This window comes from Juglans regia, chromosome 7 (assembly GCF_001411555.2).
Source record: "Juglans regia cultivar Chandler chromosome 7, Walnut 2.0, whole genome shotgun sequence".
Classification (NCBI taxonomy): domain Eukaryota; kingdom Viridiplantae; phylum Streptophyta; class Magnoliopsida; order Fagales; family Juglandaceae; genus Juglans; species Juglans regia.
Window position 1 is genome coordinate 12573098 of NC_049907.1, and position 72089 is coordinate 12645186.

The following is a 72089-nucleotide window of genomic DNA, read 5'->3' on the forward strand; positions in this document are numbered from 1 at the left end:
TTATATATATAAATATTTGTATAATATATAAAATTAATTTTTATACATATATTTTTCCAGCTGGTCCGGTTGGATCCCGGAAACTACGGAATTGAAGCCGGACCGAATCCGGTCTGTTTTCATAATATAGGAACTGGTTTCTGACCGGACTGATTCAAAACCGGACCAACTAATTCGGATCAATTTTTCGATTTAAATTTACATCCCTAAACCTAATATATAGCATGCACATATCAATTAAAAGAAATTAAGAAACTTCGATTGCAGTGCCAAAAGTAGTTGTAATCATGAGTTTTTTAAAATATATATTTTGTATAAAAATTCTCTCATCTATTATTATTCACTACTTTATATTTTATATTATATAAAAAATATTTTTATATTTTATAAAAAACACATCCACGCTCTATAAAAATTATAAATTTAAAGTGTAGTATAAAAATTATAAATTTAAAGTGTAGAAGCGAATGCATAGCATTCTTATTTTGTATTATCTAGGTATTTGGCATGACGCATGATTATGCTTCCGAAAGAATTATTAATTATAGGATAATATTTTTGCATCACTTAAAATCTGGCATGTCAAATTGTTCTTTGTACTTCTTCATGTACTATACTCTGCGCAAGTTGTCAACTCATGTACTTGCATTACCCAGAGAGGAATTGGGATAAGTCAGCTGTACTGGAGTTTTATTACCTTTTAAGCTATCGTTTGAATACGTAAACAATTTTATCATATTTTATTATTATAATTTTTTTAAAATTTTTATATAAAATAAAATAAAAATTTTAATTTTTTTAAATTTTAAAATAATAATGATAATAAAATATAATATTTTATTTAATTTTTAATTTTTATCTTAGTATCTAAATGGGACCTAAACCTGATATATAGTATACATAATTAATTAATTATCAAAATCAAGTACCAGTGTTCTACCAAAATAATACATCACACTAGATTAACCCATGACCGAATCATCTCAGATGAAAAATTTATATCGAACCTTATATTATATATTTTTATTTAATTAATATGTAATTAATTTGTCATTTTATCTTTTATCTTAATAATATTTGACTATGTGTACGTTTAAATAAAAAAAATAAGGGTAGTATAAATAGACTTACTATCTTATTATTATCTATCTACTATCTAAGTATATTTCAAAATTTTTTATTTTTTTATTATTTTTTTAAGTACTTTTTTAACATCTTTAATTATTAAGAAAAATTAAAAAAAAATATAATTTTATTAATACTCATTTATTTAGTTATTAAATAAAATAAAAAATAAAAAAAAGGTTATGATAGGATAATAACCTTATAATTATTTAAAAATAAAAAAATAAAAAACTGATTTGATATGTCAAACTTGTTGGTCTCAGTAGTACTCTTCTAGATAAATTCAAAATCTCTTGGCCAGTAGTACCATTAACGCATGGAACGTTATTTAACATAGTACGGTACCCATTTAAATTAGTAGTAGTACAGGCTACCTCTGGCTCTGGAGTCACAAGTGTACGTACATTCTAATTTATTAATATATAATTATAAAATTTTATAATTTTGACGTGTCATTCTTCTTCAGTGAGGATCAGAATTCTGGACAGCCAAAAATATATGGAAATATATATATATATATAGATCGAAGGAGTTCACTTGTCGGTGCATGTAGAGGCATTCTGATCATTTTGGGCATTTGACTTTACACTTTTCACTACTGTCATGCCTTAATTTCCAAATATCGAAGCTTAATTTGTGGAAGGTGGAACTAATTTATCGAAATAATTAGGTTGTGAAAAATGGGAAATGTGCATGAATCATGCCGTTCTAGTGCAATAAACGTCTATATAATTAATGTCGTACGAATTATAACAAAAAATAATTCAAAACCGTAGGGGGCCTATAAATAGTGCAGGGATAAGGTTTCAGCTTAGAGCATATATACTAAAAGGTTGAGTTATTTTCCAGTAAATTAAGGGCGATCTGATCCTCGCATGCGCGCGCTGATTCGCTAGCTTGGGGAAGAAGAAGATGATCATCAGTAGTATGAAGACAGCATTAAGGATAATTTTCCTTGCGGCGTTTCTTGGGTGGGTCATAGTTTGGGTTCTTTTGCCAACCAAAACATACAAGCAAGCATGGACTCCCACCCTAAACAGCAAGCTCAATTCAACATATTTTGGAGAACAAGGTTCCCTAACTGCTTATTTCTGTAATAATTTTTGTTTTTTCCTGGTCACTCGCTTATTGTTTTCCGATGCATTCAGTTCTTTTTCTTAGAATCATGCTAAAATTAATGATATGATCAATATCCAGGGACAAATCTTCTGCTTTTTACATTTCCCATGATATTTATAGCAATTTTGGGCTGCGTTTATCTCCACTTTCAGAACAAATCAAAGAATATGAACTCCAAAAGGTTACCTACCTTCATCTCTTATGAATTGTTCAGCCACTACTTCTTTTTCTTCGGCCCATCCATTTTTTTCCCAACTCATGATAAACAAATGATGAATGCTTTTAACCTGATCTTATGACGCATATCGATCGAGCGACAAAATTGACATATATATACTCTTGTATACCTTAACTGATTGCAGAGACGTTGTTACAAGCAATCATTTGGCCTTTTGGAGACGTCCGGTGCTTGTGATGGCTCCTCTTGGAATTGTTACTGCAGTGGAGCTTGCTTTTGCAGCCATGTTTGTTTTGCTCTTAATCTGGTCTTTATCCAATTATTTACACGTCAGCTTCGATCACCTCCATATGCATAAAGCAGGCGAGAAAGTGTATGTAGGAATATTTCTTCATTTAGTTTGAAAGTTGATAGAAATTAGATGGTTTGTAAGCCTTGCAGCTTCAACGACGATATATAACAGCCTTCTAATTTTATACCAAGCATTAAAGTCTTTATAGATCATATATAGCTATGATCTCTCTCTAGATTTCTTGCATGCATCTATCATTTTTTTTCCTGATCTCGATTGATCTTTGTCCAACCACTAATTAATTAATTAAGGTAATTAAGTAGTGTTCCGTTTGTAATTGTATGTCGTTGGCATGCATGCAGGTGGCAAGCAAAGTTTCGAAGTGTATCATTGAGACTGGGGTATGTTGGAAACATATGCTGGGCATTTCTCTTCTTTCCTGTGACTCGAGGTTCTTCAATATTGCCTCTTGTTGGACTGACATCAGAGTCTAGCATCAAGTATCATATCTGGCTCAGTCATGTTTCAATGATTCTTTTTGCCGCACATACCGTAGGTTTCATCATTTATTGGGCTATGACTGATCAAATGGCTCAGGTATTTTATATTTTTAAGTCTGCAATCTTTTCTCGGAATTTAATGAAACAATATCGCGCGTGCTGTCAGCTATTAACATGCGTTGATTGTTTGTTGTGAGGTTATACACGTAAAGATCTTCTCTGATCTATCTTTGTTCGTGTTTGTCTTTTTATGTTTGGAATAGAATTCATGCAGCTGTCTTTGTTTGACAGTACTGGTGAGGGATGTATTCGTAAATTACTTTGATTCCTTCTTGATGATTACTTGCCGAAAGTGATCTCTACTTTTCTTTTAGAAAGAAGAAGCTGGATGAGTGGTTGATGATGATCTTCTGCATCCTGTCAATATTGGATATTACGTACGAGAAGAAAATATATATCATCTATGAACACATAAATCATCATGTTAACATATAGGAAAATTGGAGCCTATAGGATTTCAATGCATGCATTAATGCATATTAAATTATAAAAACCCAATTGAATATTGGTGCATGCATGGAAGGTACGTCGTTTTGTAATTTCGAACAACAGTACTAATTATTAACTACAAGTATTAAAAATGTGATTTAAAAAAATAGAGACATGCAAGAGAGAGAATTACAAAAAGAAAAGCCCACACACAAACACTTAAATTTATTCCTCGTCTTCTTGTCTGAATTGTAACTATCAATATAGTATTTAAAAATTTCACAGTAATATTTATGATAGTACTAGATATAACCGATCGGTCAACGTGTGCCTGTTTGTGCGTGTATGTGTGGGCATGCATGCCCGTGCCTGCGCAGATCGATCGAGAGAAGGGCATGCATGATGCATATATATATATATGTGTGTGTGTGTGTGTGTGGCTTTTTGCTGGGCATTAAATAAAAATGGCGTTGGCAATAATGCATGCAGTTGCTTGAGTGGAGCCGTGATTGGGTGCCAAATGTAGCTGGGGAGATTGCAATAGTATTTGCATTGGCTATGTGGGTTACGAGCTTTCCTCGCGTTAGGCGAAAGATGTTTGAGGTTTTCTTCTATACCCACCATCTTTACATTCTCTATATCTTCTTCTACGTATTGCATGTTGGCACTGCCTACTTCTGCATGATCCTTCCTGGGATCTTCCTCTTCCTTGTCGATCGATTCTTGAGATTCCTACAGTCGAGACAAAGTGCTAGGTTGGTATCTGCACGCATTCTACCTTGTGACACTGTGGAACTAAACTTCTCCAAGAGCCAAGGTATAACAACGTCGAGGATTAGTATTACTGAAATAGTAGATTTTCTGACACCATTATTTTGTTTTGTTCGAAGAATTTGACCTTCAATTTTTCCTCCCAGGTTTGAATTACAATCCAACAAGCATCATGTTTATAAATGTGCCTAGCATTTCCAAGTTTCAGTGGCATCCTTTCACAGTGACTTCCTGCTGTGATATGGAGCCGGATAAGCTCAGCGTTGCCATCAAACGCGAGGGAAGCTGGTCTCAAAAGCTTTTCCAAGAACTTTCTTCTCCTGTGGATCATCTCAAAGTTTCTGTTGAAGGACCTTATGGGCCTTCTTCATCTCATTTTCTGAGGTGCTCAGTTATAAACTACTACGTACATGCAGTTTGTCTTTTATAATATCATTGATCGATGTGTCTTTGACTTTGAATTACTTATTAATTTCTCGTTTAATCTGATTGGTTTTTATTTTTCTGGCACAAGGCACGAGTCCCTGGTGATGGTGAGTGGAGGTAGTGGGATTACTCCTTTCGTGTCTATAATTCGCGAGATCATTTTCCGAAGCCAAAATGGAAGCTTAAACGTCCCGCGTGTTCTCCTCGTGTGTGCCTTCAAGAACTCGGTGGATCTCGCCATACTAGATCTCTTAATTCCTATTTCTGGCGCACCCACTCAAACTTCCAAAATGCAGTTGCAAATAGAAGCCTATGTCACCAGAAACAAAGAGCAGCCATCCATAGATTCCCAGAAGCTCATACAGACCAAATGGTTTAAGCCAGACCAAACAGACTCACTTATTTCTCCCGCACTAGGCTCAAACAATTGGTTATGGCTTGGTGCAATAATCTCGTCATCATTTGTCATGTTCCTTCTCTTTGTAGGCATTGTCACTCGTTACTACATTTACCCTATTGAACAAAACAACAATGAGACTTATAATTTCTCATTCTACTCTCTTTGGGACATGTTTTTGGTATTTACCTGTATTCTCTTAGTTTCTAGTGCAATATTTCTTCGGTGCAAGAAACAAAATTCTAGGGAAGGGAAGCAAATCCAAAATTCTGATGTGCCAACACCAACAAATTCACCAGGGTCTTGGTTCAATGTTGCTGATAGGGAGCTGGAAAGCCTTCCCCATCAGTCTCTTGTTCAAGCCACCAACGTGCACTTTGGTGCTAGGCCCGATCTTAAGAGTAAGTTACCTCTACTAACACCCAAATATGATCAGAGTAAACGCATCGCCTTAGAATTAATTAGTATGTTAGGTAAAATACTAATCGATAGTATGTATTGGCATTGCAGAAGTTCTTCTTGAGTGCACAGGATTAGATGTTGGAGTTTTAGTCTGTGGTCCGAGGAAGATGCGACATGAGGTTGCCAAAATTTGTTCGTCTGGTTTGGCAGAAAATCTGCACTTCGAGTCCATCAGCTTCAACTGGTGATGAATTCGAAAGGTGAATGTACATGTCTCATTGTCTATTAGCATTGCAGAAATTCTTCTTTTGGGGCAAAAGATCCATTCTTCGAGTCTTGCAGTTCGTGGCATATGAAAAGTAGCTCAGCTGGAGGCCAGGTTGCAAATTAATATCTGTTCATGATCCGCTTCGGCAGATGTATAATCTGCACCTTTGTTTTATTATTGCCATACGTTGAACTGGGGAGTACTTAAATTTGTATGCATTGTCCATATGTACAAATACAATTAATTAATAAGCATTTGTGTCCAATTATATATTTGGGATGATAACGATTATTTACGTCAAAAATATTCATTTCGACCATGTTTATTGCACTTTTGGTTTGGTCTTTCTGTTCTTACTTGCATGGTATGCTTCCCATTATATATCACCCAACAGGCGGCACAGAACAGACAATACGTGTAAGAGTTCTATCCTAACTTCACGCTATTTCACTACAAGAAAAAGCCTATAATTGCAGCGATTTTTACATCGTCTCGATCTTTTTACATCAAATTTTGAAACTAGGTTTTTGTGGCCATTTTTCCACTTTTTAAGACGTACAAATTCGCTGCTGATACTAAATTGATCTTTTATAGTGATTTTTCATTTTTTGCAATGAAAAAATTTGTCGGAAAATTAAAAAACTCGTTACGACGGTTCATTAATCGCTGCAATGCGAAAGTGGTCTTTTGAAGCGATTTTTTAACTTTAAAAATTGCCCCTTTTTTTATCATTGCAAAAAAATTGCCGCAAATAATACTTGTTTTCGGCAATTTAACTTTCGCTAGTGAATTAAAGCACGAATTTGGAAAATGTTGATGGAGAAATTAACTGTTATGTTTTTGTGGCAACTTTTATAGCTATTGCAGCGACTTTTTCTGCCGCAATAAACAATTTTTACTGTAACGGCATTTTCTTTCTGTCAAATGCAAAAATCTCCACAATAGATAATTTTTGTGGTGAAAATTGGCACCATAAAAGGTTTTGTGACCATTTAAAATCTTATTAGCGGCGAATGAAAAATTCCTCAAATAGCTAATAAAATTAAAAACTACACTCGCTTTCCAATAATTTCCCTCCATCCGTCTCCCCCCCCCCCCTCTCTCTCTCCTCAATCCCTCCGCCACACTAAGACGCAGTAGCTCAAGTGGCCAGCACACCCCGTTTCATTTACTTACCACACTCACCTTTGGGTCACCCGCTCCTTCTCCCCCAGCCCCTACCTGATCTCTTACCTCATTGAATCTGGCGTCACCCCTATCTCTCTTGGATTTCTCTATATCGCCGCTGCTAGGGGTTCCGTTCGCCACCATCCACATGTCGACACTGTCGCTAGTTCTCCGTCGGAGCCCCCTTCTCCTCCGCGCCTAGCCCAACAGTCCAAGGCCCTTTCTCTCTCCCTTGCTCTATTTGCAAGCCATGGCCACCAAGTCTCCCCATCGCCACCATGCTCCTCTCAAGTCACCACTCCACACCAAGCAACCACCGCGACTACCTCTGATATTGCCTTTTGTTTTCACATTTATAGGTTCTTTTCATTCTTGTTATATTTGCTTGATTTCTTGTTTTAGTTTCCTTTGGAGATTGGGTTTTGTGTTTATATCTGTGTGGTCGCTAGTTTGTTTATGGGTTCTTGATATCATGCATTTTTCAATTATATCTTTGGTGCGTGCTGATGATATTTCTTATCTTTGAGCAATTCAAGTTCATTTGATGATTATTTGATCAGATGCCGATATGTTTGCAATTGGTATGTAAATAGAGTAAAGTTTTTCATTTTCTTTCCTATTTCTTTCTTTCTTGTTGATGAGAATTGGGTAACATGATTAACCATAGCACCATAGGTTTTTTTTTCCTCTTTTTTTTTTTTGGTTTGGGGGGGGGGAGTTGTAGGAACTTTTAGCTTTCAAATATGTGTTCAAATTTGTCAGTTTCAATTTTGGTTTTTCTACTAGATGGAGATTTATTCTTCTTATTTTCATCTTGGAGATTTATTATAGAATAATTTTGCTCTATTTGATGGCTTGACCCATAGTCTTGTTTTCCCATGCTGGAATATATATGCATTTTTTGTTGACCTTGTCCAAGCTGAGTTGATTGGTAAACATTTGATTTGCTGACAGAGGCAGCTTGTCACTAAATGATGGATTTGTGAATAATATGATAAAATATTGTTAGAATATTATTTTCTAATATTATTATTGGTTTGAGATTTGAAAAAGATGAGTTGAGATGAGTTGACGTGAGTTTTGAATCCAAACCACCCCTAAATGTATCTTATTACTTCTACTTTTCCATATCATTTTTGCATGCAATTAGAGATCAAACTTCAATTTTTATACACAGAAGGCTGTTGGTATCGTCCAAAACTTATGTTTTGAGTTTCACCTTCAATTTTCTTTCTTTATCTAAAGTAATTCAGGATTGCTAGTAAAATAGGCTATACGTTAATCATGCATGCTTTCATTTTCTCTTTTTCCCACTCATTCTTCCTTACTAGCAATTTGCAAACAACTCCATCTCATCACTTTTCTCTAGGGCTAGTGAATGATGAAATGGAAAATCCATTCCAAAGCCAAGGTACTTTCTCTTTCCTATTATTCTTACCCTTCTCCTATATTTCTTGATCTCCTCCTCTCTCACTTTCATATTATGTTGTACATAAAAAGAGTGGAATCTAATGAATACCCATGCCAGTAATGAAATTTTGAAGGTTGCTGGTTGGTGGATGTGTGGCATCTACACTAGTATATTTCGACAATCATTGCGAAAGAGATATCATCTCAAGGTAATATCAATTTTCTCTTGTTAGTATCTTGAATTTCATCCCTTGCAAAAGCCAAAAGTTAGATCATGCATTCTCTTGAACTTGGAATCACCTGCATATAGACATGCTCAGATATGTAGTCCACTTATGCTTTTAGTTTTTTGCACTATATGAGAACTATGGAAATGTAGAAGGCCTGTGAATATATGGAGGTTTAGGTTTACTTTTATTCCCTTTCCTAATTATTGCCTTAGATGTAAAAGAAATTTATGTCCAGATACTATGGCGCATGGTTTTAAACATATATTAATTATACCTTACAGTTATATATATACATATATTATATATAAGGGTCTCTAATATGAAGTATAGCTTGGGTATAGTCCAAAAGTATTTTTGTGGATTTTTTTTATTTATTTTGTGAAATACATTTTCTGGCAAGTAAAAGTTGCCGAAAATATTTTTTCGTATATTAAATTTATTTGCGGCGATCACATATTGTTGGAAATACTTTTTTCGGCTATTTTTATAGTATTTTTGATGACTATAAATCGCTAATTTGCCGCAAAAAAGTTTTCCAATGATTTAATAGGCAAACCAAATGGGTATTTGCAGCATTTTATTTGGAATTTGCGGTGAAAAAAATTGCCGAAAAAGTAACTATTTGCAACGATTTTTGCAGTTCACTGGTTTAACTTATAATTGAGTAAAAAATTGGAACGAACATTTGGTACTGTAAAAATCGCTGAGAAAGATCAATTCTGGCGATATTATGGCTTATTTCTGGCCATTTTTTGCACTGGAAAAAACTACTTTTCTTGTAGTGAATTTGTATTCAATACTTATCCATTCCATGTTCTTGATTTGTTGATTCATTTGGCTTTTGTCTTGTCTTGGAAAGAAAGGGAAAGCAATGAAAAAATGGCAAGGAAAGACCCCATTAATTTCCTCAAGAATTTGTTTCGTTTCCTGGCCTGTACCTTTTGAGAACTTTTTTATTTTTTAGTTCAGTAAAAAAAAAAAATCCGTCATTTATAATAACTAATCAGACAGTTCAAGCACAATTAATCAAAAAACAATTAGAAGATAGATCAAGAGGTTTATATAATGACAAAGCTAAAAGTGCAGTAAGGGAAGGGTGAGCGCAGAAAAGGGCACCTTTTTTTTGGGACAAGACCCAATTTTATTGAGTTCATCACTTATGGAGGAGAAGAGAAAAGATATTTGTAACTGTGAATTGTGCAACTGCTGCGTAATCGCTTTTAAAAAAGTAAATAAAACATGGGACCTATATGAAAAAAATTAATTTTTTAATAGTGGACTCCACTCTTTTTCAAAGTGATTATGTGATGTTTACGTACTTCACAGTTGTATGTAAAATTACTTAGAAGAGAAATACTGTGAAAACAACTCTAACCCAAAAAATATACATATATGAAAATTCAAAAAGCCTATTTTGAGAACTAAAGAACATGCCTAGCATTAGAAAGTTCAGCTCTAATGCTAGGCCTCGTTGGGAACATGTGTTTAGCCTTTGTCTTCTTTTTGGTAACTCGAGGATCTTCAGTTTTGCAACTCATCGGGCTCATGTCGATCAAGTATCATATCCGGCTAGCTTGGATATTGTGTTAACCCTCTTTGCGGCTCACGGCTTAAGTTACATTATGAATGGTCATGTGGGCAACTAGGTTTACACGTCTAAGAAGAGAGTTTTTCAAGCTCTTTTTCTATACACATCATCTATATATTATCTTTGTTGTCTTCTATGTGCTTGAGGTGGAGTTCTCCTATTCGTTTGTTACTATGTTGATAGGTCTTGGAGTATTTGCAACTGCTTGAGTCTGAGTAGGATCCTTAACATGCCCCTTCGGTAATGCCCCAATGGAAGGCCCAAACAATATGGTCTATACTCCAAAAGGACTAGTCAATGATACAATTGGAGTCTCATTGGAACCTTATAAAGAGCAAGAACTTCTCCTTCCCAAGCAATGTGAGATCCTATATACCACCTACCATTATCCATATCATATGGGGTATCACAATCTACCCCCTTAAATTTCAGACGTCCTCGTCGGGCCTGTCCATTATAGGTGGCACGGCTCAAGTCCCACATTTCTAGTTGGGATAGGCTTTGATCTCATTTGTAATGTCCCAATGGAAGGCCCAAACAACACGGTCTATACTCCAAAACAATTGGAGCCCCATTGGAACCTTATAAAGAGCAAGAACTTCTCATTCTCAAGTAATGTGGGATCCCATACACTACCTACCCTTATCCATATCATATGGGGTATCACACCTTCAATCTCATGGGGTAAAAATATCAGCACACTGATTATTAGTGGAAATGTAATTAATTACAATATCCTTGTGAAAAACCTTCTCCCTAATGAAATGATAATCAACTTCAATATGTTTAATTCTTGCATGAAAAATTAGGTTATAAGCTAATGCAGTAGCACCCAAATTGTCACACCATAGGTGAGGAGGAGCAGTTACATTGATTTGTAATTCCTTTAATAGCATCCTTAACCAATATAATTCAATTGTTGCAATAGCCATAGAGAGATATTTTGCCTCTATGCTTGACCTAGACACCACAGGTTGTTTATTAGCTTGCCAAGAAATTAGATTTTGGCCAAGGAAAACACTGTAGCCACTGGTAGACCTGCGGTCAGCTGGATCTACTGCCCAATCTGAATCACAAAAGGCTTCTAAATGAAGTGGTCCCAGTGTAAGGTAGAGTCCAAAGTCTGTTGTACCCTTCAAGTATCTCAATACACGTTTGGCTGCAGTGAAATGTGCAGTAGTAGGACAATGCATAAATTGACATAGTTGATTGACAGAGTAAGATATATCAGGTTTTGTCAATGTACAATACTGCAAAGCCTTAACTATATGTCTGAATTGTGTTAGATCAGGTAGTGGATCCCCATCAAACTTGGTGAGTTTCTTAGGTGATGTACAAGGTGTAGTATAAGCTTTAGCCCTGACCATATTTACTCTGCCTAGCAAATCTACAATGTATTTGGCTTGATTAAGATGAATCCGTTTGTCATCTTGATGAACATGGATGCCAAGGAAGTAGGACAAGTCACCAAGATCTTTCATTTTAAACTCAGTTTGTAGACTGCCAATTAACTCAGTAATCCTTGTTAAATGAGTGAGTGTGACAATAATATCATCCACATAAATTAGAATAAAGATATGAACATCAAATTGTTGAAGCATAAACAATGAGGTGTCAACCAAGGAACCTATAAATCCAAGGTTAAGAAGGGATTGAGTTAACCTATGGAACCAAGCACAAGGAGCTTGTTTAAGCCCATAGAGAGCCTTGGTGAGTTTACACACATGATTAGGCAACTTTTGGTCAATGAACCAAGTAGGTTGCTCCATAAACACTTCATCATTTAGGTATCCATTCAAGAAAGCATTAGTTACATCAAGTTGCATAATTGGCCAACCATTGGTGATAGTAAGGGATAATAAAAGTCGAATTGTAGAAGGCTTAATAACAGAGCTAAAGGTGTCTGTGTAGTCAATTTCATCTCGTTGCTCAAACCCTTTGCTACTAATTTAGCTTTATACCTTTCCATGGTGCTATCAGGCTTTTGCTTTATCTTAAATACCCATGTATTTCTTATGACATTTCTATCTTGTGGTCTTGGAAAGAGGGACCAAGTTCCATTTTCCTGCAAGACCTGGAACTCATTTTCCATAGTAGCAATCCATTTAGGATCTGACACAGCTTGGGCAAAGGTGTGAGGCTCACGAGGTAATTTGGCAACCAACATTACTTTTGATGGATGCTTAGTAGAAGTGGTAGAGAGATAAAGGTGGTAGTCTGTGAATTCTTTTGGTTTAAGATTTTCTGCCGTGGATCGAGTTATGATATGGGGTGAGCTTGTTGTTGGTTGTGAAAGTATTTGAGCAAGAGAGGTTTCAGCAGCTGGTTGAAGGAAGTGATTTTCTATTTGTTGAGTACGAGAGGCAGTTGCTAAAGGTTCAGTATCCAATTAAAGGGTTGAGATACTTTGTAGATTAGATTGTGCAGGTTCTATGGGTGTAAGGGAGTTTAGTGATATCTATATGATTTGTTCCTAAGCTAATGGTGCTAAGAGAGTGGCACTGAGATGGTCAGAGGTAGTATTTATTGAATAAAAATGAGAAGGTAAAAGAATAGTAACTCTTTGGGAAGATGCTTCTCTCGCAGAAGCTGTAGATGCAAGTTGATCCTATGGTGGGAACCTTAGCTCATCAAACACCATGTGCCTTGAGACATACACTCTGTGTGAGACTAAATCAAGACATGTGTAACCCTTTTGATTTGAATAGTAACCCAGAAAGACACATTGTTTGCTTTCAAACTCTAGTTTGTGCTTGTTATATGGTTTAGTAGTGGGTAGCAGGCACAACCGAAGATCTTTATGGTGGTGTAGTTTGGTTCTTGATGAAATAGCTTAGTGAAGGGTGATGAAAATTTAAGCGTGCTTGTTGGCAGCCTATTTATCAAATAGATAGCAGTGTGAAAAGTTTCAACCCAATAGGTCATAGGGAGATGAGATTGTCCCAAAAGATTAAGTCCAGTCTCAATAACATGTCTATGTTTTCTTTTAGCTTTTCCATTCTGTTGGAATGCATGTGGGCAAGTTAATCTATGGTAAATTTCATGATCAGCAAGATACTTAGTGAATTAAGTTGACGTATACTCTCCTCCACCATCTATTTGGAGTTGTTTAATTTTGGTTGAAAATAGTTTTTTGGTCACATACTTAAATTTGAACACCTCAAATTTGTGTTTTAATGAGAATAACCAAGAGTAACTAGAGTAGTCATTAATAAAGAGTACATAAAACTTGTAATCATTTATTGACAAAATAGGTGATGTCCATACATCACTATGAACAAACTTCAAAGGACATGATGAGACTCGAGTAGACTCAGTAAAAAAGGGAGTTGTTTGCTTTTTGCAATTTGACATGAATTACACAAAGACTTATTTAGACTTAAGTTGGACATAGACAACTGTTTGGTCTTAACAAGGTGTTGCAAAACTTGAGAGTTTGGACACCCCAATCCGTTAGGAAAAACTGCTGCAGAAGTCCTTATTCCCAATAATGCCATGTGTGCTTTGGTTTTATTTTTGGCTAGAGGGCTCAGCTACACAAGATACAAACCATCTCTACTGGCCCTCTGTAGGAGGATCTTCCTAGTGAGGTTGTCATTCACAACAAAATGAGTGTCAGTTAGTTTAAATAACAATTATTATCCCGACAAAATTTATTAATAGAGAGGAGGTTAGCTGGGGCCTAATGATAATGTAAAATATCATTAAGATGGCAAAAGGAATTTTTAGAATGAAAGGTAGAAGAACCCAACAATGTGGAGTCCACTACCATTGCCTATTGCAACTGTATCATTTCCTTGGTATGGTTGTTGCAAGGTCAGCTTATTCAAGTCTGTAGCAATATGGTTGTTAGTCCCACTATCCACTAGCCATTCATTGTCTTCATGCATATAATTTGATTGGGCAGCCATAGTAGCAAGTTCACTTGGTGGATGGCGACCTTGGAATGCATAGTCCATGTGGTGGAAGAAATCGAGGGCCTGATGATTGTTTCTACCACATATTTGGCAAGGGACACGGTTAGTGATAGTAGTGTTTTGTCTAGGATTTTGCTTACCTTGGGCTACATGATGATAATTCTTCTTTGAGTTTGAGCCTTTGGTTATAGGGGAGTACTTGTGCTGGTTGTGCTGTGAGGTGCTTCCATACTTCTACTTATTTGTTGGCTTTTGTGAGTAGAGAGCAAAGGAGCCACTTTCATATGAGTTGGTTTGATTATCCAACATATGTTCAGAGCTGAACAATTCCGACTCAAATTCCTCCAAGGTCATAAAGTTTTCCCATGTAACGAAGGAAAAAGAGGTCACAAAGGAGATGTATTGAGAGTTGAGGCCTCCTACAATGTAGGAGATCAAGTCTTCATCTTCTACTGGCTTGCCAACGATAGCCAGCTGATTATCAAGGGACTTTGCAACACGAAAAAACTCGGCACAAATTTTATTCCCTTGGTGAAGATTTTGCAATTGGTGATGCAAATGATTGATGCGAGATGGAGAGGCATATTGATTTGCCAATGTAGACCACACACCTGCCATGAGCTATTTAGCCCATAGACAGTAGAGATTACTTTCTTAGATAGTGCGGAAATATACAAACTCAGAATATTCTTTTCCCAAATGGTGAAAGCAGGATTGAAAGCTGGTGGGATTTGATCAAACTCCTTTGTGCTAGGCACATATTGATATTTAGGTGGGCATGGCTATGAGCCATGAACAATGCCCAACAGGACATTGGATCGCAGTATGGGTAGAAACTGACATGCCCACATCATGTAGTTTGTATCATCCAACATGATAGGTGCAAGATGTGTGATGCTAACAAGAGAAAGGCTAGCCAGAGAGATTAGTGATAGGTTGCTGGAGGATGCCATGGATAGAAAAACGATGTGAACTTTGGAGACTCTGGTACCAAGTAAAAAAGTATGAAACTTTGATTTTGGAGGAATAATTCCTTTGTTTGTATTGATTAGAATATAAAGAGTTTACATGATAAGATGATGAGTACAATAAAGAATATGTACAAATGATATGTGCTACAGTTACAGACTTCATTATATAGTTATCTAATTATCTTTTGTTCCTATATTTTCTAAACTGAGAAGAGTTGGAACTGAACTTTAGTTTGATACTATGTTGATAAGTCTTGGACTTGTGGCAACTATTTGAGTCTTAGTAGGATCCTTAACACCAGCATCTTGCTTCCAGGGTTCTACTGATTCTTACAATCCAACAGAGGGTCCGCTTGGTTTCTGCTCACATTTTATCCTGTGAAACTATTGAGTTGAACTTCTCCAAGAGTTCCATGTGAAAAATTGCAGACACAGCTGATGTCATCTTATATTATGTTTTCTTCTTCTTCTTCTTCTTCTTCTTCTTTCTCTCTCTCTCTCTCTCTCTCTCTCTCTCTCACTTCACTATGCTTTTTGACAAAATTTCTTCACTATTAGTATGGAAAATTCTTATATGACCTAATTTTCTATCATTTACTCAAGAAGTTGTGTTAAATATATTCTTGGAGATTTTTGTGAAGGGTTGAGCTATACTCCAACAGGTAGTGTGTTCATAAATGTAACCTCCATCCCTTAAAGACCTAGCCCGCCTTTGTTTTCAAAAAAAAGAAAGAAAGAAAGAGGTAAAACACACCATATGGTCAAACCTTTATATTTTCCCTTAACCCCTCCCGATACACACCCTTTTTCTTAGGAACTTAAATCCAGCCCCTACGTCGTTTTGTTCCCTCCAGCTGTGCCTCCATGCCGGTTACCACGCTGGTAAGTTCTCTAGCACCGTTTCTCTCTCTCTCTCTCTCTCTCTCTCTCGGCATCTCCGATTAGGACCAACCCAATCTGCAGTAGGCCTTTTTTGTATATCTTAAGTAAGATAGACTTTACATGTTCTACATACGATGTTAGAAAAATAAATAAAAATTGTCTTCAAAATGGGTATTTTTATTGGCAGTATTCAGGTGCTTTCCTCCATTGAAAAGAAAACAAATTGTTAATGCCTAAATTTGCAAATAGACCGAAATGGAGGAAAAAACTATTCTCAGCCCACAATGGTGATTTGGGCTATGATATGGTGCTCTTCACGTTCATTCATAAAATAATAATAAATAAATAGATAGAAATAAATAGAGACACATAAATTACGTGGTTCAGCATAAAAGCCTACATCTATGAGTTGTTTTGGGGCAAAATCCACTATGATTGGTGATTTTAGAATCTCTCATGGCCTCACATAGTGCTCAATACAATAAAGAAATTTAGTCTAGGCATAAAGAAGTCATTCCAAGCCTGTCGAGAGTCCATCATTCATTTGTAGAGATCTCATTTTATAAGGATCTGTTTTCTTCCTTGGAGTGATAGAGTTCAACTTGCCTTGTGAACCCTTTTCCTTTTAGGAGTTTGAGCCAACTTCTTTTAGTTTTTCCCTTCCTTACCTTATCTCTTTCAAGTATTATCTCTTGGTTTTATCTTTTTCTTTATTATTAGTGATAGGTTTTCAAAGAGTTGGACTGAGACAATTTAGTCCCTAACAGTTGCCAATGATTCTTAAGGTCATCTTGTTTATCAAGAAAGCCTTGAGAGTCTTCAAGTCAATTGTGGTGGAGGTAACCTGTAAGAAACTGCAGAAATAGCAATTCTGGGAATTGGTCTATAGTTTTTCACTATTATACAATACAATGGTGATCTCCATGAGCGGTCCTCAAGAAGAATTTATGAACTTTGTAGTAAGAGCTTTCGAGGATGGGCTTCTGTGAAGTTTGTTTGTAAGAAAATTTGCGTGATAATTGAGTGTATTGATGATTGTATGTTATGGTTAGTGAAGTGCGTCTATTTTCGTCCTCGATGATCATTTTTGGTTTTTGGTGGCTTTAGTGGATTTTGCCATTTGCCACAATTTTTTGTTGGCATTTAATGTTTCCATTTTGATGTAGATGTAAGAGTTTGTTTGTAGTATCTTGTACTTAAGTGGTCAAGGAGCCCGTCGACCCCCTAGATCCATCTTAGGTTGCTAAGCCTGTCGACTTGTTCCCGAAGGTAGCCCGCTTGCAGTAGTTGTGATGAGTGGAGACACTCGACTTGCGTTTGGCAGGAAGGGTGCCTCGATCGCAGAATGCTGGCGATGAGAGTGTAATGAGAGGATGCCTCGACCGTGTCTGGCGATGCGAGTGTAGTAGGAAGATGTCTTGGCCGCGTAACCCTAGTGATGCGAGTGTAGTAAGATGATACCTCGACTGCGTAACTCTAGCGATGCGAGTGTAGTAGGAGGATGTCTCAACCGCGTAACTCTAGCGATGAGAGTGTATCGGAAGGATGCCTTGACCGCGTAGCTTTGACAATGAGAGTGAGCGGGAGAATGCCTCGACCACATAACTCTGGTGATGGGTGTAGTGGGAGGATGTCTTGACTGCGTAACTTTAGCGATAAGAGTGTAACGAGAGGATACCTCGACCGCGTAACTCTGGCGATGGGTGTAACGAGAGAATGTCTCAACCGCGAAACCTTGACGATAAGAGTGTAGTAGGAGGATGCCTCGACTGCATAACTCCGGCGATGAAAGCGTGGCAGGAGGATACCTCAACCGTGTTGATATGTTAAAGTTGAGTTCAACTGCTTCATTGTACTGGGAGACAAAATGAGATCGCACTCTGTGGTAGGAGCTAGAGCTCGTCTTGTACCAAAATATATATATAAAAAAAAAAGGTTAGATTAAATAATCTAAATCACAAGTTTGAGGTTTGCAAACCTTGGCTACCTAGCTTGAGTGTGGTGAAGGCTGGTGACACATGGGCAATGCCTGCTAGCAGCCATGCTCTGGCATTGATGAAGGTTTGGGATGCCCGCAAAATAGACCGTCCTATTATGTTGACGACAAATTGAGATGCACAAGTGGAGCTCAAGATGGGCTTTATAGTTGGTGTTTCACGCTACGCGGGTGATTTCCAGTGAATTATATTCCCAAGGCATGTAGTTACTAGGTTTCCCATGGAACCTCAAGGAGCTTTGTGGGAAAAATTTTCTAAAAATCAATTTCTTTAGTAAAAATAAAATAGCAAGTTTGAAAGAGACAAACTAGAGTAATTTGGTTGTTGCGTTCAACTATTCCTTGACTGAGGTTGTTTGCTGTTGAGTGAATTCTTTTAACCATCTTTGCTCGCCACAATCAATTGCCTGTCATGGAATGGTTGTCCGTCCGTTTACTGCTCGCCATGCTCAATCAGATAATAAATCTCGCATCTGAACTCTTTCTCACAAAAGTTGTTTGCTTGCCACCTTTGCTCGCCATGGAGCTAGTGGTCTGTCCATTTGTTTTTGCTCGCCTCCTCACAGTTGACCACCACTGTGGGTTGTCTAAGGTTGTCTCCGTGGGTGATGAGGCATCCAGGATGTACAAGGTTGGTGAGGGTGGCGATGACGCATCCAAGATGTGCAAAGTTTTCGTGATGTTGGTGAAGAGCTTCTCCAGCGAGTAAAGCGTCCATGTTGCTCGCGAGGGACGTCATCATGGTTGGGAACCACCATGCTGGTGACAAAAGTTGGTGAGCTAAGTGATTGTTGTCGTAACTCTGCAACTCACAGTCATCACGGGAGATCGTACAGAACCGTGCTTGGCGACGAGGGAATGACGAGGAACATTGTGACGCTGGGAGACGAGGTACATTGTGACAGCTATAGAAAAGACTGGAGGTGCATGGCGTGGTCGTGGGTGGCTCCATGAGCTCACGGTTGGGCTAGGCAGGCGAGCACGTTGTGGTGTTGGTGTGGGGTAGCTCCTATAGGGAGCTTCGATGATGGCTGCAGAAGTTGACAGAGAGCCAAGCCTCTGTTACTATGGACAATCGCACCCTAGCAGGTCCAGTTATGGCCTCTGGTGGCCTCACTTGCCTTATGAAACCCTTTTCTTTTAGGAGTCTAAGCCAACTTCCTTTGGTTTATCTATTCCCTACCTTATCTCTTGACTTTATCTCTTTCATTATTATTAGTTATAGGTTTTCGAAGAGCTGGACTAGTCAATTTAGTCCCTAACACAAATGTTTTACAGGTTAAGTAATCTCCTATCTAGCAAAAAATTGCCAAAGAGACAAGAAAGGCATACCAATTCAAAAAGTCACTTTTCTTGAGTTAGAAGCCTTGCATTCAAACTGAGTTTGGGCTAGAATTAAATATCCTATCAAGCTTTTACATTAACCTACTCATATCTTCACCCACTGTCTTACATGCATCATAGGTCTACCAGCACCCCCTATCACCTTCAACATCGTTGTGGGAGTTATGAGATACATTACAATCCTATTCATCATACTGGAACCACCTCATAATACCATTTCTATCGAATGTCAATCTACTACCATGTTTTCCTTCTATTATCATCATTGCCAGCTTCATATCTACATCTCCTAGATGTGCCATGAATCTGATCAAATCTTCTATGATGAATTATGGGTTTGAAGTAATCATCTAAACATAGCCTTTGTGAGGAATGCAACAAATAATCAAACCTTTGGCTTTGCCAAGGTGTCCTTGCACACAATCTCCTGCCCTTGAAATGATCTACAACACTAAGTGGATCATCAAACCATCTTGAATTTCGGGGAGTCGAGAAGTGACGTCTTGGAGGGGAAATGAACCCTACTTCATAGTCTAATGCAAAACTCCGCATTTAAAGGAGCAATCTCACCCTTTCCTATCAGAACATATGTCCATCACAAGTGCCATTCCCCTATGAATACCATAAGCATCTTGCAACCCTCACTTCTCCAGACACTATATGGTCTTGAAGTCATTACATACCCACAACTCTCTCAGTAATGCTTTTTGGTTTAGGGCATCTAGAATCATAGGAATCATGATAAGTAGGCAATCCATGGCATTTTGAATCCCTAGTTAAGTGACTAGTTGTTGGGGATTTTCCCATAAAAAGTATATATGTTTTCCTTCCGAAGGAATAGTCGGTAGCATATTCATTTTCAGTTTAAGCACATGAATAAAAATTGTCAGATCTGCAACATCAGAAAGATAAGCAAATAAGCAGATAAACAAGTTAAAATTGCATTGCAGAAATAAGAAAATAGTGCACCCAGAATTTACCTGCTCCTCTTATTAAAATACATTATCCTTCCCGGATACCTTTTGTCCAACCACTCCAAGAGGACAATCATCAGGATCTTTGCTCATAGTTCTGCCGTGATCAGTTACTACCGCAGTCAATTCTTCACAAATTTTACAACCTCTAAGCGAGTGATTGGATCCATAGTTTGTCTTAGAACTCACAAAAGGTTCTTTTATAGCACCTGCCATGACATAATATTCCCTTCTTGGTACAGCAGTATCAGATCCTGTATTTAATCCCCTCTGAACTTTTACCTTCTCACAAATCTCAGCTTCAGGCCTAGAAGATCTTTCTTCCATGCATTTGTTTCCAACTTGAAAATTTTCAGACATAAGGCAATCCACAGCATCAGCAGCACATGTATCCATGTTTTCAGAGATGTAGTCCACAAATTTCAATTCCCCTCATTTTCCTCCAAGTAATGTAGATCGGATTCCCGTAACTCTCCATCCTCAAACTGAGAATCAAAACCAGCCTCAAGATTCTCTGTCTTTTCCTTGCAAACTATGTGATCCTAACCACTTTGAGAAATTTCTGGATTGTGACCCACATTGGAAGGATCTTCTACAGTGACCTTACTTGAACTTCTTGAAGGTCTATCACCATAGGTTTGTGCACCTAATGAGAGGTGGATCCACCTTCTATCCCTAGATTGCTAATAGGATTACTAGAAGAGTCATCAAGTTTAACTTTAACCCCTGCAGTTTGCAATACCTCTTTTACAGATGATGCGGCATTTAGAACTTCCATTTTGTGAGCATCCTTCTTCCAAATTGGTATGATTATCACCTGGAAAAATTGCAATGCACATTTCTTAAGAAGTAATCATCATATGAGCAAAAAAAAGTCAGATGAATTAAACATGCATGTGACTAATCATCCTTTCTTATGAGAAACAAGAACATTGAGGTAAAAGAATCAAGTTGACCAAAAAGTCGACAAATTGAAGAGGTTGGACAAGTTGACTAATTATTCTTGATTATAACATCATTTGGATATTCTTCATCGATCTTTACCTTTCATTTTTAGCAAAAAAGGAAAAAAAAAAACACTCATGGAATCCATCTTTGTAAGACAGGTCCATTCTCATCATAACTTGGAATGAAAAGGCCACACATTCTCCTCTTGCTCATAAGACAGACTTCCATTCTCATCATATGTAATCTCCATGGAATGAAAGTGTCGCCCACATTCTCATTTTGATCATATTTACTGGCAAGAATAGACCTGTTTCATTTAAGAACTGATCACTGAAGCCATCCATAGCTTTACATAGAAATCAGGGGTATAAACTCTCAAGGAATCTTTTTATTGATCTAGGGTATCATGAAGCATTCTGACATGCATCTCTGATATGCATAAAATACAAATATAATTAACCATTTATTCAACTATCTTTCTCTAAAGACTGTTCACAGAATTATATACAGAATCTTAATTTCCATGACTGAATCATCCATTAAGATTGCAACACTTCTAGAACTATACTTTTGGCTGTAAGCAGTACATCGTAAAGAGAAACTCAAACTCAGATACGTCTCCAAAACTTCACTGAACATTGTAAGCCTTGGTAAACGAAGTATCATCTAACTTCCCTTCTGATAGAGCCTCTAAAAAATATACATACAAATCCATCTCTGCACTTTTTTTTTTTTTTTTTTGTCAATTGAGTTCTGCATATGGCATCCCTGTACACCATACTTTGTTTACCTAGTCTGTCATTCCAGTCACCCACGTAATGCTTATCAATTAAGTGGGAACCCTAGTCGCATGGAACTTGCTTTTTGACATGTCCTCCATGCGATAGGTTCATACAAAATTGTCCAAAATCTTTGCTGTATTTGAGGTATTGAGACCAACCAGCATCCAAGAAGGGCCCCAAAAAAACGATAGTCAACAAGTCTTCAAGGGCCAATTAACCTCATTTGATTATGCAATTTAAATGAGATTAGATAAGATGTTTTGTTGAAAGTTGAATAAAATATTATTATAATATAATTTTTTAATATAATTTTTTGAATCATTTATGCAGGCGTTGCTGTTGGAGATGGTTGGCAAGCATTGGTGTCTTATATCAACTGGGTAGTTTATTACGATTTTGGGCTTCCAATTGGATTCATTCTTGGTTACACAGCAAACTCGGGAGTGATGGTAAAATATTTCAATTCCGCTTGCATAAAAAACAAAGATAGAAAACATCCATAACATTGTCTTCGACAAAAATTTCTATTCAGTTGCCACTCTGACAACAGTTACAGGCTACCGATGCCCACCAGCATCTCAGGCAGCAATTTTGGATTTCTTTGGGACACGATATCCCCCAACCACACAGGCGTGGTCACGCTCATAAGGTTCAAGTGTAACTTGTTCAAATGGCTTGAACTGATCCTGCTTTAGCTTGTTCACTTCACTCTGGAATACAGCCTCAGCAGGTTGTGTAGAATCTATGCAGTTGGCCTGAAATATTCAAGCAGATAACATCAGGAAACCAAAAGGCAAATTTCTACAGAAGCAAAAGTAAACTCGCTTTAAAATATAAAGTTAAAAAAAGAAAAGAAAAGAAAAAAATTGGAATTCATATATCGTTACAAGTCTGATCATTAGACAACATACACTACAAAGTAGAATGCATGAGGTTTTATTAGTCACACAAACAAGCTCCAATCACTGCTGCTGATCAGCTTTACACACGTGGGCAGACCACCTGAACTTTCACACTCTCCATCTTACAAGCACAGTGATATAGGAAGAAAACTAAATAAGAAGACTGTACAAACCTTGATAGAAATTACAAAATGGCCTCCAGCTTTAAGAAAATATGATGCATTCAATGCTAGAATCCTTGCCTGTAAGGTTCATAGGAAAACGGAAATAAAATTCAAATAAAGCAATCAAGTAAAATATGGGATACACCAGCCCCAGCAAAATTAGTAGGCCAGAGCTATGTCCACGAAAACAAGTGAATCCCATAAGAAAGGGGCAAAGTAGCATTAACAAACTGAAAACATTTATAAACTCTAAAAAGGGCATGCAACTCGGTTATTGAAGATTCACACTCAATAGCTGTTATCCTCCAAAAATTTGAAGGGCCTAAGCTCCAATTCATGGAAGAACCAAACATAGTCAGCTTCATGCTGATCCAAAACCATGATGATCTCAACTTTGGTTTTTGGCATTTAAGATATAAAAGTGCACAAACTTGGCTGTTAAATGGAAATTATACTATTTAACAACCATCCAACAAGAGAAGAATCAAGTCCGAAAGCACTAAAAATATCAGAGATTCAGAAACAAAAGATGCAAAAATGAGATACATAAGTTTAACAACTACTAGGAAAAGTAGCAATAGAAGTTCATGTTTGCGCATGGTAATAAATAAATAAATAAAGTGAAATACATAAACATGAACAATCTGACAACAAAAAGGATAAAATGTAAAATGTTATATGTAGCCATATCGTATGCAAGCAATAATGTACATAACAATAGTCAATTCAATGGACTCTGTCAAGAGCATCTGAAACTCAAGCCCACATCACCCATAACATGTGTTGAAGGGAAGCTCGAGTAACTCATCATATACTCATTATTCCAAATATTGAAGAATATACAAAAGATGCCAATAAAACAAGAACTGAGTTTATAACACCATCAGAAACTCGATTTTGCATCACCCATTATGTCTTGAAGGGGAATCCGAGTTAACTCATCATATGGTCAAGATATAAAACGAGATATAAAATGTAAAAGATTAAAATACTTAATTTAACAAAAACACACATGAAGCTTACAAATCCCAAGTCCAAAATTGTGTATAATAATTGAAGAGTTTCAAAAACCATCAAGAAAGAAAACAATTATCAAAAAGGGAAGAAACATAACTACATGGATTACTCAGGAGTATCAACAAGTGAATTAAAAATATAAAACACGTGAAATAAGTTTCATCTTCAGAAAATAATTTTGCATTAAACAACAGAACTAAATGTTTCCTAAAAGCACAAAAAGAATCAAGAGATAAATTTTTCAAGTAATTTAAGAGGAGTTGCAGAAAGGAACTTGATAACAAGGTACAAAAAACATTTGCCACAAGATGTCCCAGTGCATTTCAAATTCACTAATGAAAATAGATGTTGTGACCACTTCAAATGCAAGAGTTCCACCATGTCTACCATTTTAAATGTGAGAAGACCAATTGAATAAGAAACACATAAAAGAGCAAACCTGATCAGGCTGTGCAACATCAGAAAATATTACATCCACCATGCCAACTAGCATTCGATATTTGGACGGATGCCTAGCATCTTCAATGATGGGGATAACATTAGTGCGCTTCTTTGCCATGTTAACCAGGTCCCTACCACTTCTATGAGAAAACTCCACTGCATAAACCACTCCAGTCTACATGTAAAGAGAGAATCTCAAGCAACTGTTTTAAATATAAACAAACTTCTAACAATGATTTCATGCGGACTACTTACAGGCCCAACAATGTCAGACACATGGGAGACAGTGGTTCCTGAAGCAGCCCCAAGATAGAGGACCCGAGCACCAGGTTTCTTCAAGTTTATTAAAACACAAACATAAAAAATGGTTATGCATAGATTTATAGTATGATAATATAACAAAAACACGAAACAAAAAATTGAAACGCATTTAAAAATGGAGAAACTCACAATCCAAATCTCATCAACACCACCAATAATGGCAGCAGCCAACTTCGACCGAAATGGGTTCCAGACTCTGTATTCCACCTTTGTGCCATCTTCATTCTGGAAGAAAAAAGAATTCACAAATTCACTTGATCAATAACATTTACCAAAATTAAATTTTCTACGCAGATAGTGTTTCCATAAAAATTACAAAAAAACAAAAAACAAAAAAACAAAATACCAGGTTATACAAACATTACCAACTTTTTATGAAGAAAAAAAAAGGTGAACCTATTTTTAATGAAAAAAAAAATTACATTTTTTTACACAACCAGGAGTTTAGCATTATATGGTAAACATTTATTCTGTATAGAAGAAAAATTAACAAATTTGAATCCAACATATTATTACTACCACGTTATAATTTTATTATTTTGCCCACTTTTCTGGAATCTACAAGATGATATCAAAGCAATACCTTTTTCTTCTAAACACTTAATCTAGCAAATTTAATACACCCAGAGTCTTTTTTCAAGGCAGTTCCTAGGAGAATATATTCCCCGGTTTGGGGGACTGAATCCCAACCACGACCAGTGGCCCTGGAGGGAAGTGCCACCAGGCCAGAGCAAGAATCCTGCATCAACCTTGACTAATATAGACGCAAAAACCAGAACAATATGCTTTGTGCATTGAAAACGAGCAAAAGTTACGGCATAGTGCAACGAAATAGAATCTCGATGATCCACAAATTACAAATTAATCAAAAGCACATTTAAATTAATGAAGATGATTGCTGTAAAATGACCTGTACAGAGATCCTTTTCTCATTGTAAACAGCTTCACCAGGTACCAAATTCTTAGTAACAATAGCATCTTCTTTACCCTTAGCAATGAATACTCCTCCATGTCTATGAGGCTCAACCATAACCTTACTTCCACCTTTCATTCCACCTCGACCTCCACCCCGGCCTCTTCCACCAAAGCCTCGGCCACCACGGCCTCCCATGGAACTACCTCTGTCGCCGCCTCTCCCTCCACCACCTCTGCCTCTACCTCTGCCTCCATCACCCCTGCCCCTGAATCCACCTCCATCACCCCTGCCCCTGAATCCACCACCACCACCACGTCCTGCACAAATACAAACAATTAAAAAGACAAAATCTAGCATTGGATCATTTAAGAACTCATTGGGTTGATGGTCAAATGCAAATCGTACAAAGTTGAGATATTTTCAAGTTCCAAAACAAGAAAGTCAACATTGATAGGGTAAAAAACATATTGATTCACAACAAAAATTAAAAAAACGGTGAACACCTAAATCTCTATCCCGTTGAAATTAAAATTTGAGAAATACCTCACACGGTAAATATTAGATTGCTCATTGTTCGGAACATTTTAAACAATGACGTCCTTTCAACTGATCAACCATTTAGGTTCACCGAAACATAATCAAAGATTCATACAAACAAACAAAATATGAACAAAACAGAATACTATACTGTGTATGATCGCTGAAAAATTGGAGAAAATGCAAGAAACCATAATATTAGTTCCAATAGAAAAGAAAAACTTAAATATGCCATCTCAGATATTTCTCCAAGCTTTCTCGGCAACCAAGCAGAGAGAAACGAGGACAGACAGCATGAAGAGAAGAAAGGGTTTCATTGCTAAAGCTACCTCGAGGAGGTCTCATTGCAGCGAGTCCTTGGGTAGAAAGAGAATGCGTCCAAAGTTGAGCACTGAGCGAGAGAGGCGCAGTAAGGGTGGATGGGGTTTTGGCTGGTGTTTTATAGTGTAAATTAGGGTTTAGATCTTTAGGTTTGGAGAAAAGGGAAATGCTAGGGAGAGCCGTGCTCCCGTTTATTTTGCCCCATTTTTTTTTTTAATTTTTTTTTTTTTGACAATGATTAAAAAATATTGTTTAATAATTTATAACTTTTTTTAAAAAAATATATTTAAAGGTGTTAAAAAATGTGTGAAACAAAAAAATAAATATTTTTTAAAAAAGAAAAAAATTCACAATATTATTAATTAATATTTTCCTAATCACTAAGTAAAAAATAAAAAAAAATTTGGCAAAATAAATGGGAGCCCAAAGTGAGCTCCCTATCATTTTTCTTGGAGAAAAATCTATAGAAATCCTTGGGATCCTTAGTCTCGAGCATTTCTCCCGACATTGTTTTTTTTTTTTAAGTTTTTTTTCTTTTTTAAAAGATATTTAAGTATACCTAAAAAATGAATGAAAAAAAAACTTTCTTTTGCCTTCTTGTGAGATCCTCAGGATTCCTCGATGGATGTAGCACTACTCAAAAATTTATTCTTCAGCTTAATTTTAACTCACCATCCACACAACAGACACTCTTCTAAGAGCATTAGCATTGCCAAGTCTAAATTTTAGCTAGAATGTTGTATTTTAACTATAACATAGATTTATAGCTAAACTAGTCCACATTGGACTAGCTATCTTAAAGTCTAAATAATAATAAAATATTAAATATTTTAATAATATATATTTTTTAATATTTTACAAATTTAATTAATAACTTTATTAAAAAATAAGTTTATTATTTTTCAATTATTTTTTCCCTCAACCTAATTATTCAATAAATATATTTTGTAAATAATTCACCCAACAATCATATATACAAACATACAAACATTTCTTCTACCCATAAAAATAGTCCACTAAAATTATAAGACAGTCCACAGCCATTACAAAAATAGTCCACTAATCCATCAAAACAGTCCACTAATTACAAAACAGTCCACTAAAATTACAAAACAGTTCACTAATCCATCAAAACAGTCCAATAATGTTTGAGAATGCACGGTCCTGTCCTCTTCCATAAAACAATATATGAGGATGCACTCTAGGGTTGCACTCAACCATAGAAGGATTTCAAATTAGACATTCATGCCCTATGTACGAAATTCCAGGAATTTTACCCTTACATGGAAAGTAAAGCAAAACCATCTTCAAAACAGGATTTACCCATTGATTGCTTCCAGAAACTGCCAAACATTTGAACTCTGACTCTCCTCCAATGACTGTTGAAGGAAACATAATGTCATGGAAGTTAGACAAAGTGCTTAGCCTTTGACCACAATTATCACTTATCTTTCAATTAATAAATAGATTATTAAAAGAAAAAAAAAAGGAAGGGCAGATGGGAAAAAGTTGGAGGACTGACTCTTCTACATGTCTGAACTATATCTGACTCTGATATTTGAGCACTGTCATGAACTTCCTACCACCATTATTTAAAATCCAGTTATTTAACGACCAAAGTCTCAAAACATGAAGATCAATGGAGGAAACTTAAGCACATGCATACCTTGTTGAAGTACTTCTTAAGCAATAACTTAGTCACCAAATATTAAATCTCATATAAGAATAAGCAAATAATTAGCAGTTAGGAGCAACCAATAATAGATGCATTTGATTTTTTCAGTTGGATTAGCAGTTTGATTTTTTCAGTTGGATTAGCAGTTTGATTTTTTCAATGTACTACATTTCTAAGCAACCAAACATAGCATTACGCACATTAAATCCTAGATGCAAAGATAAGAGAAGAATGCAACAAGAAGAGAAGTTTTTCTGCAAGATTCATATGTTGGAAGGAGTTAGGAGCAAAATATTTAGTAACGAAGATATTATCTTACATCAATTAGTTTTAATTGGTGCATTTATAATTCATAAATGATGTAGCAACAACTTAGCTTCACCATACAAGATAGTTGTTTGATTTCATATCCATATAAAAAATTCCAGGATAGCTCAAAATGCTGAAGAATTAAACATAAAATACACAGAAAAAGAATGCTGGTACATATTGATAATATCCTTTTCAATTGCAGACCATGCTGATGAACTCTGCAAAGGCTTTAGTTGTTATCAATGTTGCCTTTTCCTTCTAGTAGTTTCCTCCTTTGTTATACTTTTCAATAGATTTGTTTTTCCATTGAAAGCACGGACAAAAATGTCATATCGTTACCACAATTGCTCATGGTGTGCTAGCAAATTGGGAATTCAAAATACTATAATCCTCAGTTCAAACACCAAAATCGTAGGTTTTTTTTTTTTTTTAAGAAATCCAAAATCGTAGCTTTCATTAATGGAAAGAAGGAAGGAAAATCTCAAAGTGAAACCACTGTAAACATCAAACATTATCAGAAGTTACTTTTTTTAGACGGAACCTTCCCTAAAATTAAAAACTGATAAAATCTCGACCAGAGAGTGCACAAAGAATCTATAAGTCACAAAAGGACTAAGTAATGAACTTATTACATTGAATTCTATAATATAATTTCACCAATAATAACACGAAGCAAAGAAAACTTCTTAATGCGATTAAATTTCCAAAAAACAAATAAAGAACCCAATATAAATTGCAAATCGTTGAGCAACCCATTCGCATTTGGCTTCGAATCCAACCTTCATACAAACAAACATAGAGAGAGAAAAGGGAGGAGAGAAAGTACTGTCAAAATAGCTAGCAAGAGAGGTGCAGAACAAGACATCTTCAGGGCCAGCCCCCAACATGGAGATCTCTCTTTTCCGTTCACTTCAATAAACACCAAACAAGTCCTCCATAGTCTCCTCAAAATGGCATTGGCTTCCAAAACAGAGTGTGTGAAAGTAAAGAAAATGGCAATCGGGGGTGTGAGACCCCGTGAGTAAAACAGAGAGTGAGTGACTTACCACCAGCGGACACTTCCAGTGAGAAGAAGACGAAGAAGACCTGCTAACTACTTCGGGAGTTTCGGGAGAAGGCGGAAAAGGGCGAAGAAGAGAACTCAACAAGGGAGTTTCGGGAGAAACAAAGAAAAGGGCGAAGAAGAGGAGAGAAAGAAAATGGCGGAAGAGAAGGGGTTTCGGGAGAAAGAAAGAAAAGAAAGAAAAATGGGGGTTTCCGGGAAGAAAGAGAAAATCGAAGAAGAAAGGAGAGAAGGAGTTCGGGAGAAAAAAAATAAAGAGGAAATGGGTTTCAAGAAGAAGACAGAAGGTCGAAGAAGAAAGGAAGAGATGAGTTTCGGGAGAGAAAAAAAAAAAGAAAGAAGAAATGGTGGTTTCAGGAAGAGACAGAAAAACCGAGGGAAAGAGTTTCGCGGGAGCAACAAATGATAAAATAAACGTTTGATCCGTGTGCAGTAGCTCGCCAAACTTGGCGAGGGGTGAAGAGTTACTGTAGATAAAATGTTAAACTTTTGAAGTTTAGCTAGGCCAATGTAGATGATTTTTTCTATATTTACTTTTAATTTAGACTTGCATTGGCAAATGGCTAGTCCATTGCCAATGCTCTAACACTGTAATACCTCGTTTGAATTGTAAAAATATTTCATATCATTTTATCTCATCATTTTAATTTTTTCAAATCTTCATACAAAATATAATAAACAATTCAATTTTTTCAAATCTTAAAACAATAATAATATTAAAAAATAATATTTTAATAATATTTTAACTTTTATCTAAAACTATATCATCTCATTTTATTATCCAAACCGCACCTAAAAAGACCAAACCCCACTCAGAGCAGTGATATAGTTACAACCTATTTATATTTTGTTTACAACTTATCAATAAAATAGTATTTTTTAAAAAATATTCAAACACATCAAATCAAAATCAAAATCAATATTTTAAAAACTATTATTTTATTTGAAAATTGTAAAAGAACATTTTATAGAGCTTGTAACGCTATCATTTCTCCTCAATAAATGAAAGGGAAAAGCTCTAAACCGGTCGGGGTGTCATTTCCCATTTTACACCCTCCACTAAAAGAGCAACACGTAGCAGATTCATTGGACTTACGATGAGTGCGAGTCCATTCTCCTCTCTCCCTTTTCTTTCGTCTTCTCTCTTCTCCCCTGAAGCTCTCCCTTGACACCAAACCTCTCTCTCCATCTCTCTCAACAGATCTCATCTTCCTTCAAGAGATTTGAACCCATCTTCATCTCCGTCTCTCTCGACAGATCCCATATTTCTTCAAGGGATTTGAGCCCATCTTCGTCCGTTAAGATGGTTTTACTAGCCAAAATGTACAAGTCACCAAAATATCGAAGTTTAGGCCAAATTGTTCCAAGCGGTGAAGTGAGATGGTAACACCAAGGATGCAAGTGCTTCCAAATTACAAAAGAAAACCCCAACTTTATTTCAAAATAAAATAATATCACATTCTTTCTTGTCTTACCGACTCTCTCCTCATCAACATGCCTTTCACGATAGAACTGAAAGCATGAGCTTTCTCCTTTCAAACCCAACTATTTTGCTCCATTTCCATCTCTGATTTTTGTTAAATTCTTTTTCATTTACCTGGGTTTTGATTTAGTCGGTGACTTTTGGTGCTTTTTTTTGGACATGTAGATTATCGATTTTGGACAAGTTCTTTTGCAATTTCCAATCTATTTTTTTCTTATTTCTAATACCCAAAAGATAGTGTATTTTTTGGAGTGCTTGGATTTGATTTTAGCTTAAATGAAAAAATGGGTTTAGTTTTTGTTGACGTCAAGTGGGGAGAGAGGGGGGGGGGGGGGCATGGGACGACGATGGGTGTGTGGGGACAATAGAGTGAAGATTGGGTTTTGGGTGTGAGGGGAAGGGGGGACAACAGATTCATTGCATGTAGCTCCATGTTTAATTTTGATAGAGTTACTATGTGTCTTATTATTATTAGTGGGTGTAAAATGAAGTTTGACACCCATCCGGCTCCTAGCGGCACCCTAAATGAAAAGCTCTTGAAAACAATTCTTTTTACTCCTTCCCCCTTACAGTGAGCTCTTTGTTTCTCGCTCGCCTTTCGCACTCAGTGTTTCAACACTTTTCATGACTTCCTTTTCGCTGGCAACTAGGGTTTCCCCCTTCCATTGATTCGTTATAGCCTATGCATTTGAACAAACTTTTACATTTAATGCCACATTTAGATGCTGAGTTGATCTCAGATAATCTGTGAATAGTAATGAAAAACAGTGAATATTTTGTGAATAGTAGTTAACTATTTCTGACTACTTCACTTACCAAATACAGCCTAAAATATCTCAATCTACAAAACCCAACTCTTAAATTCACCTACATGTGCGCACATAGAGAGTGAGAGAGAGAGAGATACTGTCGGTTTTGAGAGAGAACGTATGTGTTGTTGAATACATATGTGGTGAGAATGAGTAAACAATGAAGATGAAGGGGAATAGGGAGAATAGAGACTGAAATTGGGTACAACACCGGGTGGGTACCCAACAACAGGTACCACATGATCCATGCTATTAAAGGGCCTCGTCGGGTGGGTATCCCAATAGTGGGTACAATGCACCAACACCTTAAGGGCATCCAAGTTACAAGCAGACACATTAGTGGATAGTATGGCTATAGGCACGTGGAGGAGAAGAAGGATATCAAGTTTGGGAGGGGGGACTGGATTGGTGGTGGGAGCAGTGGCAGGGGTGTTGTGTGGAATCACAATAGTAGAAGGTGCCAATTATGTGGAGGACAAGATCTCTGACGAGGCCTTCGAGAGGGTAGAAGAGCAGTTGGAGGATGATGCTGGCTACGCCACCAATGACTACTAGATTACGGTAGCCTTAAGGTCTCATTTGGTTACGCAAATGAGATGAGAAATATGTGAATAATAGTGAGATAGTTTGTGAATAGTAGTAAAATGATTTGAGCTAAGATGTTTTATGGAGTTTTGAGAAAGAACAGAGAAAAAGTTGAATAAAAATATTATAAAATTAAAATATTGTTAGAATATAATTTTTTAATATAATTTTTATTTTGAGATTTGAAAAAGTTGAATTGCTTTTTGTATTTTGCTTAGAAGTTTGAAAAAATTGTAATAATTAAGTAATGATTAGATGAAAAAGTTGAAAATTTGTAAATTTGAAATTGAAAAGTGTTTGTGTTTAAACTTTGAATGGTCTTTGGATGTTGAGATGAGATAGGTTGAGATCATATGTGATACCAAACATGGCCTAAATCTGACGTTAAATATTCCTTTCTTTCTTAATTTGGTTTTTTTCTAAGATTCCAATATCCTTTGTTTTGATGGCTAGAAAGAGAGGATGAATAGAATATGACCCCCAAACAAGAACAATGAAAAAGAAAGGAAAATGTTGCCTCCCAATTTGCCAATTCAAGTTGCCCCTAGTTATCACCAGTTAATTTGTGTATGTATTTTTTATTAAATGTTTTTTAATATTTTAAAAAAATTAAAATACACTAGGAAGCAATTACTTGGAGGACAGCGTAGCATCACCCAAAACGAAAGGAGTGGCAGGCGCATGTGTTGTATTCTATATTTCAATACTAGCTAAAGCACAAAAAAACCAAAAATAAAATATAAAAAAAGTGTTTAATATTTCGAACAATTGTGAAAATTTCTAGGTTTCTTATGAGATTTTTGCTGTTTAATTTGATGAGTTGATGGCTTGATTTTTGGATGATATATGGTTGCTGAGTCAAAGCTAACTATCACTGGACCTTCCAAAATAAAACCCAGCTTGGTAGTATTTTCACGATTAGTCACAACTTCAAAGTTATAACTAATTACACCTCAAATTAATAAGGAAAATCCAGCTTTCTCTCGCGTTAGCCGACCCTAAACCAACTTTGGATACAAATGAATGTCATGATACAAGCAATTCTTAGCAGTTGTTCACTAGCTCTTTTGCAAACGGGTCTGCAATTCCATTTACTTCACGAAATATACGATGAAAAAGTTACCTGCAATTTGAAACCAATTAAGCAGAAAAGGGTTATGGGTAATTATATATAAGAATAATAGATTTGTAGATATCTCCTAGGTATGCTCATAAGATTATAAAGAAAACTTCAAACTATTGAGACATTTTTAAAGTAAGGTCTGAACTTTATTAAGTTGACTAAAACCATGTCCTTCGAGTCAACATTTAACATCGGAAGTCGTGCATTGGATGTTTGTCAGAGTTTATTAACTTCGGAAACTATGGACAAAATTGGTGCCTATTGGACTAAATTGTGTTGACGATGCCGAGAACTATACATTTATGTCGGATAACTCTAGCTTTTAATGACTAATTAGATAATTTTATTGTTTTAATTCTTTATAATGTTTTATAATTTCTTTTATTATGTAGACCTATTTGTTAACCCCACAATACTTGTGGAAGACTGAGTTGTATTGTTTTAATTTGGTGCCGATCAATGAATGATATCATTAACTTTAATAATTAACTTTACTATTATCCTTTAGTTAATTTGGCGGTGTAAGATCTATTTTTTTTTTTAACTTTCAAAACAATACATGATACTTAAAAAGTTGGAAACTGCATTTGGATCTTGAATAAGTGAAGATGATTTATGTACTTGAGAGTTGTGTACATTTTACTTTTTATTGTTGTATGATACTGTGTAGCTCTTCTTAGTTGTGGTTAAGTTGTGGAGTATGTAGTATGTCGTGGTTGAGTTGATGTGGACCAACAACAATGAGAGAGAGTTGTCAACTTGAATTGTTATTAGAGCAATGGAGAATGGAGTCTTGACTCTTGAAGATGATAGAAAGCAGTAGGTTCATATGATATTTTGATATAATTTTTTAACTTTGTTATATGCATACAGTTATAAATACAGCTCACAAGTGTGTTCTTGCGTGATGTTTGAACGGTTGTGCATTGTGATATTATGTTGAATGATTATATTGTTGCGTGATTATGTTTTAATTGTTACGATTCTGTAATTTATATTTGATTATTTGTTCGTTTGTTATAGATAGATTATAATTTATTGATGATGATGTGATCATTTAATTTACATTATAGATTTAGATCTTTTGCATTTGGACTTTTGTAGTTTATTTGGGCTACAAAACTGATAAAAATGTAAAACAGGTGGGGCATAAAAAATGGATCAGGCCCAATAACAAGTTAAGAACCAGCCCGACACATGGATCGGGCTCAACTCCGAAATGGAGTTTGACTCTACCTCTAGCAACTTCAATCGGAGCCGGAGTCCAAAATGACCTCCAACCCCAAAGCGGAGCTGGAAGTCATTGAGACGAAGTTGGAGCCCAGCGCTAATGCCATATATTTGATTTGGGTTACATCCCATATCACACATTATACATATTTAAAAAGAATTTTATTATATTTTTTATTATTTTATTCATGCTAAACTAATTAAATTGTTTTACTCATGATCCATGCACCATATACTTGTTATGAGAAAAAGAAAAAAAAAATTAAAAGATGTGTGCTATCACTTCTATGTGGTTTATGAAATAATAAGTAGACATTTTATTTTACACACTCAAATAAAAAAATCCTACGTAAGCTTTTTCATATAGTTTTCAAAATGATCAACGAACACTATAACTCCCCATATGCCATTTCCTTTTTTCTTAAAACTTGAATACCCCAGTTTCCAATTCCATCCTTCTTTTCCTTGAATTCTCTTTAACTCTCCCTGTGGTTCTCTTCGTTTCGCTCCTTGGATCGCAGTGTTTGGCGTTAGGATAAACTTGGTTTTTCATTATATAAAGGTAGAGGTATGGAGAAAGGTGGTGAGAAAAAAATAGGAAGAAAATCAAATGGAGGTGACGAAGAGGATCAACTAGACATCCCTCCTGGACTTCAAATCAAAGATGGCCCAGTTTAGTGGAAGTTAGGACTAAGTAAAGTGAATATTTATCAACCCAGTTTCCGTGAAATGTTCCATTCATTTTTCTTTGTGAGATAAGAAACTCAGATTTAATTCCCTAGCTAGCTCATGTACTTTTGTTAGGAAGATTGTTTCCACTGGAGTTATAATGGGAAAAATATAAAAGCGACAAAGACAGAGAGTGATCTGAACTGTTCCACACTTTGGGGTTATGATTCATACGGTGCTGCTCTTTTCTTTAAGAAAGTTATGAAATGTTGAGAGGTGTGAATCTCTAATTGGTTGGTGTAAAAGTTGGACTCTTTGTATAACCATCATCTATCATGGATAGACATATACAGATAGTGGTTCATGTCTGCCTAATCTGCTATCTGTATCGGGGTCTTTACGAATTCTTCTACATTTATGAATAACTTTAAGTACATCGAATGAAAGCCACATCTTTGAAAAAAACAGTGTACGATTGAATTCACAGAAGTTAAAAAGCCTCAAGTAAAACATATTCCAATGAAGAAGCCTCAAGCAATCCATATTCTAGGAAGCAACTCTTTTTGAGTGAGAGTAGTGAAGTCGATTTCAACTCTATAAATATACCCATTTGTTCTGTATATTTTTCAGACCAAACCTTTACGGAAGAATCTCATATTCATCTCACCAATTAGTAAATAGCAATGTTTACATCTAATTACAGCAATTCCACCATAACTTTCAATCCCATCACCTCCAAATACTCGATCAACTTTGCCGGGAAAACCATAGAAACAACCGTCACAGACAAAGCTAGCATCGTAGATGAATGGGTTCGGGAAATGCTTTCAATATGTGGCGGAAAAGCCGTGGTTGTGGGCTTAGACATTGAATGGAGGCCGCATCCGATACGTTCGATGAGCAACAAGTCGGCGACGCTTCAACTTTGCATAGACCAAAAGTGCCTGATCATTCAACTATTCTACCTGGACTACATCCCACAATCCATAAAGAGCTTTCTGATGGACTCGAACTTCACTTTTGTGGGGATTGAGGTAGCGGATGACATAGCAAAGCTCCAGAACGAGTATGGACTTGGGTGTAGCAAAAGCGCGGATATCAGGGAGCTGGCAAAGACACAGTGGCCAGGACGGTTTAGAAGGCCTGGGCTGAAGGACCTGGCTTTGGAAGTTGTGGGTCTTTATATGAGGAAGCCCAAGCATGTGTGCATGAGTAACTGGGAGGCACGGCTGCTCACCGAAAGTCAAGTTGAATACGCTTGCATCGATGCCTATGCCTCTTACAGGATTGGCCACAAGCTTCTCCATGAGATCTGACCTTCCTTTCAGCCTTCCGACCTTCCTTACCTACACAGTCGGTTTTTAAATGTCTCTGGTTGTTCACTTGCACGTTAAAAATTATATTGTGTTTTCCTAAACGAGGACCTACTACTACTCACGGCCTTGCAAGGCTAAAACTTGGGGAAACCTCGATATGTTTAATTTGTATTTATTATGCATGTGTGTGTGTTTGTTGGGGTGTTTTGTTTTACTTCCTATTTGCTTAATAAGATGTTGTCTTGGTCGTGCTTAATGTTTTTTCAGAACTATGTAGAGAAGGGATCTGTCAGTTTGTGTGACCTAAGCCCAAGGGTATAGGTAAATCGAATTCCAACGAGTTTTGCGCATGCATTTGGAACGTGGGAAATCAATTTTAGTAGTGGTAGAAGAAGACTAGAAGTAATAAATAAGCCCACAAAAAAAACAAATAATAATAATAAATAAAATGAGAGAATATCAAGGCGTCCACCCAACCTGTTCCCTTACTATGTTAGGGGAAGGGCGAGGTTTAGACTTATTTGGCTTAGCAAAAGCCAGCAAAGTCCATAAAGAAGATAGAAGGCAGCACTTGCGAGACTCGCGCCTAGCTTTTCGAAAGACAAGACACTTATACTCCACGTTGTGTTTGGATAGTAAGGTATTTTCAGGTATTCTATGAATAATAGTAAAAAAGTAATAAAAATGTAATAATAAAATATTGAATAGTAGTGAATAATAGTTAAAAGCATGTGAAAAGTAATAATAAAATAATTAATAGTAGTCAAATATTCTGAGAATATTTGAGATATTCACAATATCCAATAACAACTTTGACATTAACTTAGTCAAATGTCGGTGAAGCAAAAAATATAACATTGGATTAGCTAAACTCATCCAAGAGACTATTGAGCTACAATAAATTAAAAGCAAAAGTCATACTTGACGAGGCAGTATTCACCAATCGAAGGCGTATTTTATTACAAAATATTCTGCAACGGCAGGAACCTTTTCCCCTCTTGAATGGCGAGACTCTAGTATTCTGGCTTTCTCTCATTTCCTTATTTTCTCTCATTTTCTCTCCCTTTCTTTCGAGCCCACTCCATTTCTCTCCCTTTCTCTCATAGAGCTTGGCCCGACACTCCCTTTTTCTCTCTCTTTTTCCATTTCCTTGTCCATTGTGTGATTTCATCTCTCTCAGCTTGGCTCAAGAACCAAACGGCAGTTAGGACAATCGGTTTGCACCGAGAATTGACATTGAAGATGTCCCTATGATGCTTGGAGAGGATATTCGATTTTTGCCCTAGAGTGCCTCTTCGAGGCTCTTTATTTTGATTTCAATATATGCTAGGGTAAAATCTCCACCATTGGCAGTGCTTACCGCATTGGGGGAAGCGCTGCCACCATTGGCCAATGAGGTGGCAAGGGTGGAGACTGTTCGAACTTATGCAGGTAAGTGTATTTTTATTTTTTGGCAAAAAGTGCTTATGATTTTAGTTTTAGATTGTGTTCAATTTTCCGTTTTGAGTTTGCTTGTTTTGTAAAAGAAGCCGAATTGTTGGGTTCGCTGGTTGTCCTCTTTAGTTTTTTATTATTCTTATTTTTTGTAGACACAGAAAGTAAGTTGTATGTCAACATTTTTATTGAATGAATGTGTTATGAGCCGTCAAGTGATCAAACCCTAATCCTTAGGGTTGCTGTCTGAAGCCTTATGGGCCGGGTTATTGTCATATGGGCCTGCCTAGGCTTTAAACACCAAAGTCCATCTGAGTCTTATTTCAGTTGGTTCCAGATTGTATTTTCATGGGCCACATTGAGTTAGTAATTATTTGCATGTATTGAGTGAGTTTCCTTAGTGGGTTAGTTATAAGTTAGTGGATCTGTGTTTATTGAGTCCGTTGGTTAGTATTTGACTTAGTCTTTGTTTGATGTCTATTTATTTGTTAATCTTGAATGGATGAGGTATTCCAGTTTCCAGAATAGTGTTAGTACAAAGTGGAGGCCAGGCCCTTCAAAGTGCCTACATAATTTACATTTCATTATCATAGATTTACATAAGCCATAACAGTGGTATGACAGCCGCGTTCCCACGCCATGGCTGAGGGTACACGCAATACTCAACTGGCAGAAGTGGTTTCCATGCTAAAAGGGGAGACTGTGCACCTGCGAGAAGAACAAGGCAAGCAAAAACACATGTTGGAAGCCGTGTTGCAACTACTCAACGACTTGGTAGCCAGCTGGGAGCAGTTAGTAGTATAGACAAGTAATCCACAAACGGGACAAGGATCATCCAATACAAAATGTTAGTTAAAAAATAATCCATTGTTTGAAGGAAAAGGGGGGCATACATGCTAGGATCCTTAGATTGGATTTTTCCAAGTTTGATGGGTCAGAACCTATGGAATGGATTCTTAAGGCTAACAATTCTTTGAATACTTTGAGACACCTAATGATCAAAAATTACAGATTGTCTTCTTCCATATGGAAGGGAAGGCATTTTCTTGGTATTCTTGATTAAGGGATTTCGGTCCTATAGGAGGTTGAGAGGATTTTATTGCAGCACTTAGGGTGTGTTTTGGGCCCTCAACTTTTGAGGATCCAATTGGGGCATTTACCAAATTAAGACAAACAACCACGGTAGAATAATATCAAAATGAGTTTGAGGCTTTATCAAATAAAATTAAGGGGCTTACGAATGAATTTTGTATTAGTACTTTTATTAGTGGCCAAACCAAAATCAGTTGAGATTGTATCAAGTTTAAGCATAGTTACCATAATTTTTAGATCATCCCTTATATTCCCAAGCTACTTGCACCACCACCAATACTTAGATTACCACCACAACCAGCAAGACCTGAAAACTGAATCCCTACCAATACCTATAACCCAAACAAAAAACCTACCATTCCTATAAAAAGAATCATCTCAACCCAAATGCAAGAAATGAGGGAGAAGGAACTTTGCTACTATTGTAATGAAAAGTTCCATCTTGGTCACAAGTGTAGTAGACCCAAGTTATTTCTGTTGGAAGGATTAGAAGGGGATGAAGGTGAGGAAGCCGAGCCTAATGAAGGGAATTTAGCAGTCATAGAATCAAAGGAGTTGAAGGGGAAGATAAGGGGATGGGTGAACTGCTAAGCATTTCACTACATGCCATGGCATGTTCATTATCCCCTAAGAGCACTGGCATCAGTCTCTTCAAAACGAATGGATCTTCAAAATTTGATGAGGTTTGGGGTTAAAATGCTAGCATTGGATTCGGTAAATCACAAAGCTTTAACTTTTAGCTACAGTATATTTACTTTTATCTTCATATTTAAAGACCCACTGTTCAAAGTCTATCCTATTATTTTATTACAAAATCCTTCCTCCAACCGCCTCCTCTCTTTTCGCCCGTGATTCCGTTTCTTCTCCGAGACCCTTTCTCTTCTTCTCCCATTTCTTCCCTCCCAACAGCCCATGAATCCATTTTAACATTTTTCCTTTTTCTTTTAATCTCATTCATTTCCTTCCCCATTTCTATCTCCCATCTCTTCTCCACTTGGAGTGTTGAACAAGTAGGTGAAAACCTATCTCCAGTCCAGTTCAAGGTCCATTTTCGTCGAACATGACCCAAGACATAGAGTTGAAGGTGCTCCCAGCTCACTCTAATTCAGCTTCTTCCTCTCCTCCGTCAACTCTCCACTGTAAGATCATCATTTACATTCCAGTAAAGTATATGATATGTATTTTGGGTCTAAATCTCTGTTCTTCTTAAATTTCTAAATTGGTTAGTTGGGTTTGATTGTGTTTTTCATACTCGAAATTCGGAATTGAAGTTTGAATGTCTGATTTGGATTGGGCGATGTCTGTATTTTATGGCTATGGGTAATGCTTCAGATTTGAAGGAGATTGCGTCTCTTATTGAGACTAGTGCATATGCCCAAAAGGTCCGATAAATTGTGCGTATGCCCAGGAAATCTATTATCTTCTGAAGGTAACATTGGAGGCCTTATGATTTTGGTTCTTCTTGAAGTTCCTGTTCTTGATAAAATGGCTGCTTTCCTTTTTTTTTTTATTATTAAAAATACTTCAACTATTGAGAATTGGTTACAGGACGATGTACATGACATGGAACATCCACACTTGCATTATATGGATCCAATGTATGAGTAACTTAGACACACTTGCATTAACAGTGACCTTTCATCTTCACTTATTCATTAAAGTTAGTGCAAAAAATAAAGCCAGCTTATTTTGGTACAAACGCTGCTAATTTTCCCTGAAGTAGAAGCAAAATATGGATCTTGCTTCGCTTCTGTTTGATGGGAAACTGGCAGTTTTCTAAGACTTTGAGATGTTCAGGAACCATAATAGGCAGGTATACAAGATAAACTGCTACAAGAGGCTGATGAGTTGGTGTACTATTAACAAATGAATTAATGGGAGCGTTATATATAGATATCCATAAGCTTCAAAGATTTATATTCAACATAGAATAAAATAGATGCTTGTTGTTGGGTATATTTAGATGCTTGCTAGTTATATTGTGTGATGGCCTAATTTTGTGTGATGATAGCAGCTTAATGTTGAGTTAATTCTTGAGCTTGTTGTGAAAGATCTTGTTGCTGTCATGCAGTTGCTGGCATTTTGGACATTTTCTTTGTTGCTGTTTTTTATTCTATTCAATGTTGGAACTAGAGCAGTTCCTAGAAAGAAGCAAGATCCCCCAAACTACATCAACGAAAAACATTCAGACAAAGAGGTCCATGCACATGACTACGGTTTGCCAAAGTTAACTATGTCCATAGAAACACATTGTTGTCTAGGCTCTTTGGTGCTCATCTTTCAAACACCAATGAAGATCAAAGGAGGCTTCAATATCTAATTAGAGCACATCGACCTTAGTTTATGGATAGAATCTCCATGCTTGTTAACTTCACCAACTTCGCTTCTATATTGGTATCTGTCATATTATTTTCACTACAATTATATGGTAGGATGGCTAAATTATACAGGATATAGAGACAAAGTTCCAATTTTATGCATTGGTCAATGACAGCGAGATAAGAATAATCCTTAAATAATCAACAATAAAAAGGGATTGCAAAACATGAAAGAAAAAATTAAAAATATTATTATTAAAAAAATAATATTATATTATTATTTTGATGAATCCAATGACTAATCCAATGTAGAGTTATGGATAATAAGATTTTAGATATATGAAAAACATGTAATTTTCATCAAAATTTGAAGATGAATTTGATGAGTCCAATGCTAATGTTCTAAGACTATGAGAGTTGAAAGCTTTATTAATCATCAAAAAGTTTTGATTCTTATTGGCACAGGTAGCACGCATAGTTTTGTGGATCCGTATGTAGTAAGGAAATCAAAACTACTAGTGGGGGAGAGCCAATTGATAGTTAAAGTGGCCAATAGGGATAGCCTACCTTGCCAAGGTTACTGTTGGGCAGTTCCTATTCATCTACAAAATTTAAGGGTTATGGCTAATCTCTATTGATTAACTTTAGGAGGTTGTGATGCGGTTTTAGGAATGGATTGGTTGCGAAATTTGGGATCAATTTTATGGAACTTTTTTGACCTCACCATGCAGTTTGATTTTAGGGGTGCCAAAGTTAAATTACAAGGGTTACAACCACCAGTTGATGCATTAGAGGAAGTGGAACATGTTCCCAATTTAGGAAAGGGGTCTATAAAGAGAATATGGTTGCACTTGATAGGTGAAGAGATGATGTAGATTGAGGGGGAAATGGAGAAATGGAACCTGTTTTGGAACAGGTTATTAAGGGCTTTGAAGATGTGTTTACTGAGCCTCATGGCTTGCCTCCACCTCGGAGTCATGACCATAAGATTGAGCTGTTGGAAGGAGCAAAACCAACTTGTGTACGCCCCTATAGATACCCATACTATCAAAAGGCAGAAATAGAAAAGCTGGTAACTAAGATGCAGAATAGTGGCATAATTAGAGGAAGCCAAAACCCCTATTCCTCTCCAATGTTGCTGGTCAGGAAGGCAGATGGAAGTTGGAGGATGTGTGTGGATTACTGTGCACTCAACAAAAATACAGTGAAAGATAAGTACCCTATCCCTAATATTGATGAGTTGCTTGATGAACTTTATGGGGCATAAATTTTTTCTAAATTGGATTTGCGTTCTGGTTATCATCAAATTACAACGCATGAAGGGGATATACATAAAATAACATTTAGAACTCATGATGGTCACTATGAATTTATGGTGATGTCTTTTGGGCTTACTAATACCCCATCAACTTTTCAAGGAATGATGAATGAGGTTTTTAAGCCGTACTTAAGAAGGTTTGTCTTGGTCTTCTTTGATGATATTTTGATTTATAGCAAATATTTGAAGGAACATGTAAAGCATTTGCATACTGTTCTAGAAACTTTGAGGTCCCATCAGTTTTATGTAAAGAAATCTAATGTGTGTTTGGATGTCATGAAGTGGAATATTTAGGTCACTTAATTTCCCAAGGAGTGAAGGCCGACCCCCATAAAATTTCAGCTATGCAAGAGTGGCCACTGTCCAAAAATTTGAAGGTCTTAAGGGGATTTCTAGGTTTAACAGGATATTCCAGGAAGTTTGTGACAGATTATGGAGCCATTGTAGCTCCATTGACTGCTCTATTAAGGAAGAATGCTTTTGTTTGGTCAAACAAGGCACAAGAGGCCTTAGAGAGGCTTATAATTTGGAGCACGGTTCCAATGCAAAAACTGCTGCTTGAATTGTGGAGGATGGAGACTTATCTAGTTGTTAAAATTCTTATCTATTTATTTCGAGATTCTGTTGCTAAGTTGATAATTCTTTCATAGTTTATTTCCTAAATTATAGCATCATATGTAATCCTTTTAATGTCGTGGCAATGGAAGGAAGAGGTAGTTGCCATTTTTTTGTTGACCAATTTGAGGTTGGAGAGATTCCATTTACAGAGAGATTTTTTTTTTTGTCTTCCCTCTTGGAAGTTGATGTGAGGTTGGCTTTGGAGGATTGCATTAATTTAGTATTAGAGCAAGGTTTCCTTCATCAAGAAATTCGGTGTCTCATGCCTGTAACCCACAGTGGTAATTCTTACAATATGTAGAATAACCAAAACCCAAACACTGACCTACCCCATCTAGAAGAACAGTTCGCCCAACTCCCATCTGTCCTTGAGTAGATTAATCATAGGTTGGATGCAATGGACGAACGTCAAACTCGAGATGAGTTTGGATATCAAAATAGGAGGGTGCGTGGGCCTTTTCAGGAGGATGTAGTGAACGATAGTGAAGAGGACGAAGAGGATGAGGAATATAGGGAGAGGGACAGGGGATTTGGTGATCGTGGAGCTCACTTTGGGCGTAATGGTTGTGAATTTCCTAGGGGACGGGGAGGGCGTGACATTGACCATCACCCTTTTGATGAACTAACTAACAGGATGAAGGTGGATGTCCTAGATTTCTTTAGGAAGCTGGACCCCAATGCTTTTGAAGATTGGTTAACGACCATTGAGGATATTTTGATTGGTTCGCTGTGTCCGAGGATAGAAAAGTTTGTTATATCCGTATGAAATTAAAAGGGCATGCATGAGCTAGTTGGCATAGCGTGGAAGAACAATTATGTCGTACTTGACGTGTGCCAGTGTCTAATTTGGAGGAAATGAAGGAGCAGTTGAAGGAGAAATATTTGCTTATTGACTACGAACAAATGATGTTCGAAGAGATGCGACAATTGAGGCAAGGATCATTGATTGTCGACCAGTATATAGACCGTTTCCATGAGCTGACTATCCGTAGTAAGATTGTGGAAAACGAGCAGCAGACTCTTGCTCGTTACTGCACAGGTTTATGTAGTGAGCTACGCAAAGAAATGTTGATCGCGCGACTCGTCAACGTTGAAGAGGCTTATAAATTGGCCTTACGTGTTGAGAAGCAAATGGGGCCTTCAAACGGGAGGCGAGTGGCATCTATGGATCCTAGGTAGGAGCACGCACCAACTTACTCATTCCAAAAACCACCCTTACCAAATGACCAAGGTAGAAACACTGTGGTGGGAGACCAAAAAGGGAAGGCCAAACTTACGGGCGACGAGCCACAATTCTACAAATGTAAGGGGTTTGGGCACTTTGCTATGGTATGTCGTACGAGAGATAAAAACAAATTGGCCTTTGTGTGTGAAAGAGAAATCAGAATGCTTGATATAGTTGAGGGGATCGAGAAGCCGATGAAGTTGATGGTGATGATGTAGAGCATTTGGGTGCAACTGACCTGCCTAGTTTTGTGATCCATCGAGTCTTAACTAGCACTAAGAAGGAGATCCAAGATGATTTTGATTGGCGGTGCACCAATATTTTTCATACCCGTATGGAGCATGGAGGTCATGCGTTGAATGTCATCATTAACAATGGCAGTGGGATGAACGTAATTTCTGGGGATGCAATGGATCGTTTAGGTTTGAAAGTTGAAAAGCACCCTACTCCTTATTGAGTAAGCTAGGTTAACGAGGACAACCCCATCTTGGTGAAGCATTGTTGCCTAGTGAAGTTTTCATTGGGAAAAAAATATATGGATGAGGCCTGGTGTGACGTGTTCCCATGACCATTTGTCACATGTTATTGGGACGACCTTGGCTCTACGATAGGAAGGTGTTATATGATGGGTATGCCAATTCTTACTCCTTTAAATTTAAAGGTTGGAAGTTTGTTTTAGACCTTTTGTAGATTTCTGAATTTGAAGTACAAAAAAAAAAAAAAAAAAAGATGTTCCAGTATTGACTATTTAGCAGTTTACTCAAGCTCTAAAGGAAGAGCAACTGGTGCTGTTGGTGGTGAGCCGTGAGACAAAGCAGAATGATGGTCGTATCCCCATGGAATTTATAAAAATGCTAGAGAAGTTCCAGGAAAAGCTACCGCCAATACGAGATATGCAACATGCCATTGATTTAATCCCAAGATCTTCTTTGTCGAACTTACCACATTATCGTATGAGCCCCATTGAAAATGAGGAACTTAACTGACAGATTCAACACTTGCTAGACAGTGGTTTCATCCGAGAAAGGCTTAGCCCTTGTGCCATACTAGTCCTACTTACACCCAAGAAGGATAAAACTTAGAGGATGTGCGTAGATAGCCGAGCAATTAACAAGATAACGTTGAAGTACTGATTTCCTCTTCCTCGGCTTGACGACATGCTAGATTTATTGAGTGGCGCATCCATATTTACGAAAATCGATCTTCGTAGCGGGTATCACCAAATTCGAATCCGTCCCGGTGATGAGTGGAAGACAACATTCAAGACAAAAGATGGCTTATTTGAGTGGTTGGTCATGCCTTTCGGGTTAACCAACGCGCCAAGCACATTCATGCGTGTTATGACGCAAGCACTCAAACCCTTCTTGGGCAAATTCGTAGTTGTCTATTTTGATGATATTTTAATTTTTAGCCATTGCTCGCAGGACCATTTAAACCATGTACAGTAGGTCCTAGAGACGTTGAAAAAAGAACAGTTTTATGTGAATCGTGGCAAATGTTTTTTTATGAAGAAGCGGGTGTATTTTCTGGGATTTATTATTTCAGACCAAGGAGTTGAAGCCGATCCTACCAAGGTCCAAGCAATTAAATATTGACCAGCTCCTCATAATTTTTCTGAAATACGAAGCTTCCATGGGCTGGCTACATTCTATCGGCGCTTCATACGGAATTTCAGCACCATCATGGCCCCCATTACCGAGTGTTTAAGATCCAAAGTTTTTATGTGGACTGCAGCTACCGACAAGGCATATGTCGAGACAAAAAAAAAAAAAAATGGGAGAGGCTCCAGTTTTGAAACTGCCAGATTTTTCCAAAATGTTTGAAGTCGCATGTGATGCATCGCATGTAGGTGTGGGAGGAGTACTCAGCCAAGAAGGTCATCCTATCGCCTTCTATAGCGAGAAACTCAATGAGGCCCGTCGGCAGTATTCAACATATGACATGGGATTTTATGCTTTGATTCAAACTCTCAAACATTGGCGTCCTTATTTAATTCATAGAGAATTCATTCTTTATACTGGTCATGATTCATTGAAGCATTTGAATGCTCAAAGTAAGTTCAACGCGAGGCATGCTCGTTGGATGGATTATCTACATCAATTCAAATTCGTCATCAAGCATAAGTCAAGAATTGAAAATAATGGAGCCGATGCCTTAACCAGGCCACACTTGCTGGTTGTGTCTTCTGTTAATACTATGGGATTCGACAACCTTAAACAACAATATGCTGCAGATGAAGACTTTGGTAGTATTTGGGGTAAGCTAGCGGATGGCACGGACATAGCTAAGATTGAGTTTTCTATCAAGGATGGCAATTTGTTTCATGGCACTCGACTATGCATCCCGTGTGGATCTTTCCGAGAATTTTTCATCACGGAACTTCATGAAGGGGGATTGGAGGGACACTTTGGTTATGATAAGACATTTGCTATAGTCTCCGATCAGTTCTTTTGGCCTCGACTGAGTCGCGACGTGCATAAAGTGGTGGCTCGTTGTCGGATTTTTCAAATAAACAGAGGCACTAAGCAGCAAGCGGGTCTCTATACCCCCTTTCCAATTTCAGATAGGCCTTGGCAACACCTTAGTATGGCTTTTGTGCTTGGGTTACCCAAGACACTGCTGCAGCATGATTCTATCATGGTGGTTGTGGATTGTTTTTAAAAAATGACTCATTTTATTCCTTGTCACATGGCTTTTGATGCTTCCAAAACAACATCACTATTTTTACAAGAAGTGATCCGACTACATGGTGTTCCAGCCACCATAGTGTCCGATCGAGATGTCAAATTCATGAGTTATTTTTGGAGGACTTTGTGGGCAAGAATGGGAACGAAGCTACTGTTCTCATTTCCTCCTCAAACCAACGGTCAAACCAAAGTTACCAACCGAAGCTTGGGAAATTTATTGAGGTGTCTAGTAGCAAATCATGAGGCAAGTTGGGACTTAGTATTGCCATAGGCAGAGTTTGCTTTCAATTACTCTATTAATCAATCCACTGGTTGCACACCATTTGAGGTGGTCTATGGTTTTCGACCCCACACTCCTTTGGATCTCCACTTTTTGACGTTACCTTCTAGACCAAGTGAAGCTGTGCTGAATTTTTCTAGTTACATGAAGGACATCCATGAAGAAGTAAAGGACATCCGAGAATTCATCAAAACTTGCCGGAGTCAAGTTCTTCCTAGTGGCTGGCCATTGATGCAAATTTGGAGCACGGTTCCAATGCGGAAACTGCTCCTTGAATCGTGGAGGATGGAGACTTATCTAGTTGTTAAAATTCTTATCTATTTATTTCGAAATTCTATTGCTAAGCCGGTAATTCTTTCCTAAATTACAGCATCATATGTAATCCTTTTAAAGTCGTGGCAATGGAAGGAAGAGGCCGTTGCCATTTTTTTGTTGATCAATTTGAGGTTGGAGAGATTCCATTTATAGAGAATTTTTTTTTTTTTTTGTGTTTTCTTCCCTCTTGGAAGTCAACGTGAGGTTGGCACTGGAGGATTGCATTACCCAGTTTCCAATTACATCTTTCTTTTCCTTGATTTCTCTCTCACTCTCCCTTTGGCTCTCTTCGTTACCCTCCTTGGATCGTAGTGTTTGGCGTTAGGATAAACCTGGTTTTTCATTATATAAAGGTAGAGGTAAGGAGAAAGGTGGTGAGAAAAAAAAGGAAGAAAATCAAATGGAGGTGACGAAGAGGATCAACGACTAGACATCCCTCCTGCATGGGCGTCAAATCGAAGATGCCCATGCTTAGTGGAAGTTAGGACTAAGTAAAGTGAATATTTATCAACCCAGTTTCTTTTTGAGATAAGAAACTCAGATTTAATTCCCTAGCTAGCTCATGTACTTTTGTCAGGAAGATTTTTTCCAATGGATTTATAATGGGAAAAATATAAAAGAGACAGAGACAAAGACGGAGAGTGATCTGAACTGTTCCACACTTTGGGGTTATAGGAAGAAAAGAATGTATCGGGCAATTATGAATTATACTGTTCCACACTCTTTTCTTTAAGAAAGTTATGAAATGTTGAGAGGTGTGAATCTCTAATTGGGTGGTGTAAAAGCCACATCTTTAAGTACATCTTTAAGAAAGTTAAGTATTCTTTACATTTATTAATAACTTTAAGTACATTGAAAAAAAGCCACGCCTTCAAAGAAAACAGCGTTCGATTGAATTCACAGAAGTTAAAAAGCCTCAAGTAAAACATATTCCAATGAATCAAGCAAAGTTGATTGAGAGTAAAGTCGATTTCAACTCTATAAATATACCCATTTGTTCTGTATAATTTCCAGACCAAACCTTCACGGAAAAATCTCATATTTATCTCACCAATTAGCAAATGGCAATGGTTACATCTAATCGCAGCAATACCACCTTAATTTTAAATCTCATCGCCTACAAGTCCAAATACTCGATCAAGTTTGCCGGGAAAACCATAGAAACAACCGTCACAGACGAAGCTAGCATCGTAGACGAATGGGTTCGGGAAATGCTTTCAATATGTGGCGGAAAAGCCGTGGCTGTGGGCTTAGGCGTTCATGAATGGAGGCCGCATCCGATATGTTGGATGAGCAACAAGTCGGCGACGCTCCAACTTTGCATAGACCAAAAGTGCCTAATCATTCAACTATTCTACCTGGACTACATCCCACAATCCATAAAGAGCTTTCTGATGAACTCGAACTTCACTTTTGTGGGGATTAGGGTAGCGGAAGACATAGCAAAGCTCCAGAACGGGTATGGACTTGGGTGTAGGAAAAGCGAGGATATCAGGGAGCTGGTAAAGAGGAAATGGCCAGTCCGGTTTAAAAGGCCTCGGCTGAAGGAGCTGGCTTTGAAAGTTGTGGGTCTTTATCTGAGGAAGCCCAAGCATATGTGCATGTGGGAGGCACGGCAGCTCACCTCAAGTCAAGTTGAATACGCATGCACCGATGCCTATGCCTCTTATAGGATTGGCCACAAGCTTCTCCATGAGATCTGACCTTCCTTTCCTCCTACCGACCTTCCTTTATATCACACATGCTTTAATTTGTCGTTACACAGTCGGTTTTTTTATTTCTCCGGTTGTTCCCTTGCGCGTTAAAAAATTATAATGTGTTTTCTTAAACGAGGTCCTACTACTACTCACGGCCTTGCAAGGCTAAAACTTGGGGAAACCTCGATATTTTTAATTTGTATTTATTATGCATGTGTGTGTGTTTGTTGGGGTGTTTTGTTTTACTTCCTATTTGCTTAATAAGATGTTGTCTTGGTCGTGCTTATTGTTTTTTCAGAACTATGTAGAGAAGGGATCTGTCAGTTTGTGTGACCTAAGCTGTAACACCCCGACCCTGAGGGTCCGGAGAGTTAACTCATAAAACCTGATAATCAACTCTAACAAGGCTAGAGTACTTCCAAATTCAAGAATTTATCCATTTTCCCAAACCTCAAATCGAACGTATATACTTCAATTAAATAAATCAAATAAACTCATCTATCCAATATTCAATCCAACAACCCAAATAAAATCAACTCTTCTTCATGTCTCAAATAACAACTAGAAATAATATAACATTAACATAAGTATCCACAAACCGTCTAAATCCATTGAAGCAAACTTAAGAAAGATAATTAACCTCCAACACCAATACTAATATCATGAGATACCCAACAACAAAATAATGCTAATCTTCTCCATAGACTCTATTACTGATCTTCAGCTGAGCCATCGATGTCATCTGAAATATTATGAAGATTAACGGGGTGAGTTATCAACAACTCAGTAAGCAGAGAGCATATACTAGCATGTAAACATGAGCATTTATAACATTTGATAAGCCGAACAGAACATTTACTTTCAGAATGTAGAAACAAAACTTGTACAAAAACATTAGAGCGAAATTTTCAAAAAAAATGAACTTATTCCAAAAATAGAATCCGTTGACATTTCTAAACTGAAACATTATAATCTTATCTTCATTTAATATCACATCGGGACAATACCATGTTTAACCCCCGTGGTAGGGTTATAAACCACCATTATACCCGTGGCTGGGCCATATTCCATGTTTCACCCCCGTGGTAGGGTTATAAACCACCATTATACCCGTGGCTGGGCCATTTTTCATGTTTCACCCCCGTGGTAGGGTTATAAACCACCATTATACCCGTGGCTGGGCCTTAACAGAAACAGAACGGATTTCATCGAAAATCCGGTTACAATCATATACAGAATCAGAACATCATGCCAAGATTCTCAGATGATACCTCATATCAAAACAAAACATTGAAAGGCTTCAGATCATTTCACATGTTCGAGATAAACATAAACAAAATATTCTCATTTGTTCATAACAAAACTTCCAGATTTTCATATTCGCTCTTTTACATAGTTCAGAAATAAAGTACACAAAACTTGCTCATGTCTACACTAGTCATGACAGAAAAACATTTTCCTTATATAGAATTTATGCATATGCAGAATAAACATTTGAGGTTGTTTTCAGATCATCTCTTTCAAAAATAAACACATTTATTCTCAAAGTCAACCTCCTTTCATTTATTTTATGCAAAACTAGTATATAAACCCCGCTTACCTGGACTTCTTAGCTTTTCAGAAATTTCTTCAAAAAATGTTGAGTCGACTAATAATCGTCACCTATAAAAAAATAATCACACAATTTCCGTAAGTTTTCAACCAATTACGGATTTCCATATTTAAGCCTAAGCTTCTAAAATAATCTATCTTAATTTCTCAAAACTTAAAAAAATCCTCATAATCCCAAAGTATATCATTACTTCATAAAATCACCAATATCCACCACAACCCACGTCATACACAAAACACCAATATTTAAACCCGAACAGCCAACAAATCTCATAGTCTAAACCAATCATACTAACAACTCCATCACCCAATCCAATCAACCCCGTTACTCCTCGGACTCAGTCCGGCAAAACCAACCAGCAATTAAAATACAGTGTAATGTGCTAGTGCAAAAATACATTAAATTCACGAGAATTCTTTGAAAAAAATACTTACATTGCTATATAATGATTTCCGAAGGATCACGAAACTGCAAAAAGGCGACGTCTGAGCAACACCACAGTGTAAAATACACTGTGGCCGTGGGTCACAAATACCCACTTTTCAACGGAGACAAACGAAGACCCCAAAATGATAGGGTAGGGCCTAGAGAGGTCGGTGAAGCCAATGGTGGTGGTGGTTTGCCGTGGATGACGGCGCAAATGGTGTTTTAAGGCCAAAAACGTACAAATCGTAAATGGACTTGGTGGGGCTCCACCGGTGACGGATCGAAGCTGGGGTTGGGTCCAAAGGGTTGCCAATAGGTCAGGGATGAAGTGGTAGGAAGATGGTGGCAGGTGGTGGAACGACGGCGGCGCAGCGGCGGAAAGAGTGCCGCGGCTTCGTGGGTCTCGTGGTGGCTAACGGCGGCACAAGGGAGGCTAAAAATGGAGGGGTAGCTTCGTCGGCGGCAGGGGAAGCGGAGGGGCTGGGCGGTGTCGACCACCGCCGGCGGACGACGGTGCTGGGAGGGAGAGAAGGAAACGGGCGGAGGAGAGGAGAGAGAGAGATCGCGCGGGAGAGAAGAAACCGAAGGAAAATAAGGAGAAAAGAAAAAAGAGAAAAAGAAAAGGAGAGGAAAGAAAAAGAGGGGAAAAAAATGAGGTCCAATCCTCATAACTTGGGTCACGAAAATGATCCAACGGAAACGATTTTAAAATCACAAATTAAATAAAATAATTTAAACGTAATGGTAAAGTCAAATTGAAATAATTAAATCACCCAGTGATTAATTTAAATATTATAAGCAATTTAAATGCATAACATTAAATAAATATCAAGAAAGCATACAATAAAATAATTTTCACCAAATTAACAAATTAAAATCATAGAAATAAACTCACTAAAAATCCAACCAATTTTAAAATAAGAGGATAAATTTTTGAATAAATAATAAAAATCCTTCAGTAAAAATTACACTAAAATACGGGGTGTTACATCCTTCCCCCCTTAAAAAAATTTCGTCCTCGAAATTTGTAAGGTCAAACATCACGCTAAAGTAGGATGCCAGATACAACTCAAAACACGCTCGAAAAGACCATACCAACAACAACTCCCAACAAGCATGAGTAATGTTCTCTCAAGTCTATTTTCATAGGCAATTCCATCATACTCGTAATAGTCTCCCAGTGGCACATCACAACCAGTATTCTTAGGGTGGCAATACTATCCAAAATCTCATCTTTCCACAAGAGCCTTTACACAACATCCAAGGAATCACAATGATTATTACTATTTTCGTAACACGATCTGCGCTAACCTCAATCGACTCTTATGTTAAAACTCACAAACCTTAATTGAATTCTACAAGTTGGTAACCTATTAGCCACTTCCAAAGTTAACCATCAATAAACATTTCCATCATCCAGACCTATTATCTCAAAATCAACAAGAATTATATCCTAATTCCGCACCACCAAAAGTTTAATCTCTAATTCCTTAAGATCAGCATAAAGTTTGAATCCTTAAATATAACACAACATAATATCATTGAGTACGAGGTAGCTCAACGCCTACTAACCAAAAAAAAACTCTCACCACATTTGGTAGAAAATTCTTTATCTCCAAAACCATGAACTATTACACACTTTCCTCAAACTCACCAAGAATTAATTCCTGGATCTGCACCAACTATTATCCTTAAATCTGCTATGGATCTAATCCCAAAACCTACCACTAAAACCTCGAATTAATAACAATTATTATCCAAATTGGACCAATATCTTCAATCCTCAAAGAAATAATCCCCTTAACAATTCTTATATCAATAACTCAACTTCGATCAATCCCATAATAATGGTCACATACTATCCAATCTCCAAAATAAATCAAGCTAACACACCAAGCCTGCAGAAATAAAAATTCCAATCTCATTATAAATCAGTCCTTCAAATTGCAATTCTAAGATCTTAAATTATATAAGAATCAATTTCCGAAATCTGTAAGATCGATGAACTTATATCCAATAATAAAACAATTGACTCCCAAAGCTTTCAAAATCTATAACATTAAATGATAACAAATCATTTCTTAAAGTCTCTCGTAAATCTACCCTTAAAAGTTTGTTGAACTTACAACTTACTATTCTAAAGCCTCATGTCAAATCTCCACGAAATCTAAAACCTCAATTATCCTACTCCCCAAAGAGATCACCCAAACCAAACCGTTCCCTTCATGCCTCAAGATTACAAAAACAAACCAAGTCGATAAAAGTTCAAACCTACTACACTAAATATTTATACCTAATAATAGCATTCTTAGTCGTACCATCTTCCTGCCATAACTTAATCTTTAACCCACTTTTCAGCTTCGAACGAAACGAACAAAATAAAGTAAACTTAATAAATAAAATAACATAATTCCAATTCAAATAAAACAAAATAAAACAAAACCAAATACATTCAAGTTAAATAAAAAAAATAATAATTTCCAATTAAACCTTTAAACTTTTCTGGTACTGCACACATAGTTTTACCCATTCTTAGTCATATCATTAATCAGCACATATAATCATTCCTACCATCTAATATTGTAAACCCGACATCGCTCTAAACTCTCTTTCGTCTTTAGAAATCTAACCTCAAAAATCTAAACCTTAAATTAATCTTATAAAGATTATCTCCTATAGTCCACCAAGTAAGCTTGTCGGATCTAAAATCCCTAAACCTCAAAATCTCGAAACTCAATCATAAAGTCTGTAAAATCTAAACCTCAAATATCCACATAATCATCTCTTATTCTTTAAAATTCAACACCTCAAATCTGAAGTTTCTTCTTAAACCCACAGATATCTAAACCTCCAAGGTTTATAGTATGCAGAATCTCTAACCTGTCTCTGATACCATCTGTAACACCCCGACCCTGAGGGTCCGGAGAGTTAACTCATAAAACCTGATAATCAACTCTAACAAGGCTAGAGTACTTCCAAATTCAAGAATTTATCCATTTTCCCAAACCTCAAATCGAACGTATATACTTCAATTAAATAAATCAAATAAACTCATCTATCCAATATTCAATCCAACAACCCAAATAAAATCAACTCTTCTTCATGTCTCAAATAACAACTAGAAATAATATAACATTAACATAAGTATCCATAAACCGTCTAAATCCATTGAAGCAAACTTAAGAAAGATAATTAACCTCCAACACCAATACTAATATCATGAGATACCCAACAACAAAATAATGCTAATCTTCTCCATAGACTCTATTACTGATCTTCAGCTGAACCATCGATGTCATCTGAAATATTATGAAGATTAACGGGGTGAGTTATCAACAACTCAGTAAGCAGAGAGCATATACTAGCATGTAAACATGAGCATTTATAACATTTGATAAGCCGAACAGAACATTTACTTTCAGAATGTAGAAACAAAACTTGTACAAAAACATTAGAGCGAAATTTTCAAAAAAATGAACTTATTCCAAAAATAGAATCCGTTGACATTTCTAAACTGAAACATTATAATCTTATCTTCATTTAATATCACATCGGGACAATACCATGTTTAACCCCCGTGGTAGGGTTATAAACCACCATTATACCCGTGGCTGGGCCATATTCCATGTTTCACCCCCGTGGTAGGGTTATAAACCACCATTATACCCGTGGCTGGGCCATTTTCCATGTTTCACCCCCGTGGTAGGGTTATAAACCACCATTATACCCGTGGCTGGGCCATTTTTCATGTTTCACCCCCGTGGTAGGGTTATAAACCACCATTATACCCGTGGCTGGGCCTTAACAGAAACAGAACGGATTTCATCGAAAATCCGGTTACAATCATATACAGAATCAGAACATCATGCCAAGATTCTCAGATGATACCTCATATCAAAACAAAACATTGAAAGGCTTCAGATCATTTCACATGTTCGAGATAAACATAAACAAAATATTCTCATTTGTTCATAACAAAACTTCCAGATTTTCATATTCGCTCTTTTACATAGTTCAGAAATAAAGTACACAAAACTTGCTCATGTCTACACTAGTCATGACAGAAAAACATTTTCCTTATATAGAATTTATGCATATGCAGAATAAACATTTGAGGTTGTTTTCAGATCATCTCTTTCAAAAATAAACACATTTATTCTCAAAGTCAACCTCCTTTCATTTATTTTATGCAAAACTAGTATATAAACCCCGCTTACCTGGACTTCTTAGCTTTTCAGAAATTTCTTCAAAAAATGTTGAGTCGACTAATAATCGTCACCTATAAAAAAATAATCACACAATTTCCGTAAGTTTTCAACCAATTACGGATTTCCATATTTAAGCCTAAGCTTCTAAAATAATCTATCTTAATTTCTCAAAACTTAAAAAAATCCTCATAATCCCAAAGTATATCATTACTTCATAAAATCACCAATATCCACCACAACCCACGTCATACACAAAACACCAATATTTAAACCCGAACAGCCAACAAATCTCATAGTCTAAACCAATCATACTAACAACTCCATCACCCAATCCAATCAACCCCGTTACTCCTCGGACTCAGTCCGGCAAAACCAACCAGCAATTAAAATACAGTGTAATGTGCTAGTGCAAAAATACATTAAATTCACGAGAATTCTTTGAAAAAAATACTTACATTGCTATATAATGATTTCCGAAGGATCACGAAACTGAAAAAGGCGACGTCTGAGCAACACCACAGTGTAAAATACACTGTGGCCGTGGGTCACAAATACCCACTTTTCAACGGAGACAAACGAAGACCCCAAAATGATAGGGTAGGGCCTAGAGAGGTCGGTGAAGCCAATGGTGGTGGTGGTTTGCCGTGGATGACGGCGCAAATGGTGGTTTAAGGCCAAAAACGTACAAATCGGAAATGGACTTGGTGGGGCTTCACCGGTGACGGATCGGAGCTGGGGTTGGGTCCAAAGGGTTGCCAAGAGGTCGGGATGAAGTGGTAGGAAGATGGTGGCCGGTGGTGGCGCGACGGCGGCGCGCGGCGGAAAGAGGCCGCGGCTTCGTGGGTCTCGTGGTGGCTAACGGCGGCACAAGGGAGGCTAAAAATGGAGGGGTAGCTTCGTCGGCGGCAGGGGAAGCGGAGGGGCTGGGCGGTGTCGACCACCGCCGGCGGACGACGGTGCTGGGAGGGAGAGAAGGAAACGGGCGGAGGAGAGGAGAGAGAGAGATCGCGCGGGAGAGAAGAAACCGAAGGAAAATAAGGAGAAAAGAAAAAAGAGAAAAAGAAAAGGAGAGGAAAGAAAAAGAGGGGAAAAAAATGAGGTCCAATCCTCATAACTTGGGTCACGAAAATGATCCAACGGAAACGATTTTAAAACCACAAATTAAATAAAATAATTTAAACGTAATGGTAAAGTCAAATTGAAATAATTAAATCACCCAGTGATTAATTTAAATATTATAAGCAATTTAAATGCATAACATTAAATAAATATCAAGAAAGCACACAATAAAATAATTTTCACCAAATTAACAAATTAAAATCATAGAAATAAACTCACTAAAAATCCAACCAATTTTAAAATAAGAGGATAAATTTTTGAATAAATAATAAAAATCCTTCAGTAAAAATTACACTAAAATACGGGGTGTTACATAAGCCCAAGGGTATAGGTAAATCGAATTCCAACGAGTTTTGCGCATTTGGAACGTGGGAAATCAATTGTAGTAGTGATAGAAGAAGACTAGAAGTAATAAATAAGCCCACAAAAAAAAACAAATAATAATAATAAATAAAACGAGAGAATATCAAGGCGTCCACCCAACCTGTTGCCTTACTATGTTAGGGAAAGGGCGAGGTTTAGACTTATTTGGCTCAGCAAAAGCCAACAAAGTCCATAAAGAAGATAGAAGGCAGCACTCGCGAGACTCGCGCCTAGCTTTTCAAAAGACAAGACACTTATACTCCACGTTGTGTTTGGATAGTAAGGTATTTTCAGATATTCTATGAATAATAATAAAAAAGTAATAAAAATGTAATAATAGAATATTGAATAGTAGTGAATAATAGTTAAAAGCATGTGAGAAGTAATAATAAAATAATTAATAGTAGTCAAATATTCTGAGAATATATGAGATATTCACAATATCTAATAACAACTTTGACATTAACTTAGTCAAATGTCCATTGGATTAGCTAAACTCATCCAAGAGACTATTGAGCTACAATAAATTAAAAGCAAAAGTCATACTTGACGAGGCAGTATTCACCAATCGAAGGCGTATTTTATTACAAAATATTCTGCAATGGCAGGAACCTTTTCCCCTCTTGAATGGCGAGACTCTAGTATTCTGGCTTTCTCTCATTTCCTTATTTTCTCACATTTTCTCTCCCTTTCTTTCGAGCCCACTCCATTTCTCTGCCTTTCTCTCATAGAGCTTGGCCCGACACTCCCTTTTTCTCTCTCTTCTTCCATTTCCTTGCTTATTTATTGCCCATTGTGTGATTTCATCTCTCTCAGCTTGGCTCAAGAACCAAACGGCAGTTAGGACAATCGGTTTGCACCGAGAATTGACGTTGAAGGTGTCCCTACGATGCTTGAAGAGGATATTCGATTTTTGCCCTAGAGTGCCTCTTTGAGGCTCTTTATTTTGATTTCAATATATGCTAGAGTAAAATCTCCACCATTGGCAGTGCTTACCGCATTGGGGGAAGCGCTGCCACCATTGGCCAATGAGCTGGCAAGGGTGGAGACTGTTCGAACTTATGCAGGTAAGTGTATTTTTATTTTATGGCAAAAAGTGCTTATGATTTCAGTTTTAGATTGTGTTCAATTTTCTGTTTTGAGTTTGCTTGTTTTGTAAAAGAAGCCGAATTGTTGGGTTCTCTCGTTGTCCTCTTTAAGTTTTTTATTATTCTTATTTTTTGTAGACACCGAAAGTAAGTTGTATGTCAACATTTTTATTGAATGAATGTGTTATGAGTCGTCGAGTGATGAAACCCTAATCCTTAGGGTTGCTGTCTGAAGCCTTATGGGCCGGGTTATTGTCATATGGGCCTACCTAGGCTTTAAACACCAAAGTCCATCTAAGTCTTATTTCAGTTGGTTCCAGATTGTATTTTCGTGGGCCACATTGAGTCAGTTATTTGCATGTATTGAGTGAGTTTCCTTAGTGGGTTAGTTATAAGTTAGTGGATCTGTGTTTATTGAGTCCGTTGGTTAGTATTTGACGTAGTCTTTGTTTGATGTCTATTTATATGTTAATCTTGAATGAATGAGGTATTCCAGTTTCCAGAATATTGTGAGTACAAAGTGGAGGCCAGGCCCTTCAAAGTGCCTACATAATTTACATTTCATTATCATAGATTTACATAAGCCATAACAGTGGTATGACAGCCGCGTTCCCGCGCCATGGCTGAGGGTAGACGTAATGCTCAACTGGCAGAAGCGGTTTCCATGCTAAAAAGGGAGACTGTGCACCTGCGAGAAGAACAAGGCAAGCAAAAACACATGTTGGAAGCCGTGTTGCAACTACTCAACAACTTGGTAGCCAGCTGTGAGCAGTTAGTAGTATAGACAAGTAATCCACAAACGGGACAAGGATCATCCAATACAAAATGTCTGTTAAAAAATAATCCATTGTTTGAAGGAAATGGGGGGCATACATGCTAGGATCCTTAGATTGGATTTTTCCAAGTTTGATGGGTCAGAACCTATGGAATGGATTCTTAAGGCTGAACAATTCTTTGAATACTTTGAGACACCTAATGATCAAAAATTACGGATTGTCTTATTCCATATGGAAGGGAAGGCATTATCTTGGTATTCTTGATTAAGGGATTTTGGTCCTATAGGAGGATGAGAGGATTTTATTGCAACACTTAGGGTGGGTTTTGGGCCCTCAACTTATGAGGATCCAATCGGGGCATTTACCAAATTAAGACAAACAACCACGGTAGAATAATATCAAAATGAGTTTGAGGCTTTATCAAATAAAATTAAGGGGCTTACGGCCAAACCAAAATCAGATTGAGATTGTATCAGGTTTAAGCATAGTTACCATAATTTTTAGATCATCCCTTATATTCCCAAGCTACTTGCACCACCACCAATACTAGATTAGCACCACCACCAGCAAGACCTGAATACAGAATCCCTACCAATACCTATAACCCAAACAAAAAACCTACCATTCCTATAAAAAGAATCATCCCAACCCAAATGCAAGAAATGAGGGAGAAGGAACTTTGCTACTATTGTGATGAAAAGTTCCATCTTGGTCAGAAGTGTAGTAGACCCAAGTTATTTCTGTTGGAAGGATTAGAAGGGGATGAAGGTGAGGAAGTCGAGCCTACTGAAGGGAATTTAGCAGTCATAGAATCAAAGGAGTTGAAGGGGAAGATAAGGAGATGGGTGAACTGCTAAGAATCTCACTACATGCCATGGCATGTTCATTATCCCCTAAGACTATGAGGGTTGAAAGCCTTATTAATCATCATAAAGTTTTGATTCTTATTGGCATAGGTAGCACGCACAGTTTTGTGGATCCGTATGTAGCAAGGAAATCAAAACTACTAGTGGGGGAGAGCCAATTGATAGTTAAAGTGGCCAATTGGGATTTTATGCTTTGATTCAAACTCTCAAACATTGGCATCCTTATTTAATTCATTGAGAATTCATTCTTTATACTGGTTATGATTCATTGAAGCATTTGAATGCTCAAAGTAAGTTAAACGTGAGGCATGCTCATTGGATGGATTATCTACATCAATTCAAATTCGTCATCAAGCATAAGTCAGGAACTGAAAATAAGGTAGCCGATGCCTTAACTAGGAGGCCACACTTGCTGGTTGTGTCTTCTGTTAATACTATGGGATTCGACAACCTTAAACAACAATATGCTGCAGATGAAGACTTTGGTAGTATTTGGGGTAAGCTAGCGGATGGCACAGACAAAGCTAAGATTGAGTTTTCTATCAAGGATGGCTATTTGTTTCATGGCACTCGACTATGCATCCCATGTGGATCTTTCCGAGAATTTATCATCTATGAACTTCATGGAGGGGGATTGGAGGGACACTTTGGTTATGATAAGACATTTGCTATAGTCTCCGATCAGTTCTTTTGGCCTCGACTGAGTCGCGACGTGCATAAAGTGGTGGCTCATTGTCGGATTTGTCAAATAAACAGAGGCACTAAGCAGCAAGCGGGTCTCTATACCCCCTTTCCAATTTCATATAGGCCTTGGCAACACCTTAGTATGGATTTTGTGCTTGGGTTGCCCAAGACACTGCGGCAGCATGATTCTATCATGGTGGTTGTGGATTGTTTTTAAAAAATGACTCATTTTATTCCTTGTCACATGACTTTTGATGCTTCCAAAACAACGTCACTATTTTTACAAGAAGTGATCCGACTACATGGTGTTCCAGCCACCATAGTGTCCGATCGAGATGTCAAATTCATGAGTTATTTTTGGAGGACTTTGTCGGCAAGAATGGGAACGAAGCTACTGTTCTCATTTCCTCCTCAAACCAACAGTCAAACCAAAGTTACCAACCGAAGCTTGGGAAATTTATTGAGGTGTCTAGTAGCAAATCATGAGGCAAGTTGGGACTTAGTATTGCCATAGGCAGAGTTTGCTTTCAATTACTCTGTTAATCAATCCACTGGTTGCACACCATTTGAGGTGGTCTATGGTTTTCGACCTCACACTCCTTTGGATCTCCACTTTTTGACGTTACCTTCTAGACCAAGTGAAGTTGTGCTTGATTTTTCTAGTTACATGAAGGACATCCATGAAGAAGTAAAGAACATCCGAGAATTCATCAAAACTTGCCGGAGTCAAGTTCTTCCTAGTGGCTGGCCATTGATGCAAATTTGGAGCACGGTTCCAATGCGGAAACTGCTCCTTGAATCATGGAGGATGGAGACTTATCTAGTTGTTAAAATTCTTATCTATTTATTTCAAAATTCTATTGCTAAGCCGGTAGTTCTTTCCTAGTTTATTTCCTAAATTATAGCATCGTATGTAATCCTTTTAAAGTCGTGGCAATGGAAGGAAGAGGCCGTTGCCATTTTTTTGTTGATCAATTTGAGGTTGGAGAGATTCCATTTATAGAGAAATTCTTTTTATTTTTTTTATTTTTTGTGTTTTCTTCCCTCTTGGAAGTCAACGTGAGGTTGGCTCTGGAGGATTGCAATACCCAGTTTCCAATTACATCTTTCTTTTCCTTGATTTCTCTTTCACTCTCCCTTTGGCTCTCTTCGTTTCCCTCCTTCGATCGTAGTGTTTGGCGTTAGGATAAACCTGGTTTTTCATTATATAAAGGTAGAGGTAAGGAGAAAGGTGGTGAGAAAAAATAGGAAGAAAATCAAATGGAGATGACGAAGAGGATCAACGACTAGACATCCCTCCTGGGCTTCAAATCGAAGATGCCCATGCTTAGTGGAAGTTAGTACTAAGTAAAGTGAATATTTATCAACCCAGTTTCTTTTTGAGATAAGAAACTCAGATTTAATTCCCTAGCTAGCTCATGTACTTTTGTTAAGAAGATTTTTTCCAATGGATTTATAATGGGAAAAATATAAAAGAGACAGAGACAAAGACGGAGAGTGATCTGAACTGTTCCACACTTTGGGGTTATAGGAAGAAAAGAATGTATCGGGCAATTATGAATTATACTGTTCCACACTTTTTCTTTAAGAAAGTTATGAAATGTTGAGAGGTGTGAATCTCTAATTGGGTGGTGTAAAAGCCACATCTTTAAGAAAGTTACGAATCTCTTTACATTTATTAATAACTTTAAGTACATTGAAAAAAGAGAAATTCTATTTGCAGTCCCTATTTGGGGACTGTATATGCAAGCCCATTATTAAATGAGAAAAAACATCATTTTAGGAGGGATAATTTTATAATTTTAAAAAATTTTAAAATTAAAATAGCCTAAACTTGCATTGCAGTCCCCAAATGGGGACTGTACGTAGCATTGCTCTTGATAAAAAGCCACGCCTTTGAAGAAAACAATGTTCGATTGAATTCACAGAAGTTAAAAAGCCTCAAGTAAAACATATTCCAATGAATCAAGCAAAGTTGATTGAGTGAGAGTGAAGTCGATTTCAACTCTATAAATATACCCATTTGTTCTGTAGAATTTCCAGACCAAACCTTCACGGAAAAATCTTAAATAATAAAAAATAATAATATTTTATTATTATAGAGAGTGTAATGGCTAATCTAATGTAGAGTTCAAGTTTTGAGTGATTAGCTAAAAGCTAAAAAATGACATATTAGCCAAATTTTGACTTCTGGAATGGCTAATCCAATGCCAATGCTTTATGGGGAATAAAAATACTTAGGACTTGTTTGGATAGAGAAACGATCCCATCTCATCATTACAATTTTTTCAAATTTTTACAAAAAATATAATAAACAATTCAATTTTTTCAAATCCCAAAACAATAATAATATTCAAATAATATTTTATTCAACTCATCTAAAACTATCTCATATCATCTCATCTCATTACACTATCCAAACGAGCCTTTAGAGCATGACTCACATTGGATTAGCTAAAAGCTAAATCCATTGAGTATTTAGCTATTAGAGAGCAAAATATGCTCACAGTGGATTAGCTAAATTCCAAATATTTAGAATTTAGCTACAGGGACTTTCAAAAAATTTTTCAAATTTGAAAGTTACTGCACATATATCAAATACATATTTTATTAATTATTTCTCTCTTCCTTTCTTTCTATCACATATTTTATCACAATTGTTATATTAATTTGAGTTAGTGATATATTAATTTAATAAGAATATGATTATTAATTAATATATAATAGGTAGAATAGTAAAATATGATAAAATTAAATAAAATAATAATTAAAAAAATTAAATATTTTTTAAATTATTAGTTATTCATTACTATATAATGAATAAATGTATAATCTAATGTGGAGATTTGATGTGAATAACCAAAATCAAATTCATCTTATATTATTTTATTGTTATATAATAAAAAAAAAATAGTTATTCCAATATGGAGATTTATGTGAATGAAATAGCCAAAACTCAAATTTCTCTTACATTCATAAAAAATGTCCTTTAACTTTGGCTAATCCAATAAGAGTGCTCTTAGTAGACTCTGAACCCGGCCTTAGCCGATAGGGGGAGGGAAGAAAATGCTTGAGAATAGCCTGGTGCTAGACTCCTAGCCTTATTATTCTAGGGGAGGAAGAAAGGTTGTTCTAGTTGTTCTAAAGGACTTTCAATCCTTGCTTCTAGGATTCGAAAGGAAGGTAACATAGAAGCTTTGCAAAAGTAGAGGAAGAAGAAGAATATGATTGATGTTAACATAAAAGTATGATAGCCAAACTACCGCACACCGGACCCTTACCACAGACCGTCTTAAGGGGTCCCATTACCATCGGCTTCCAGATTGGTAGACTACAGTCCTCCGCTACCCTATGGTAACACATCACCACCACACAGTCCATACTATTCAACGACCCTGCTGGGTGGGTACCCCAACAGTGGGCATAACACACCAACCCCTTGCGGGCAACCATTAGCAGACCAACGTGGACCTAGGCCACCTTAATTTTTTTGAAATTTCAAAATATCCCCTTAATTTTATTCATAATTCTATAAATATAGAGAATGGCCCTCCAAAAAGTCTATCATCCCCATCTCAACAACAGGAAAGGCGTTTTGCAACCATTATTTGTAATGGAATTGTTTTTCCTTGCTAGTGTATACCTTTTTTGCAACGAAAGTTCATTTCTCTTTGGAAATGGATACAATTGTAACGAAATAATTTTCTTGCAAAATAATCGTTGCAATTAACCTCCAGTCTGGAATGCGAATTAAGTTACAAACGATTTTGAGACAATAGCAATGACATTTATGATTGCAAAATGTTTCTACCCATTAGCAACGATTTAATTTCGTTGCAAAAACATATATGCTCATTAGTAACGATATATTTCCCTTGCAAAACCATGTATCCTCATTAGCAACAAATCAATAATATAGTTTAAATAAACTATATTAGGGATGCTAAGTGTTAGGGATGCTAAGTGGGGTGTTTTAAATGCCAAGTAGAATTTTTCTTAGGGTTATTGGATCAAACCTAAATTTGAAAGTAAGTCTCTTTAATTTTTGGAGTCCCGAAAATAATATAGTTTTTAGAAAATCAGTTTATTTAAATGATTTTATTTCTTTAGGGATATTTACTTAATATTCATCATTTTATTTTATGTTAAAATTCTATTTATTTAGATGAGTTTATTTCTCTTAGAAATATCTATTAAACTCATCATTTTATTTTATGATGAAAAATATTAGTTTTGGATCAAGAAAAACAAAGTTTGATTTACTTTGCACTTATTTCATTTGTCATCCTATTTTGTGTTCCTCTTTCTTTCTCTTTATTCTTTTTATTTATCATGAAATTATCTCCACCCTTATAATCAAGTTAGGCACAAATGTAGGGCTAGGATCAGTTTGCCCAAAAACCCTAACTCCCCTCTCTCTTTCCTCTCTTCTCTCCCCCTGCACCTGCACAATCCCTCTCCCTTTCCCGATCTCTCTCATCAGAAACGCAACAACCACAGCAAGTCAGCCTCCTCCCCAACAACTGCATAAAGTCAGGGTAAGGTTAGTAACCCGCTAACAGAGCAACTACAGTCGCAAGCCACCTCTTCACCGAAGCCTCCATTTAATAGCCGGCTTGAAATTCAATGGTGGAATTTCTATAGGCTTTAAGAATCTCATAAAAACTCAGTAAGTTTTCACAAATCGACCAATCGCGTAGGTTTTAGTTTGTCAGCATAGTCAATGTTGCAATCACTATGATGCTAGAAGGGCGATTTTATTTATTTGAGATAGTTCGAAGTGTTAGAATGCCATATGGTCCACGCCATTAGACTCAGTTGATTATTTAGGATTTTATGGCCCAATAATCTCATTTTCAGTTTTCAGACGAAACGATTATTTGGAAACGCGTTTTGTTTATTTCAAAGCACTTCGGGGTTGAATTTTGATAAAAAAACATTGCCCACTTAGTTTAGTGTTTATTTTTAGGACTTTTCAATGCAAAGTTTATTTTTCATCTTCCCGGAGTGAATAGTAACCTCAATAGTAGCACCTAGTGCAGTGTTTTCAAAATCATAGTATAGAATGTCCAAATTTGGTTAGAGAAGTTTTATTTGGATACTTGACAAGATCTTAGCCACACTTGGTAAATAGTATTGGACACTTGGCATCAAAATGAACCATCAGATGGATTGTGAAGGAAATCAAGGTGTGAGATTATGCCACCTAAGCAAAATCCTATTCCATCCAAATTGTGTCAAACCAAAGAAGGTTTCAACTCTAGTGAAACCCTAAATGCCTGGAATCCATTTGAAGCCCCAAAAGCTTGTTGGAACCGAAACCCTAAAAGGTTTCCCCAAATCCTATTTGATCCAATTTCTAGTATTGTATTTACTCATTTGGTTAAATCATTTTCACATGCTATTAATTCCTCAAATTTATGTTATGATATCATTATCCAACCCTTTAAATCTTAGAAATTTGATTGGGCCAAAAAAAATTAGATTTGGGCTTGATAGCATCTTAATTCCTAACCAAACCCTCTTTAAACACCAAATGAAGCCCACTTGTTTAAGACCCATTAAGGCTCACGAATTATGGCCATCTTGGAATAACTTCTTGAGGAAGTTTTCCCCCACCCATGGCAGACCAACCTCTGTCCATGACAGCCCCAAATAGTCCCTTGATGTGAGAGAAAAATCCACCTCATCACCCCCTTCTTCACGGCAGCAGCAGCAGCCCACTCCCCTTCAACATTTTTACCTTTTTGTGACCTAACCACCATACCTTAAAATGTCATACAAGGTCATATCTCCCTTTTTAGAAGCACTTGAGGTGTGCAGGTCACCACTTCGCTCACTTCACTACATTCCACCCTCATTCTTGAAAAGAGACCCTTGGAAGCTCTCATGGGCAGATTCTAGAGGCTTTTTGCATGCCATTGTGGTAACCTTTGAGTCTAGTTTGTGTGCATATCTTGTTTGTTTGATTTCATGGTCCTTGGTTGGTAAAATATTGTTTTAACCATGGAAAAGGTCATTATGGGTGATAATCTAGATAGTGTGTTGTATTTTAGAATGTTTGACCAAGCTAATGGACAAATCTTGGTCCAAAATTTTTATGGTGTGTTTTCAACATGTTTATATGAAGTTTTGTTGGATATTAGTTGCATGATTAAAGAATTTGATGAAAGATTTGCTTAGATCTAAAAGGTTAGCAACTGGAACATGAAAAATAGTTTCTGCTTTAAGAAAGTTTGGATCTTTTGTGGTCTATTCTTATTCCAATGACTTTGATATTTTTATTTAATGATTCTAAGCCTTGGATCTACATGTTAGATTATTATTTTGAAGATTTTTAGGGGTAGTTTCAAAGATATGAGTTTTTATGCAAGAGAATACTTGGTTGGATCAAAAGTTTGATGTTTTCGGCTAGATCCATGTTTTGGTTAATTTTTAGTCATGTGATTTTAAGTTTAATGCTTGGATCTATTTTAGGACACATTTTTAAACCACTTGATGTTTTGGTTTGAAAATCTCATTATGGTATGTCTTGGATCAAGTGTTTGATCAAAACAACTTGAGAAAAGATTTCTGTTTTTGGCTAAGTGTTGGAGCCAAGTACTTCAAGTGAGATTTTGTGATTTTTGGTGACTTTTATGTGTTGATTGAAAGCATGTTAGTTCTTAGGAACGTGTTATGAATATGTTAGAAGAAAGTTTTGGATTTTTGTAGTTTTTGGACATGTTTTGAAAAAGGTCAAACCATGAGATTCAAGAGTTTGTATTTTAGTTAAAAAGTTTGAATCTTTATACTAAAAATTTTTGTGTTTATGAGAAGTATTTTTTGTTGGATGTTTTAATCATGTTTTTAAACTTAGGATATGAGGATCTTTGTTGTAATATTTCGGTTTGATCCTGAGTTTTGGAGTTGGAATAATTTGCAACAACAATCAAAGAGAAATGGCATTTGGAAGTTTTGGCCCTATAGTGTTTTTCATAATTGTGTTTAGTTTTAAATTTTTCTAAGTTGATATTTGAGGTTAGGATAAAATTTATATGAGGAATGTAAATTTTGGTGATTTTTTAAATTAGGATGTGAAATCCTTAAATTAGAGATAAAATGATCATTTTACTCTAAGTTAGCATTTTTCATGTTTTCAATTGTTAACAATTAAATTTTTGAAATTTAGAACTCATACTTACAGTTTCTGTGCTTTGCCTAGTAAAACACGACGATCACTATAAGTTAGCTCTTAACTTATTATCAGATTATTGTGTATGTATGATTGGTAAGTAAACTACATTTTATGTATATATGTTATCATATACGCCATACTATACGATGTTACTTCATGATTATCTGTTACACAATATATTATGTCACATATTGCAATTTGTTACAAGTATATCATGTTATGTAATACTATCTGTTACATCTATGTCATGTCACATAATATTTTCTTTTACATTTTATGCCATATTACAAAATATTGTATATTACATGTTATGTCATGTTACATAATATTGTCTGTTACATGTTATGCCACATTATGAAATTTTGTTTGTTACATGTTATGTCATGTCACGAAATATTTTCTATTTCATAGTATGTCATGTATGTCGTCTCACATTCATGTCAAGTTACGTTATGTCAGGGCTTCTGTCCTAGATATGCTAATAAGATAAAGAGACCTTCAAACTATTGAGACATTTTTAAAGTAAGGTTTGAACCTTATTAAGTTGACTAAAACCATGTCCTCCGAATCAGCATTTTGCATCGGATGCTGTGTGTTGGATACTTAACAGAGTTTATTGTCTTCGGAAGCTATGGAGGCCTTTATCTGCATACATAATTAGTGCCTATTGGACTAGATGGTGTTGATGATGCTGAGAACTATAGGCTTGAGTCGGGTAACTTTAGCCTTTAATGACTAATTAGATAATTTTATTGTTTTAATTCTTTATAATGTTTTGTAATTTTTCTTATTATGTAAACCTATTTGTGAACCCCACAATACTTGTGGAAGACTAAGTTATGTTGTTTTAGTTTGGTGCTGATCGATGAATAATATCATTAACTTTGATAATTAACTTTACTTTGGTGGTGTAAGATCTACTTTTTTTAACTTTCAAAATAATGCATGATACTTAGAAAGTTGGGAACTACATTTGGATCTTGGATAAGTGAAGATGATTTATGTACTTGACAATTGTATACATTTTACTTTTTATTGTTGTATGATACTTTGTAGCATTTCTTAGTTGTGGTTTAGCTGTGGAATATGTAGTATGTCGTGGTTGAGTTGATGTGGACCAACAACAATGAGAGAGAGTTGTCAACTTGAATTTTTATTAGAGCAATGGATAATGGAGTCTTGACTGTTGGAGATGGTAGAAAGCAGGATATCCATATGATATTTTGATATAGTTTTTAACTTTGTTATATACATACAACTACAAATACTCATAAGTGTGTTCTTGTGTGATGTTTGAACGGGTGTGTGATGTGATATTATGTTGAATGATTGTGTGGTTGTGTTTTAATTGTTATGATTCTGTTATCTATGTTTGATTATTTGATCGTTTATTATAGATAGATTATAATTTATTGATGATGTTGCCATTTAATTTACATTACAGATTTAGATCTATGGTATTTGGACTTTTGTAGTTTATTTGGTCTACAAAGCTGATAATTTAGAAATGTAAAACAGGTGGGGCATAAAAAATGGATCAAGCCCAATAACAATTTAAGAAAAGGCCAGCCCGACACATGGATCTGGCTCAACTCCGAATTGGAGTCTGACTGATCTATCTCTGGCAACTTCATTCGGAGTCGGAATTGGCTCTTGATCAAAGTCGGAGTCTAAAATTGTAATAATTGAGTCCTACTACATAGGTCCTTACGTCATTTTATTAATTCTTCAAGTTAAATATTTTGAGATAAATATTTTTATGATTTTATGATTTTATTTTAAGATGGGTGTATTTTATTTTTATGTGGGTTATTAAAATAATTCAAGGGTATGATTTTAGGACCTTACAATATTTGTTTTCCTTAAGCCCTCTAATTTTCATTCATTCAAGAAATGGCCCAAGCTCTCTCTACCATTGGATAGGTAGTTAAGGGAAATATCTCCCCACATTTAATCTGCACCGTCCATCACCCTAGCTTATGGGACAAGCTTTGACTAAAAGCAAATAAGTGCCTTTCTCCCCTTGAATCCATTGGCTTCTAAGGCAAGGAACAAGTCCCTTCCTTTCTCTTGAACCGGCGGCTTCTAAGGCAAGGAAATAAAGAAAACTTCTCAAGCCTCACCCGTGCCTCTACCACCCGATTCTCTCCCATTTCCATTCTCCTTCCAATCTTAAGCCAAGCACCCATTATTCCTTCTTCTCAAGAGGAAAATAGCAAGGAAAGAGTACCTTAACCTTTCTCCTTTGTGTATTTTGAACCTAGCCATGGTTTAATCAAGTGGGTTTTCCTTTTATTGTTGTTGATGTTTCGATTTTGGATTTCCAGCCAAGGGTTCGTGTGCTCTATAGTTCCCTAAGTCGAACCCACCTCTCCTCTTCTCCATTTTTGTGTTCTGGGAAGGATTCACCAGAGGTAAAAATCCTAGCTTGACCCATTCGGTTTTAGTTTAATTTTGGAGGCCCATTGAGTTGTTTTAGCTTGTATCTTAATTTTAGTTATTATCTATGTTGTTAATAAATGTGAATGCTCTGTTTTTGGTCTAAACCAAGTGTGTTGAAGCAGTTTTTGCTATGTATTTTCCTATCACTCGTAAATGGTATTTTTGCTATTTAACTTGGTTAGTCATAAGTGATGATAGTTGATCTCTTGATATGTATATATATATATATATATATATATATATGTTGGTGCTGTGTGTTTTGTGCTAAGGTCTGGTTGGTGACTTGTTATTAGGATGCTAGAGGAACGGTTTAAAGATTTGGCTTGGTTCCTTGTAATTTTATAGCTTGCTTCTAAAATGTATTAAATGAGTAATCGATATCCTTGGGTGTTTTAAGTTTTCAAGTTCATTTAATGGGTTTAACCTAGCTGTTTCATGCTATGTTTAACCAAATAATCATATTTTAACAAACTTTTCTTTGATTCCAATGTCACTAGATTTATAGTATGAGTTGGTATTAGAAGTAGATGATTAGTTGTGCATATTATACTATTGTGTGTGAACTGTCCAGCAAGCCTAATCCCATGTGTATACCCTGTTTTGATTACAAGTGAGCATTTTCTAATAAGGACAACTAGCTACTCTAAAGGGCATGTCTTTCTAAATTGATTAGCTTGTCCGAGATGCCCAATCTGTCCTAAGCCCATTTCTTAAGCAAATTTCCAGATTTGAGCCCTTATCTCCATTAATTTCAAAGTAAGCCTAAATCCAATAAACTTTGTTAAGCCCATGAGTCCTCAACTACCTTTCCATATAAAATACCCATGTGGCCTTTCACGGATAGCTAACATGCTTTATTATTAATTATGTGATTCTTGTAAAGGTTAGATGAGAGGTTAGTTAAGTAGGATAATGCTAAGTGTAGAAGGGGTGTTAGGTTAATGTTACGGCTTTCTCGTTTAAAGGGAGGCCTAAAGGATATTGAATGAGTATTAACCTGCTTATTATTTATTGGAATAGGACTTATTGTGCAGTCGAAAGTGTTGGGTGCATCGAGGTAAGTAGCTATGACCTTGCTCCTTACACAAAGTTCTCTTATGAAAGATTGTCTCTCTCTTTCCAAATGTTCTTCTAAAGAAAGAGTTAATGTATATATTATGTACAAGCCTTTCTTGATAGCCCCTGTTAAGCATCCTATCGATTATAATTATGTGCATGTGTATAAGGTAATACATGCATGTAGGTTCTAATTCATGAGATTTTCATACAGGTTCTCTCAAATAA

At 36.6% G+C, this 72089-nt stretch overlaps 5 protein-coding genes, 1 long non-coding RNA gene and 2 other non-coding genes across 10 annotated transcripts in view; 4 read left to right on the top strand and 4 right to left on the bottom strand.

Moving 5' to 3' along the window:
- Nucleotides 1-1934: 1934 nt before the first annotated feature.
- LOC108992652 (ferric reduction oxidase 4-like) lies at nt 1935-6255 on the top strand. 3 transcript variants are annotated; one of them, XM_018967254.2, is made up of 8 exons: nt 1935-2197; nt 2323-2425; nt 2607-2795; nt 3077-3311; nt 4193-4520; nt 4621-4858; nt 4989-5698; nt 5808-6255. In XM_018967254.2, exons 1-8 carry the CDS (start codon nt 2038-2040, stop codon nt 5945-5947), a joined length of 2103 nt encoding a protein of 700 aa, XP_018822799.2. In that variant the 5' UTR covers nt 1935-2037; the 3' UTR covers nt 5948-6255. The 3 variants fall into 3 exon arrangements, with proteins under 3 accessions (XP_018822799.2, XP_035547543.1, XP_018822801.2); XM_035691650.1 differs by lacking the exon at nt 2323-2425; XM_018967256.2 differs by lacking the exons at nt 2323-2425; nt 2607-2795.
- A 4784-nt stretch (nt 6256-11039) lies between these two features.
- Nucleotides 11040-12529, bottom strand: LOC108992632 (uncharacterized mitochondrial protein AtMg00810-like). Its single transcript, XM_018967232.2, has 2 exons — nt 12324-12529; nt 11040-12024 (listed from the first exon to the last, which is right to left on the bottom strand). Exons 1-2 carry the CDS (start codon nt 12527-12529, stop codon nt 11040-11042), a joined length of 1191 nt encoding a protein of 396 aa, XP_018822777.2.
- Nucleotides 12530-22620: 10091 nt separating this feature from the next.
- Nucleotides 22621-26972, bottom strand: LOC108992647 (rRNA 2'-O-methyltransferase fibrillarin 2-like). The gene is made up of 7 exons (XM_018967248.2): nt 26804-26972; nt 25932-26254; nt 25151-25246; nt 24956-25033; nt 24699-24875; nt 23252-23320; nt 22621-22931 (listed from the first exon to the last, which is right to left on the bottom strand). The coding sequence occupies exons 1-7, from the start codon at nt 26817-26819 to the stop codon at nt 22755-22757; spliced, it is 936 nt and encodes a 311-aa protein (XP_018822793.1). The 5' UTR covers nt 26820-26972; the 3' UTR covers nt 22621-22754.
- On the bottom strand, nt 23987-24059 carry LOC118349103. The gene has a single exon (XR_004802095.1). It is a non-coding gene; the product is annotated as a small nucleolar RNA snoR60 (small nucleolar RNA).
- On the bottom strand, nt 24122-24193 carry LOC118349101. Its single transcript, XR_004802093.1, has one exon. It is a non-coding gene; the product is annotated as a small nucleolar RNA snoR60 (small nucleolar RNA).
- Nucleotides 26973-36271: 9299 nt separating the features above from the next.
- LOC108992631 (Werner Syndrome-like exonuclease) lies at nt 36272-37311 on the top strand. Its single transcript, XM_018967231.2, has one exon. The coding sequence runs from the start codon at nt 36428-36430 to the stop codon at nt 37058-37060; it is 633 nt and encodes a 210-aa protein (XP_018822776.1). The 5' UTR covers nt 36272-36427; the 3' UTR covers nt 37061-37311.
- A 12097-nt stretch (nt 37312-49408) lies between these two features.
- Nucleotides 49409-50050, top strand: LOC108992630 (Werner Syndrome-like exonuclease). The gene has a single exon (XM_018967229.2). The coding sequence runs from the start codon at nt 49409-49411 to the stop codon at nt 50048-50050; it is 642 nt and encodes a 213-aa protein (XP_018822774.2).
- A 20401-nt stretch (nt 50051-70451) lies between these two features.
- LOC108990930 overlaps nt 70452-72089 on the top strand; it is a 2428-nt gene continuing 790 nt past the window's right edge. The window contains exon 1 of the long non-coding RNA XR_004802059.1: nt 70452-70777. This is a non-coding gene — a long non-coding RNA (uncharacterized LOC108990930). The remainder of the gene's footprint in view (nt 70778-72089) is intronic.

What these genes read in the sequence shown, in the direction of transcription:
- LOC108992652 (XM_018967254.2), top strand. Translation starts at nt 2,038, where the DNA reads ATGATCATCAGTAGTATGAAGACAGCATTAAGGATAATTTTCCTTGCG. An exon ending in CATAAAGCAGGCGAGAAAGT is followed by an intron (nt 2,796 to 3,076) that starts GTATGTAGGAAT and finishes GCATGCATGCAG; the next exon opens with GTGGCAAGCAAAGTTTCGAA. An exon ending in TCTTCATCTCATTTTCTGAG is followed by an intron (nt 4,859 to 4,988) that starts GTGCTCAGTTAT and finishes TTCTGGCACAAG; the next exon opens with GCACGAGTCCCTGGTGATGG.
- LOC108992632 (XM_018967232.2), bottom strand. Translation starts at nt 12,529, where the DNA reads ATGTTGGTTGCCAAATTACCTCGTGAGCCTCACACCTTTGCCCAAGCT. An exon ending in CCTGATAGCACCATGGAAAG is followed by an intron (nt 12,025 to 12,323) that starts GTATAAAGCTAA and finishes TTGGTTCCATAG; the next exon opens with GTTAACTCAATCCCTTCTTA.
- LOC108992647 (XM_018967248.2), bottom strand. An exon ending in ATGTTGCACAGCCTGATCAG is followed by an intron (nt 23,321 to 24,698) that starts GTTTGCTCTTTT and finishes TGAACCTTACAG; the next exon opens with GCAAGGATTCTAGCATTGAA. An exon ending in ATTTTGTAATTTCTATCAAG is followed by an intron (nt 22,932 to 23,251) that starts GTTTGTACAGTC and finishes TGAATATTTCAG; the next exon opens with GCCAACTGCATAGATTCTAC.
- LOC108992631 (XM_018967231.2), top strand. Translation starts at nt 36,428, where the DNA reads ATGTTTACATCTAATTACAGCAATTCCACCATAACTTTCAATCCCATC.
- LOC108992630 (XM_018967229.2), top strand. Translation starts at nt 49,409, where the DNA reads ATGGCAATGGTTACATCTAATCGCAGCAATACCACCTTAATTTTAAAT.